Source organism: Panicum virgatum, chromosome 6K (assembly GCF_016808335.1).
Source record: "Panicum virgatum strain AP13 chromosome 6K, P.virgatum_v5, whole genome shotgun sequence".
In the NCBI taxonomy this organism is placed as follows: domain Eukaryota; kingdom Viridiplantae; phylum Streptophyta; class Magnoliopsida; order Poales; family Poaceae; genus Panicum; species Panicum virgatum.
The window spans coordinates 45,124,022-45,190,439 of record NC_053141.1 but is presented as its reverse complement, the minus strand read 5'-3'; the positions used below and the strand labels follow the sequence as shown (position 1 = coordinate 45,190,439).

Below are 66,418 nucleotides of genomic sequence, written 5' to 3'. Positions count from 1 at the left end.
AACCAATCAGCACTAGCTGAGCGGAGCTGAGTACGAAATTATACTACTTTATTGACAGAGGCTACACGTACCATGGGCTGCTAAAAACTGGTAAAATTTCTACAGTATATGGCACATCGAATGTTCCAACACATGCATGTAGCATTACATGTAGTTAAAAAAATTAACTAATTATACAATCTAACTGATTAGCATGAAATAAATCTTTTAAATCTAATTAGTTCATGATTAAACATTATTTGTCAAGTAACAATAAAATGTGCTACAGTATCAAAATCAATAACTTTTCACTAACTAAACAGGACCTAAGCTACTGCTTTAATAATAAAGTGCGCCTTAGTGACAAATATTCCCTGACACTCGCTGCCAAATTCCCCCCGGCAGGGGATTAGACTAAGGTCAGTCTCAATATAAGTTTCATGACATTAAATACCATCATTTTTACTGACATGACAAAGAAAGAGAAGACTAGAGTTTCATGAAATGTGAGAAGAATTTTATCACCATGAAACTCGTCTGGTACAATTATCTAGTTTTCAGTCTAAATAACTGTATTTATAAAACTCCCACTGAGAATAACCTCCTAACACGCTCCAATAGATCCTGAGACGAGGCGCCCCCATTGGCCACAGAGGCGCGGTTAAAAAACTGGCGCCTAGACTGGCTGGTGGATCACTAGGCAGATGGCGGGAAGAGAGATTCCCCTGCGCGGGCGGCGGGCGAGGGAATCTCCTGCTCCTCCGCCGTCCGGCTCGGCTCCGATTGATCGGATTGATACCCTCGGGGCCTTGAGGGGTTTGAACCTTGCTTTGTCCGCCACCGCACGCGCGCGGCATGTGTGCCGCAGCGCGAATGGCTGCGGCATCCGCGGCCACGGCCGGGCGACTAGCTGAGACCGCCCGGAACGGCGGTGCGCGCGTGGCCGCAGGCCGAGCTCGGTTATTTTTAACCGTCCGTGCGCGGTGGTGGGCCGGCGTGGCTCCTCCGCCGGGCCGGCGATCGGCGCGCATGTGCGGGCGGCCCTGCACGCAGCGGCGAGCGGCGAGCGGCGAGCGGCGTGCGCGCCACCGGCGCTACTGCTAGGAGTGGATCGGCCTCTCTCCCCACCGTTATCCCTCGCAGTTCTTTCTCTTCCCACCCACCCATCCTCGTTCAATTCAGTTCGTGGCAGACACCATGGCGATTTTTGAGCAGCGGCATCTCCAAAGAGCAGGGCCTCGGATGGGAGTCGGCCACCGGTTTCCGGCACGGAGTTCGACGGCGACGGCGGCCGGGGAATAAGGCGTGTGCACGATACCGCTGTCGAGCAACTAGACCACCGGTCGCAAGCATGGCGGAGTGGAGTGGGCGAGTGGTGGTCACGTGAGAGAAGCGAGGCACAGGGTTGCAGGCGCAGGCCAGGCCGCATTTTTTTGCTTTCTAACCTTTTTCGCAAAAGTTTTTCACATATAACTCCTTTTCGTAACGAAATGTAGAAATGGACTCTGGAGATCGGCGCCGTAGTCTACGGCACCGAGCTAACACGTCTCGGCGCCGTTGTATGCGGAGCCGAGATACCACACTCGTATACTGAGTCGTGCCGAGCTGGCGCTGACGTGGCTCAGGGTCGGCGCCATAGATCTCGGCGCCGAGGTCCCGAGAGCTCGGCGCCAAGATCTACGGCGCCGAGCTCCTGCCATAACGCCTCTGCTTTCTCGCGCCGCTCGCCGGCCGCACACGGCCACCTGCCGCTCGCACCTGACGTGCTTGGTGTCAGGACCTGCTTCGTGGCGTGCCTCCATAAATCCATAAATGATGGTGCTCGGCCATCTGCTCCGCCACGTGCTTGGTGTCATGATCTGCTCGATTGATTATTGATTCGCTCAAACAACTCTGGCCGCAAGCTCTGGTGGAGCCTCGCTACGGAAACTAGGATACCAGCTTTTCTTCTATACTATTGCAAGATCAACTTAGTATTATTTTTTTGAAGTAACAACTTAGTATTAATCATCAGGTAGGTATGGCATCCAAAATAAGGAGAAAACACACTTGAAATGTCAGTATATTTGTATGCCATTCTCACAATTTACAGGAACTTGGTCAATGGATTTAAATCATCAACCAAAAGACATATACAGACACAAATAATCACAGTGCAGGACCTTTCTGTTCTAATAGGAAAAAGAAAGCTACAATCTTTTATCAAATGAAAAGCAAGTGATATCCAATGAGCTCCATAACTCCTCTCCACAGATTGTCATGACGTTATCACTAGCTTGTTCCTTGTCAGTGACTCGCCCGTTCTTGCATCTCTGCAAATTGTGACCGGAGCTCGTGGCGCGAGAAAGCAGAGAGTGGCAGGAGCTCGGCACCGTAGATCTTGGCGCCGAGCTCGGCGCCGACCCTGGGCCACGTCAGCGCCAGCTCGGCATGCTGGCGTGGCATCTCGGCGCCGCATATAATGGCGTTGAGACGTGTTAGCTCGGCGTCGTAGACTACGACACCGATTCCAGGATCCATTTCTACCATTTGTTACAAAAAGAGCCTGTATGTGAAAAACTTTTGCGAAAAAAGTTAAAAAGCAAAAATTACGGCAGGCCAGGCTCCGCGGCTGGCTGCCCTGCCTGGCCTGCTGCTGGGGTCTTGTCATGGACGGCGCCACGACATAGCAGAAGCTGTGGAGGGAGAGAGGCGTAGTTTGCAGTATACGTTTTCATTGCTTAAGATACAAGTTTTGTAATGTGGGCCCGAGGCTGTTGGCGTAGCTACCCGCGTGTAAAACCTGAACCCAGATTTTGCAATTGGAGAAACAAACTCAGAGAGGACAACCTGTCCTCGTCCCGTCCCCCAAATTATCCGTGATTGATGCGGGCTCACGTCCGGCCAAGGGTAGTGACAGGTCTGGTCTGGTGGCTTGTGAAAAACAAACCCAAGGAATGGTACCGGCGCGGCCACTCTCCTTCCGCTGCATGCGTGTACTTGCGCCGGGCCTGTCTCTGGCTGTGGTTGCAGCCATTCTGCCTGCGATGCCATGCCTGCAAGGAATATAGATCGCCTTAGAGCATCTCCAACAGATGTTGTATATGGCCTTCTATCTGTAAAAATAAAGAGAAAGCCCCAAAAACCAGGTTCCAACAGATTTTGTATCCGACCCCATCATGCATCCGGTCCTCCAAAATCTCCCCTCCGTCCTTCATTTTTGCAGGTCCTCCAGCCGCTCGCAAAATCACTCGCGCACTCCTCCCGCACGCGCTCGCCGTTCCCACGCGCGCGGAGCCGGGCCGGCGGGGCGCGGAGCAGCGGCGCCGGAGCGCGTAGCAGCAGCGGGGAGCGGAGCAGCCGCGGCGGGGCGCGGAGCGTAGGCGGCAGAGCGGAGCAGCGGCGGCGGAGCGCGTAGCAGCAGCGGGGAGCGGAGCAGCCGCGGCGGGGCGCGGAGCGGCGGCGGCAGAGCGAAGCCGCCGCGGCGGGGCGCGGAGCAGCGGCGACGGGCGCGGAGCAGCCGAGGCGGGGCGTGCAACCGCGGCGGCAGAGCGGAGCAGCCACGGCGGGACGCGGAGCGGCGGCGGAGTGCGTAGCAACGCGGCGGCGGGGAGCGAGCTCGGTGGGGGAGAATGAGAGAGAGTATGACACATGAGTCCGCTAGCAGTACAAATATGGAGATCTAAATTTGGCTAGTCTGTTGGATTCCCAACATTTTTTCAAGCCTTCTATGTTTTTACAAAGCCTCGTACCATCTAAATATACAAATGGAAATACAGCATCTCTTGGAGATGCTCTTAGGCCTCGTTTAGTTTTTTAAGTTGCCATCACATCAACATCACGTCAACTATTCGAATGTCAATCTGAATTTGAATGTTCAAATGCCAATTTAATATAAAACTAATTGCATAAGTTACAATTAGAGCTATAGACGAATCTATTAAGTATAATTAATAATGCACGTTTAGCGAATGGTTACTGTAGCAATTAGTGATCAAATTATGGACTAATTAGGCTTGATAGATTCGTCTCGTGATTAAATCCCGACTTTTTTATAAGTTTCATAATAAATCTATGCTTAGTAGTCCTAATTGGTGTATAAACATGCGATGTGATGAGACTTATAATTTAAACTGAAAAAAATCAAATGAGACCTTAAGCTGGCTAGTGAAACTAATCAAAGTGCAGCAACAATTCTCGCAGCAGCTGCTGGTCCTGTTTGGATTCCAGATGCTTATAATAAGCTCCTCGGAATCTTAATATTTAGGAGTATTAAATGTAAATTACTGATAAAATTCATTCCATAACCTCTAGGCTAATTTGCGAAACGAATCTAATGAGCCTAATTAATATATAATTTACTACAGTGATGCTATAGTAATCATCTGCTAATCATGGATTAATATACCTCGTTAGATTCGTCTTGCGAACCCAAGAATTGTGCAAGTAGCTTTGTGTATAAACTTTATTAAATACTCTTGAATAGTAAAATTCTCCAGGGCTTATTGTTAGCCCCTTGGATCCAAACGAGTAACGTATAGCATCCTTGGTCAAACAATGTGTCAGATCATTTTAACTCTATGTAAAGAAAAAATCCTGTAAGAACTATTTAGCATCCTTCAGGTTTGTATCACAGCCAAGAAGACTGTGTTTTCCTTTTTTTTGGAAAAGAAAAACAATAATGCATGCCTCTCGGCTTGATTCTTGTATTGCCCCAAGGATCATCTTTATCATCTAAGAAATCTAAGAAGCTTGCTGTCCATCAGTATCTTTTACCTTGTCCTGGATATAGCACAGATCGATAAAAGTTAGCAATTGCACTGATAAAGGGTGATATATATAACATATACTCCCTCCATACTCAAAATAAATGACGTTTAGGACAGTGACACGGTCTCCAAAACACAACTTTAACTTCTTATTTCTCTAAAAATATTTATCAAAAAGTGATATATGTATACTTTCATAAAAGTATTTTTCAAGACAAATCTATTCATATAATTTTTACATTTTCAAACTCAACAACTTGAGAGTTATTCATGATTTATATTCTCAAGGTTTGACTCAAACCTTGTCCAAAATGTCAATTATTTTGGGTATGGAGGGAGTGTATGTTATTAAAGCACGCTAGCCAAAATGAAACCAATTGTGTTACTCTAATCTAACAGCAAAAACAAGCTTGCACAGCAAAACCATGCAATTAAGCTATCAACATCTTACAGACTTACACCACCAAACTAAATATGATATAGATGCCATGCACTTTCTAAACTGGCAGCGTGTACAATAGCAGGTCATGTAATATCCATTTCTGTTCAACAATAGTTTCCCACTGACTAGTGTTGCTTCCATTTCAAAATGTAAGTGAAAATATCAAAAACCGAATTTGATCACTAATTTCCCTCATTTCATATTTATTCCTAACAACAAAATCATAGTACTAGGAAAGTACTTTCGAATAGGAAACAAATGGTACATTTTTCTAAATCTACATATTGCTAGGTTAATCCTTGATCAAACAAAGATGACATAGTTTGACATTCAAAATACATACGGGCATTATTAAAAAAAAATGGACAAAGTATAAAACAGATACCCGATGTCAGATTTGACCTTCAGAAAACTCACCCACTGAATCTCTAGCTTCGAACTGACGTAGCCTCTGATGACAGCGTTCTATCTCATCTACCATGGCCAACTTTTCTTTATTAGAAGCATCCAACATGTCCTTGAAATGCTTCAGTTTTGGAATAACCCAAAAATATATAAGCGTCCAGCCACTGAACGCCATGACGTAAGCTACCTTGGGTAAGATTTCCATCGCTGCACCCTTTGCACTAAAAATGACAAATGCAAGTGATAATTCATAACAACGTACAAGTATCTGTTGTTAACTTATAGATCTCAAAATTGGAGCAAGAAGTCGTACACGTCCCACTCATTGAAAGCTTCCTTGTTATGAGTTTGAGGACCCTGAAGAAACAGAACAGAACAAACAGCATCACCAATGCCAGCAATATCAAGGTTATCAAGATTGTGATATGTATCTAGAATCACTGGCCGCATAGAGCTGGCATCGCGGATCAGCCATGGGCCTTAATTTCATTGAATCATAATCCTAAGTGTACGATCAAGTGTCACTAGATTTTATAAACTTTAACCTGCCATCCTTTTACAATTAACAAATTGTTCCATGTTAAATAACAGTATAATTCACGTTTAAATGAACAAGTTATATACATGAGATCAATTTATATAGAATCAAGTTCAGTTGAAGTTGATACCGAAGGCGCTACCGAGTTTACAATCTCCACAGAACATATTTTAGCTTTTATACAAAACAAATGTTTTCCCTTTCTTTTCTAAATGTGAAAGATGCACGCCGATCCTATGTTTGACCGACCCAAAATCAATCTGACCAAAATTAAGATGAACAAATGTTTGAATTCAGTCTTCACTGAGGATGAGGTAAAAAGTTGTTCAACTAAGGGTCCTTAAGTAGGGAACATGGTTAAAGCAAGAAAAAAACTGTATCTGGAGCACGACGAGGTAGAAGTGCCGCGAAATCGAAGACCAGCGGCGGCTCGTGTACAGCTGCCGTACCCTGTGGTTGGTTGGTGGAGTAGCTCGAAAGGCGGTAGGACGGTCCTCGGAGTAGAAGGCGGCGGCCATGGTACTGGAGGCCCTCCTGCCCAAGAAGGCGAGGCGGTGCGCGGACTATCTTGCTAGCCGCAGATCGAAGAAGCGCTGCCCCTGCCCCTGCCCCTGCCATACCTGGCCACCACCGGTCGATCACGGATCTCCCCCAGCGATTATGAGAGACAAAACCTAAGGAAATATTGCTGGATTTCGATCGAACCAAGGATCTTACCGGCGACTAGGCTTGCTCCAACGGCGTGGGAACCGCCCCCACCCTATCTAGGGGAGCTTGGGGGATTCCTCCAACGATTCTCCTCAAAACTACTCCTGTATACGGAGAAAGTTGAAACTCTAATAGGGTGAGTTTCAACTCCTCCTATATTTTAATTACACTATTTCTTCACGATATTAATTCTGTTTGAGTCCCGTAACATAATAATAATACGTATTATGACAGTACAAATATTATATGATTTTTTAAAATTAAAAAACGATATATAAATAGTTAGTTAATGAGTGATAGTATATAGAGGGAATAGATATGGGGGAATGGTTGGAGAGAAGGAGTTATAGGGGGAGGAATTTTTTGGAGAAAAATAGTAAAATATAGTAAATAGTACGTTTGGGGGTGGAGAGGGAGAATGATTGGAGATAGCCTTAGAGAGGAAACCAAAGGATTAGCTTGTGTGGATTGGGATCCTCCCTCCAATCCCTACCTGATTTTGTACTCCCGGCACGGGGAAGGGGCGGAGCGGGCGGCGGCTAGGGTTGGGGCTGGAGTTTTTTTTTTGATTAAGCATACCTGTATTACTGGATAAAGAAAGCGTACACATACGAGAACAAATACAGATACGCTGCGTAAGGATACAGGGCAGTTGTTCTCGCCATCTTACACAAAGGACTCTGGAAGAAATAGAAATTACATAAAAGTCCCAGGCCCCTGTGCTACTCGAAGCCACCAGAAGTCTCCGCGCGACCAACACCGATGAATCGGCCGCCGTCGAGAAAGACGTCGTGGCCACCATGGATTAGGAAGAGCTCCATCGCTGCAAAGCTTTGTCAAGAGCCGCAAAGGACACCCGACAAAGAAGCCGGGATGAAAACACCGTTGGAAGAGCATCGGCCAGGGATGCACCCCGAACTCCAGCGATCCTGGGACAAAGCTCACCGACGACTCCTGCCGCCGGGACCTCGAGCTCGACCCATCCTCCAGCTTGCCGCACCGCCCACAACCGCCACCGTACCCTTGACAAAAGGCGCCGTCATCAGACGACCGCGCCAACTCCAACATAGGGGATTCGGCAGATCCCCTTTTCCCCGGATCCACCCTTGACGACGAAGAAGACCGCCAAAGGAGCGAGGACGAGACCGGGGAACCTTATTCCTCTGCAATGCCGGCGCCACCAGGAAGACACAGCCGCAAGAAGGACACCCCTCTCCGGTAAAATCTAGCCCTAGATAGGACACTACCTAGTCTATACAGGCGGTTGGTTGGGGCTGGAGTTTGATAAAGAAAGAGTATAGCTTTTGTGATGCCCGTTGAGGCCCAGGAGGATACTTTTTTATTCAGCCGGCCCAGCAGAAAAGGAGGAGCTAGATCGTTATCAGACCGACTGCAGGGCCAGTTCAGTCCAAACGGCCCAATCCGATCTGGTGGTGGCGTGAACGACAAAGAATTCTTGAGTCTTTTACCCGTATGCCCTTATGTAAATTTCACTTGACCCCTATACCCTAAAATGTTTGGTGTTGCCTCTATGTCCTGCCACCAAATTCTTTTTACCTCTGTACCCTTCTATCCATGTTCCGTTAAAAGATAACGGTACAAGAGCTCTGACAAGTGGGCCTCAGCAGGCGAAATGTCCATTGTGCCCCCTTTGAGTAAAATGCCCAGCTCGTAACCGGGCCGAGCCGGCCACCTCCCATTCGTCTCCGTTGAAATCTCTCTGCCACTCCTTTCTCTATCGACGAACCCTAGGCGGCCGCCGCCGGCGTTGCCCACAGCCGCCGCCGCCCCAGATCTGCGCTCCCCGGGCGGGCGGGCTCCTCGCCCCGCGTGCCAGGCAAGCGGGCGGGCCCTCACGCCGCGCGGGGCCGCGCCGCGCGGGGAGCCGCGGGGGGCTGCGCCACTGGGAGCCGCGGGGGGCCGCGCAACACCAGGAGCCGCGGGGGCCGCGCCACTCCGCGCCACGTGGGGAGCCGCGGGTCCGCGCCACTCCGCGCCACGCGGGGAGCCGCGGGGGTCCGCGCCACTCCGCGCCACGCGGGGGCCGCGGGGGGCCGCGCCACGCGGGGGCCGCGGGGGGCCGCGCCACGCGGGGAGGCACAGGCGGTGGATCCGCCCCGAGCTGGGCGCCGCTGGTCGCGCCCTCGCCCCGGCCGCCGTGCGAGCTGCTCTGCTTTTTTGAGGTATGTACACATCTAATTTATTCTCTAAGCATTGATTTTGTTCTTGATGCGGGAGCAGTAATTTCTGTGGTACTAGACTAAGATGTGTTCCAAATGAACATAGAAACAAAAAATTGTTAGGATGTTCTTCATGTAATTAATTTTAGATGGCATTCTAGATTGTTTCATTTACTTGAATGTACTGCAGAATTGTAATGTTCGGCTCTTTTATTCATCTGTAGGATGGACGAAAATAGTCAGTTCAATCTAGAAATTCGGATTGTTGATTCCAAAAGTCGTGGTAGGTGGTACTGTTTGGACAAAGTCGTAGATGCTGACTTCACCAATTTCAGAGATTTGATTAATGAAATTGTTGACAAGTTTCCTCCCTATTATGGAGACTTAGTGAAACTATTTTACACGTGCATGGATACAAAGAGCCACATCCCAGTTTGAGAAATTCAGAGTTGCATATGAAGGTTCTATCCCTAGTATTCCAGACAAGTCCATGTGGCCCAAAGGCGCACATGGCTTCTTCATGCATCCTCCATTGCTCAAGTCAACTGCTGGAGGAAGGAGAAAGAATAGGATGAAGTCAGCGTTGGAGGGAGGTAGTACCAGCAAGAAGAGAAAGAAGTGTCCAATATGCCATGACTTTGGGCACCACTGGTACAAATGTAAGAATGGGAACCCAAAAGATATAGCTGCAATGGAGGCTGTGAGGTAAACTTATATACATTACTTCACTTTACCTCTCTAGCTTTAATAACTACACCTGTATATCAAATAATTTTTTTATTTCAGGGGTCCATCAAAGAAAAAGCTCAAAAAAGCAACTACTTGTAACACAGAGTCTAGTATTGTTGTGCCCACTCCTGCTTCAGGGATGGTCTTCCCACACAATGAGGCAGTGGTCAATGCTACCCACAAGACAAGGAAGAGAAAATCATCTACAAAAACAGGTGTCACAAAAAAGAAGGGGCCAGCAATCACTACTTCAACAAGTACTGCCGATACCAGGTCTACCAGGTGTGGGCTTAATCTGTTCTTGCTTTTCACTACTTTGTCCTTTACAATCACCTCACCGATACATGTTTCTTACTTTGTATACAAGATCTGGAACTGGATCCAATGACCCTCTTCCTGTCCAAGTGGTGTACCCTGCACCTCTTCTTCGTGACATTGGGTGCCCTGAAGTCATAGAACAGACAGTGCATACACCAAGAAAGAAATGTGCCGTCAAGAAAAAGCTTACACCAAGGAGGGCTCCAGTTGTAGTACCCAGCCCATCCAGCCCAGCTTCAAATACCAGAAGCAAGAAGCAACTTCAACTTGAATAAAGTGTGATTCCTCAGTGTTATTTTGAGAGTACTTTTATGAGTTTCTTTTGGCATGTGCGGTACTTATGGTTTGGAGGAACTATTTCTTTTGTTATGTCTCATGTCATGGTCATGTACTTTAAGACACTTCTGGCTTGCATACCTAGTAGTTATGTTAGTGACATGTTGGTGAAATGAACAAGTATTTGGTATGGCCTTATTGCTGTTATATTTGAAACTCTTAAAAAATAGCACAATATGAGAGGCTCATCTTCCTCACGGACTCCTCATGATTGCTGTTATGTGTTTTTTATTTTTAATTTAATTCCATTGTTTTCCTTATTTTTCATTACCTCTGAAATTAAATAAATAAAATCAAAACAACCTAGTTTGGCTCCCTCACGTGAGACCCTAAGTACTGGGCATGCCAAACAGCCCTGCAAACAGACTCTGCGTCTCTCACAGACCCGTGTGCCTCTTCCCTCCCTATACAGCAGCTCTCTCATCTAAGCTAAGGGTAAAATGGTCTTTTTACAAGTCTGTTATTCTCCATTACATGAGTCCGTTAGTCTCCATTACATGTCATTCCATCCAAAAGGCTACAGAGGTAAAAAGAATTTGGTGGCAGGACATAGAGCCAACACCAAATATTTTAGGGGTATACGGGTCAAGTGAAATTTACATAAAGGCATACGGGTAAAAGACTCGGAATTCTTCCCTTCTCCATACGGACGGACTCTCCCTTCCCTCGGTCAAGCTCGCTCCCCTGCGTGGGTTTTTCTCTGGATCGGTTGCCTTGCTTCTTCCTCCGCCGGGGGCGGGGAAGCGCCACCCAGATCGACGGAGGCGTCCGGCGACCTCCCCAACTCCGACCAGTAAGTGACTCCCCGCCTCCTCGCCCTCTTCATCCAACCCCTGCCCCCCCCCCCCCCCCCCCCCCCGACTGGCGGTTTCTCCGATACGGTAGAGGAGGCTAGAGCATCAGAACTCAGATCTCGCTCCCCGTCGGCACGATCGAGGCATGGAGTCGCCGAGGGGGAGCGGCGACTCCACGCGACGGAGGCTTCCCTGCAGCGGCGGCGGTGCCGTACTGGACAAGACGCGCGCCCCTTCCTCCCCCGCTTCCAGACCTCTCTCGCGCTTCCCTTCCCTCCCCCGATCCAGCCCTTCGGATCCGTTTCGCCCCCGATGCAGCTGAACTATTTCCGCTATAGCTCTCGCAGGTTCTTCTGTTGACGGCATGGTAATTCGTCTCTGCAGGGAGAGGAGGCTTCTGCGGTCAGCGCAACATGGAGGGGCTGAGCTGGGGAAGGGTGTGCTTATCGGTGCTCTGCGTCGTGCTGCTCTCGCGCCCGGCCGCGGCCATCCGCTTCGTCATTGACAGGGAGGAGTGCTTCTCGCATAACGTGGAATACGAGGGGGACACGGTCCACGTATCCTTTGTTGTGATCAAGGCCGAAACACCGTGGCATTACAGCGAGGAAGGCGTCGATCTTGTGGTAAGGGACTGATTCCATTTGTGCCTGCGCGGTGCGCGCGTCCACCAGTAGTGCAAATTGAACATGCAAGTGTATCTTGAATTCTTGAGTAGGGGTTTGGAGGACGTATTGCACTTAGATAGCTAGCTGCTCTCTTGCATAGTTGCATGCCATAATTTTTCTGAAGTAAGGTAGGAGATAGTTATTACTGTAGTTATGGTGACAAGATGCCAGTAATATATTAAATTTGTCTCGGATCATTGGCATTTTCAGAACTTAGTTACTTTAGCCTTTTAGACTATGTCTTACCTATAGATTTTAGCACCTTTTAGTTCTTTTTGCATGTGTGCTTGCAACAACTTAAAATTTATATGAGTCCTTGAGAGTTGATTGGATGTGGATGTGATTACTGTGGTCCAGTTGTTGGATGACGTTGGAAGAAATTTTCATCTTGATGGTTCAACTTGACGCATCATTTTGTTGCATCAGTTTCTGATTCATATGTTGGATAATCTCATATGTGAAGGCTTGGACGTTTTAGATGCATGCTATGCATTTTATGCAATGAAAAAAAAACAGATTCTCTAATTATTTTTGTTCTTTTTTTCCCTGTTAACCTCCCATAAGCTAACGAGTCCTCAATAGCATCGTTGTGGAATTGTTCTCTGGAAATTAATTGGCTGGTGACAATTCAACTTTCAACACCCATCGTTCTGTTACCTGAACTGGACTTACCATTTTCTGGTGTCCTTGCTTTTTTTTTTGCCCGGAAACATTTCTTTCTTTCTTTCTTTCACTTTGCCTGTGATTATGAATTGTTCCTTTGTTTCACTAGAACAAAGTTTTGTTGGGGTAGGCAGTTTACGTGACGAAGCTCGTTTGACTGCTTCTATTGGATGCTTGTTTGGCCCATTACTACACTGCTCTTTATAATCTTTTCCACATCAGTTATGCATAATCTGCTATTAATTCCCCTTGTTTTACCCAATGATGTGATTGCGTGGACACTTTTCTAGGTCAATAATATAGTGTGATTTTAAATAGCTCCAGTGACCTTTTTTGAGATCCTTGGTACTATTTTAACCATACTCACTAACGTATAATCTACTGTAGAGCTGACCCCATGTTGACTAATGGCAGGTTAAAGATCCTAATGGCGCTCAAGTCCGCGACTCTCGAGATAAGACTAGTGATAAGTTTGAGTTCATAGTTCAGAAGAGAGGTGTCCATCGGTTCTGCTTCACCAATAAATCTCCATATCACGAAACCATAGACTTTGATGTGCACGTTGGCCATTTTTCATATTTTGAGCAGCATGCCAAAGACGGTAAGAATCTATGGATTCCTGAAGGTCTATTAACTTTGGTTAGCAAGGGCTTAGCATCGAGCTCCTGTTTTCTGGATTTAATGCAGAACATTTTGCTCCACTGTTGGAGCAAATTGCCAAGTTAGATGAGGCTCTTTACAATATTCAGTTCGAACAGCACTGGCTAGAGGCCCAAACTGACCGACAGGCAATATGTAAGTGTTCCCTTTTACCTTCTCCTAAAAGTACTAATTCGAGTGTCCTCCCTTATGTTTTTTCTGTCTTTTTTAATATAATTCTGTAACCTATCTATCATGGGGAACGGCACTCTGGTTAAACCATCAGCATTAATCAACTCTAGCTGGTCAAATAAAATTAAATGCCATGTTTCTGTCACCATATTCCTTGATGGTTGCTTGCAGGTGCTGTTAACAATTGACATTTAAGATAAGTGGGTAAATATGCTTGATTTTAGTTGTGATGAGCTAAACAATGGCAACCACATTCTGCTTTCTCGTTTTCAATTTTTCTGCTTTGCTTCAAATATGCTTTTTGATACCCCTAGCTTCAATATCTGTTCTCATGCTTTTCTCTCCTACGCAACAAATTGCTTCTTTATGTATCCCCTTGGGTTACATACTCTAAGCTGCTAATCTTGTTGGGTGGTATCATCCCATGGGCAGCTACCTAATCATGCCTTTCTTGTTGCGTCACAGTGAACGAAAACATGAGCAGGAGGGCAGTCCACAAGGCGCTGTTCGAGTCAGCAGCGCTCATCGCAGCCAGCGTCATCCAGGTCTATCTTCTGCGCCGGCTCTTCGAGCGCAAGCTGGGGTCATCTAGGGTGTAACACTCTAGTAGCCGCTCCCCCAATGTAGCCAAGATCATCCCAACGTGACTGTTATACCGGATTGAGTGGTTGCTAGATCTGCTAATACTACTTGCTTGTGGACTCCAGTTACATGTAATGTAATCACTTTTATGATTCCGTGGATGGTAACTCTGAAAGTTCAAACTGTCAATTTAGCCTTCATGTTACGTCCACATTTTCACCTTCCGTAGAGCCCCCGACCGGAGCATGGTTGTCTGCAAGTCTGTACACGTTACAAGTTTTTTGTGCTTCCACATGCCTTCTGGGCTGTTTGGATTCCAAGACTAACTAATTACAAAACTAACTGCATAAGTGTAAGGCTTATTCACCAGATTAATCTATTTAGCCTAACTAATCTATAATTAGCATATTTTTACTATAGCATCATGTGGGCTAATCATGGACTAATTAAGCTTAATAGATTCATCTCAGCGAATTAATCTTGAAGTTATGAAATTTGTTTTGTCAATAGACTATGTTTACTATTTCTAATTAGCATTCAAACGTCCTATGTGACAAAGCTTAAAATAAAGCTCATGGAACCAAACATGGTTAAGTTTAAAATATCCGATGTGTTGAAGCATTTCTAATTAGCACTCAAATATCCGACGTGTCGAAGCTTAAAATAAACCTCGGGGGAACAAAACCTAGCCTAAGACCTCGTTTGGATTTTTTAGTTTAACTCATAAGTCTCATCACATTGCATGTTTACACACCAATTAGGAGTACTAATTTTCAGTTTAACTCATAAGTCTCATCGCATTGCATGTTTACACATCAATTAGAAGTACTAAACATAGACTTATTACAAAACTAATTTCATAAATCATGACTTAATCACGAGACGAATCTATTAAGTCTAATTAGTGCATAATTTGTCCACCGATTGCTACAGTAGCATTCGTAATCGTGTATTAATTATACTTAATAGATTCGTTTAGAGCCTTAATTGTAACTTATATAATTAATTTTATATTAAATTAGCATCTAAACATTCAAATTGATATCTGAATATTTAATGTGACAGCAACCTAAATAAGCAAACGAGTCCAAATGCCCTTGCCGTAGATGGATACACGTTGGGTCAGTTTTCTCTGATCACGGGACTTTTGGGGCCGCTGTTTTCTCAACGAAATAAATGGCCTGGTCTGGTCTCCACCCGAACAGGGCAGAATTGAAGGCGGCGAGAAGATTGCCAGCCTGAGCTGCCTGCCTCACTCTACATGGGTGTAAACGTGTTGATGCGCTTTGGCAGCTTCATCTTACTTGACGCCTGGGCCTGCCCAACCAATTGCCAATTGATGATGAACACCATCCAACCACCAGGCCTGGACTCAGATGGACTCGATCGATTCTTCCAACCGAGACATTGACCAGAAGAAGTGACGGGGTTGTGTATGTGCGCCCTCTGAACATGGGATGAACTCTGCTGCATCTACTGAGCGAGTCTCATGTTTTTTTCTTTATGGTCAGTGAGCCTCATGTTTGATGCCCTCACCATGGGCGTGTTCTCTGAAAATAGCTGGTAGGTCACAGGCGTGTCACCTTGGTCCATGAACAATACGGGTACGGTAGCAATTCTGGTACTACTGAGTAAACAGGTTTGGCGAGAGAGACCGAGGCCTTGGCTTGAGACGAGCACGGCCAATCTGAGGCGAAAGCAACGGCTCCCTGAATCGTTCTTGGACCAGTACTCAAGTACTACTATGGATGGCGCGTGTGAGCAGTGAGCTTGCATCTAGAACAGTGGACGACGCATCGATATTCGATGGAGGCAATGAATTCGCCGACAGCAACGTGTGAACCGGCAGCTACCTGGAAGTAGCACGTACCGGCGCCGAAAACTGGCGTGGAACCCCGCGCGCGGATCGAGCTCCGGCGGCTCGGTTCCGCGGGACTCGTGGCGCAAGATTTGCAGCTGCCATCGGCACTCGGCAGCGAGGAAGACGACCGGATCTGAACTGCCAGCGTCGCCGTCGACCCGAGACATTCTTGGCAGGTTCAGGTTGACGAGGACAGAGAAGCCAAGCCATGGCGGCGGACGACGAGTCCGTCTCCGCGGGGCGATCGGTTCTGAACGCCCAACCGAACAGGCAGCATCTAGCGAGTCGCGGCGCCCGGCACGGCAGAGCCCCATCACAACGGCGGCGCGTGCCGTGCGGGCCGACGCCACCCGCGCGGCACGCCGGAGGCCACGGTGCGAACGAGGGCGGCATGGGCAGCGCCCCCACCCGGGGCTTCTCGCGATCCAGCAGCCAGCGTCACCGCCCGCCGCGCGCAACCGCCCCTCATCCACCTGCTCCACCGTCCTGCGCTGCGCATTCAAGCCAAGCCCGAAGCAGCTTCGCGGGCGGCCACGGTGCGAACGAGGGCGGCATGGGCAGCGCCCCCACCCGGGGCTTCTCGCGATCCAGCAGCCAGCGTCACCGCCCGCCGCGCGCAACCGCCCCTCATCCACCTGCTCCACCGTCCTGCGCTGCGCATTCAAGCAGCTTCGCGGGCGGCGCGCGGCGTGGCCGACCACCGCCACCGCCGTTCGCCGGCCAAACAGCATCCAGAAGCTGCTCGCCGTCACAGTGACACGGATTTTTCATTTTCACACGGATCTCCCGAGGAGCACCGAGCGAGCACGGACACGTCGCTCGTAGGTGTACACTTGTACACAGCGACTGACACCTACGTGGCGTACGCGACGACGACACGCACCCGAAGGAATTGCTGCTACCTGTTCCTCTCTCTCTCTCTCTCTCTCTCTCCGTCTTGAATGCATCATCCAACCTTCACCGCCCCCGCTTCAATGCGCCCGCGCCGCCTATAAACGCCGGCCGGCCGCCCACGCCGCCTTCATTTCTCCTCCATCCTCTAGCCAAGTAGCCATCGGCGACAGGACCCCGGCCCCCTCCTCCCCGATCCACAGCTCGATCAGCCAGATCGGGAGGAAACTAGACTGAGCTAAACCGGCAGCCAGCATGGCGGCGGGGCGGTGGTGGCTGGCGGCGGCGTGGTGCGCGGTGGCCGCGGTGGCTGCTGCGGCGCAGTCGTCGTCGCCGCCGGCGGCGGACCCGCTGCAGGCCAAGTGCTCGGCGGACTTCGGGAAGCTGACGGACTGCATGGACTACGCGACGGGGCACGAGGGGCAGCCCTCGTCGACGTGCTGCTCCGATGCCGCCGACACGCAGAAGGCGCGGCCGCAGTGCCTCTGCTACATCATCCAGCAGGTGCACAGCGGCCGGAACGAGGTGCAGTCGCTGGGCCTCCGCTTCGACCGCCTCATGGCGCTCCCCGCCGCCTGCAAGCTCGCCAACGCCAACGTCACGCTCTGCATCAGTGAGTAACCGGCTTCTCTCTTGCCAGTTTGGTTGCTGCTCAAAATATGTTTGTATTGTTTTTGAGATGCAATCAGGGACATACTTCTACCAAGGCAAACAATTTTTTTTACTAATTTGCATATGACCACTGTCCTTCAAGTGGTCAAGCCTGAGATCAGGGAGGGTCAACACTAGCTCACACCATGTCTGAATCTGAATGTCCTAGGAGACTAGAAATAGAACTAAACACTGGCCAAGTGGGCTGTGTGCTTTGGTTGGGCCGAGCTTTAGTGGATCTAATCTAATCTCTCTCTGACAACATCAGCCCATCTTCCGGCTGTCCAGTGCGCTTCTCTGTTATATTTTTTGTGTTGAAAGGAAAAAAGAAGTGAATTTTTCTCTGTTTGTTTTCTTCCCCTTACTGATGTGCAGTGATTCAGTCTAGTATTAATTATAAGTAACATACTCCAAATGGTATTAGCACATCTCAATTGTTTTAAGAAATTCCCGATGTTTTGTACAATTATTTTTGCTGCCGGGTTCAATTCTGAATTCCTGATGACTGACGATGACCTTCTCTGCTGCTAGCCCTGCTGAACCTGAAGCCGGGCTCGCCGGACTACGCCCTCTTCGCCAACGCCTCCAAGAGTGAGTGCTCTCAAACCTGAACCCTCTCGGTCTTAGCAGTCACGCCAAACTGCACTCAACTAACTAGCGATCGTCGTCGCTCTTCTCCTGCAGTCATGCCGTCGACCGGCGGCACTCCGGCGAGCGACGCCACCGCCGGCAGCGGCTTCAAGCTTCAGACGGGGTTCCGCGGCAGCGTCGCGCTCGCCGTGCTCTCCGCGGTGCTCTCGTCCGTGTTCTGATTGCTCGAGCAAGCAGCAGTTTTTTACCGTGTGGATTCGTTCTTGATGCTTCGCTAGTCCATGTCCATTTTGTACCCACATAAAAATAGATTTCATCTCAGACTTCTTGTTCCTGTATCCTGTTGCATGATGAGAGTGGATGGTCTTTGCATCACCAATTCACAACCCTTTGTTCGGAGGAACAGACTGTCAGTGCAACAACCAAGTGAAATAATTTAGTTGTTATTATGCTTTTACAGCCAAAAAAAAAAGAAAAGAAATGGCAGTTGTTTTCTGTAGCTGTTTGATTGGTTGGCTGATGGCTCCTGTGTGTGTTTAGTTCGTGAAAAATTTGCGAAAAATTTGCTGTAGCATGTTTCGGCTTTATTTGGCAACTATTGTCCAACTATGGAGTAATTAGTTTCAAAAGATTCGTCTCGTCATTTACAATCAAATTGTGTAATTTGTTATATTTTTTTAGCTATATTTAATATTTTATGTATGTATTATAAGATTCGATGTGATGTGCGTCATTGAAAAATTTTGGGAAATTTTCGCGGAACTAAACGCAGCAGGTCTAGATTCTGAAACCTGAATAAAGAAGATGCGACGCCCCGATGCTGGCTTTAGCTCAGCTGTTTGCAGTTGTAGAAAAAAGTGTCACCGCAATCATGAACGAACAGACCAATGATTTTAGTACATAAAATGAATCAAATTCTTTTCAGTTTCGAAACCCTGCTGGTGTTCCTAGAATCATAGGAGTCACCTGGAATCTTTATTTCCCGACAGGAAATAGAAAGCAAAATAAAAGGATCAAAGGTAGCACTTGCATAAGAGTAGATTGAGCTGAGACTTCTCCTTTCCTCTCTGTATCCTGTTGCATGTTGAGGCTGGATGGTTTGTGTGCGCATCAGAGCAGGGCTTACAGTCCCAGCCGGATGCCGGCTGGGAGCGCATGGGCACAGGGCCCGCTGCTGCAGGGCTGCTCAGCCAATTCCGTCATGTGCAGCGCCTCTCCGCTCGCTCAAGCCGGCGTTTTACAGGCCGCCGACTGCCTTCTCTCTCCTCCCACGTCGGACGTCGTCCGTTTCCCCGGCAGCCGTCTTTGTTTATTTCCCACCCCATAAACCCCATAAACACAAAAAAAATCATCACATCGAATGTTTCGACACATGCATGAAGTACTAAATGAAGTCTATTTACAAAATTTTTTACACAGATGGGCTGTAAATCGCGAGACGAATCTAATGAACCTACTTAATCCATGATTTGCAATAGTAATGCTACAGTAACCATGCGCTAATTATTAATTAATCATGAATTAATTAGTATCATTAGATTCGTCTCGCGATTTACAACTCATCTGTGCAAAAAGTTTTGTAAATAGACTTCATTTAGTACTTCAAATTAGTAAGATTCCAACACAAATTTTTTTTTTCGCTGGAACTAACCAGGCCTCAGTCGTCAGAACCCTTTGTTCGGACTTCGGAGGGACGCAGTGCCAGCGCAGCAACCAAGTGAAATAATCTAGTCGTGTTAGAAACTTTAGGACCATCTAGCAGTAGATCGAGGGGTAAATGAACTTTTTTGTAGAGGAAATACCTTGCTGCTGTTGCCCATCGCAATGGCGCCGCCGTGGACGCGCTGGAGTGAATGTCGCAGGGCAGCCGAAGCAGTAACGACGGCGTCGTGGGCTGGTGCAGGGTTGGAGTCCAGCATGCTCGATGGCGATGGTGCGTCGCCGGTGGAGCTTCCCGTCGCCACAGCCCCCCCTCTCGATCGGTCTAGGGTTTGGACCGTGGGGAATAGTGACGGCGGCAAACCTCGTTCAACCAGCCTCTAATCCCCACCTCCACTTTATAGGGCTGCGCGACGGGGGCCCACCAGCCTCATCTTGGGCTGGGCGTCCCCGATCAGGACGCAAGTCAAGGTTGGCCCAGTCGTTGGACTGGCCCGGTGGAGATCAATACTAACATTCTCCCCCTTGATCTCATCTTTGTACTTTAAAATTTCTCAATTTGAACTTAACTCTTTACTTTCTCTTTAGTTGCTTTGCTATTTGCCTCATCTCATTGCAGATCAGTACGTAGAGCGTGTCTCATCATGACGGTTATTAGTTACCGTCAGACTTAACAGCCACAATGTACATTTCTGTATTGAAACAAGACCTTAACCTTTCTTTGGGCCCTTTAGTAATCCAGAAATCATAGGCCTCCCGTAAAACCCATGTCGACTTGGGCGGTAGGCCTTTTGGTAAGCGGATCCGCAAACATTTGTTTGATACTTTGGTGCTCCATGATTTCATATGATTCTGGATTTTCTCCTTTGCAACATATAAGCCATTGTCAATGTATTTGGCAGCACACTTAACATGTTGCCATAGGAGTGAAAACATTCGAATGATATATTACTGTTGTCTACCATTATCAATTCCGGGTAATGGTTTTCTTAACCATTTTGCCTGTCCTGTAGCCTCATATAATGCCAAACTTTGGGTACACAACCCATGAATCACAACTATTTTGCTTTGGAGCTTTTCCATAATAAAACTCCAAGCGCGAGTGTTAGCTACTACTGTGGGCTTCACTAAACATCTCGCCAAAACTTAATTCCTTTTACTCACATCCTTTTGAGAGTACATATTCCTTTCTTACTTAGCATGAGGCTAACAATATTTTGCAAATTTGCAAAACATTCTATAACTCCATTCCAGTGATCTATTGCTGGACTGGACTTCTGCCAAAATGTCCCGGATACTTGCACTATGTCAGGGTAAATTCTTTTGAGCACTAATTTTGCTTCCAACAGCTGACGCACATGGAACCTTTTTCTTTTGATCGATCATATAACGGTTCCTGAAATTCTGAAAATTCCAAAACTATTACCCTTGACAATAGGACAGGCGTAGACTTACTCGTATGCATATTATATATCTTTAGAACTCTTTTCTTAATATGCTTTCTGCGATAGTCCTGATACCCCTTTTTCTTTTATTCCGGTGAATTTTTCCTTTCCTAGAGCGAATGACTCTTTACCGAGATTATTCTTATCAAAACTAGAGGTCAAAATAACTTTCTTTGAATCTTTTCAGGAAAAGAATTTCCCATCTTTTGAATTTTGCATATTTGCAAATTGTCATTTTGCATTGACCTTTACTTAAAACCCAACTTTTCTTTGTTCTCATAAAACTTTAGATACTACTATTCTATGATCTAATATCATCAAGTGGTATCGCAATATTCTTTTCTTTTCACAACAAAACCATTTGGTTATGTCATGTATATACTTTCTTGTGCAAATCTCCGTCGGGAGATATTGCTCTGCTCTAACATCCATCTGATGCAATTTAAAAGTAGTATGCCATTAATTACATTATGATTCTAAAAGAATCCTTTTATGAGACTGAATAAAATATCTCATTATAACTTATTCTTTTCTTTGCACAAAACTTTTTGCCATAAGTCGTGCTTAGCAACTTTTCATGATCCCTCCGGAGTCACGTTTCAATCTTGTAGACCCATTATAGCCTACTGTCTTGGCTCCATTAGAAACTTATTCCATGTTCCAAAATAAATTTGGAACTTTTAGGTCTCATTATATCTTCCATTGCTTCTCGCCACGTTGATGAATGAGACAACTCAATTTATGACATTCATACAACATGAAAACATATGTTGAGACAATTTCAGTGCTTGAATCATAGGAGTGAATATATAGTTCCACTTCTCTTCAAGCCTTAGTTCTTGACATACTTTACTCCCCCAGAATATCCCATCTATTACAAAGATGGAATATCTTCAAACTTTTATTTGGGTTTGTTCTTTACAAGCCTCGGTTCAGTTTTTACAAACCTCGTAAGGTGCTTCAAGCACCACCTTTTCTTTTTCGGTTGATTTGAGGCTTAACTATATTTTCTCCCTATTTGGAGCTGAAAACTCCAGAAATTTCACTTACTTTATTGTTGGGGTATTAATATTATGACCGTTGTACTCCCTTTTCGGTCGGTCATATTCACTTTAATAGATCATCTTTGCTTTTAAAAATGCATCGCATTTAACTTTGCGGGGAAATTCTCTATAAATTTTAATCTTTCTTGTCTTTCTAATCTTTCTCCCCCTCGAAATATGGCACAAACTTTGCTGCCATAATTTCGAAACTATTTTTAACACTTGTAAACGAGGAGCATTTCATTACTAGAACTTTATTCATATGACCAAGTCATACAAAATAATGGGAGTACTATTTCCTTGTTTCTTTTCAAGAGCTCCTCAGAGTTCTTGATTTGTTGCACTTTCAAGAACTCATCAAGTTCTTCATTTTGCTATACTTTTGCAAGTCATGCTTGCAATCTTGGTTCGCATACAATCTTTTTTTTGATTCTTTTCAAGTCACTATAGTAGTGCATGAGAATTATTGGGATAACTTTAAAAAACTCCCCCAGACTTCTTTACTTTTATGTGATACTCAAGTAGCACATGATCCATCACAACTTTTTTCTGTAATGCAGGATATAAGTAACACAAGTGTCAAAAACTTTTCCGACATGCGGTATAAAACTTGAAAGGCATTTGCAACGCATGTTTGATTCAACGTTGGTCAAATTTAACGTGCGTCAAACTCATTTCAACCATTATCTTTACTATTGAGGGACAAGGAAAAAACATAATATAGTGATAAAACTTTGGTCACAATGACTAAAACATGCACATATACTTTCTTTTCTGATTAAATCTTCCCGTTGGTTCCAATTTAATCAGAAAATTTAACGAATTACAATATTCGCAAAACTTTAGTGAGAGAAACCAAAAACTTTTCGAAAACAGTTGCATCTCTTTTCCATATCAACTAAAGTCAGAATGGAACAAGCACTTTTCTTTCTTAACCTCAACTATACAGCTGAGTAACCTCTAAACTTTATCTGTAGCGTTGATCATAATCAACTTTTGTCTGTTAATTTTTCTCTACTTGGGAAGAATTGTATGTCTCAATTTAACGTTGGTCAAAATTAAAACATACAATTTTCCTTTACTTTCAATTCTATATCACCGTTGGGCAGAAATAGAACACATGACTAGAATAAAAATTATAATATTGCCATCATCAACTTTGGTCAGAAAATGACAACATTATAATAAATTTTAAATTTCTTTTCTTTTAAGAGCAAACTAATGCTCAACTTAACAATTTACAATGGCAAAATGGTGCCAAAACCATCTTTCTTTGACTTACAACAGCGGAAGCTTTTCTTAACTTTAAACTCACAGGCTGCCTTTTTCCCACAGGGAAAAACTCATCTGAGTCTATATTTCTTTATTGTAGCGGAAAACTTTTCTTTCTTTTCAGAAACAATTCTTTGTCTTTATCTTTTCTCTGAAAAATTGCTCATTCTGATGCAAAAAGTCAGAGATTTATCATTGAACTTAAAATTATAATATTGTTATCATCAACGTTGGTCAGAAAACAACAATACCATAATTTAACTTTAAAACAATATCTTTCTACTCCTCTATTTAAATTTTCCCGTTGGTTCCAATTTAAATAGAGGATGAAACTTTTACTTTACAGTGGAAACATGACAAAAATACTTATTCATAAGCAATTTTGTACTCATCTACTCTCTGAGAAAATTATCCCGTTGTTTCAAATTTAATCAGAGATTTGAAACTTTAAACTTTAAAACGCATTCATCAAAATATTCTTCTGAAAATAAAAGAAACTTATTACAACTTTTTTTTACTGTGCATTTAGTGCTTTCGGCCCGGTCCGGGAAAAAAAATGGCCCAAGGCCCGCTCGGCGCACAGCCCAATCCGTGCGCTGCCTGGACGCGGCCTGCTCCGTGCACGGCCCAGCCGGCCCAGTAGCACCCTCCCCTTCCCGGCTCGATCTCAGCCGCTCAAGCCGATCCGACGGCTGAGAGCACAGATCGGCGGGGTAAAGGGGCAGCCGGCTCGGGTTCCCCAAACCCTAGCCATTGCTTTGGTGCCGGCGACAGCCCTGGAGAGCGCGCCGGCGGCGCTCCTACCGCTGCACCGCTCGTCCGGTCGCCGGCCAGCACCGACGCGCCCAAGCCTCTTCTCCTCTTTCTTCCTTTCTGCGCACCGAGCGGCGGCGGCCACTGTGTGGCCTTGCCCGTGTCGGCGGCTCGCCGGCGATGGTGAGGAGCGGCGCCACCAGCACATGGCCGGGGTCCTCCCTCTTTCCTCTCTGCTTTTCTTTTCCCTCTCCTTGTTCCCTTGCAGCACCGCGCAGAGGCGAGCGCCGGAGCGACGGCCGCAGTGGTGGATTGCGCCGCCGTGGGGCCTCTCGCCGGCACGCGCGTTCGCCCGAGGGCGAGCGCGCCGCCGTCGAGCGGCCTTGCGGTGGTGCACGAGTCCGAGCCCTCAAGCCGACGAGAAGGCATTGAGCAGTGGCTCGGCCCGACTTTCCGCGCGATCTTCGAGCGACGACCGGCGATGTTAACTGGCGGCGAGAGATCCAGGTTGGTCCCTGCTCCTCTCCGTCCCTTCTTTTCTTTGATTGTTCTAGGGTTAGGGTTTGAGAGAACTTTGTCTTTTTCGATCCGTGATCGAAATTCTTTCTCTGATTCTTTCGATTCGAATTCAAATCCACTTTCCCACTTCGATCCCCACACTAGATCGGCTCTTGATACCATTGTTAGAAACTTTAGGACCATCTAGCAGTAGATCGAGGGGTAAATGAACTTTCTTGTAGAGGAAATACCTTGCTGCTGTTGCCCATCGCAATGGCGCCGCCGTGGACGCGCTGGAGTGAATGTCGCAGGGCAGCCGAAGCAGTAACGACGGCGTCGTGGGCTGGTGCAGGGTCGGAGTCTAGCATGCTCGATGGCGATGGTGCGTCGCCGGTGGAGCTTCCCGTCGCCACAGCCCCCCCTCTCGATCGGTCTAGGGTTTGGACCGTGGGGAATAGTGACGGCGGCAAACCTCGTTCAACCAGCCTCTAATCCCCACCTCCACTTTATAGGGCTGCGCGACGGGGGCCCACCAGCCTCATCTTGGGCTGGGCGTCCCCGATCAGGACGCAAGTCAAGGTTGGCCCAGTCGTTGGACTGGCCCGGTGGAGATCAATACTAACAAGTCGTTATTCTGCTATTTCCAGCCAGAAAAAGAATTCGTAGTTCTTTTATGTAGGAGCTTGATCAGTGGTTGTCTCCCGGTCTTAGATTCTAAAATCTGATTTTAAAGACGCGACGCCTGCTGCTGGCTTCAGCTCAGCTGCTAGCAGTTGCAGACAAAACTGTCACAGCAACCGGCAACGAACAGCAATGATTCTGGTACGGCCCCGTTTAGTTGCAGGTTGTAAAAATTTTGAAAAGGCATCTTTTTATATTTGATGTATTAAACATAGACTAATTAAAAAAATAATTACAGAACTTGTCTGTAAATCGCGAGACGAATCTAATGAGTCTAATTAATCTGTCATTAGAGATTATTTACTGTAGCATTACTGTAGTAATTTAGCATCTAATTACAGCCTAATTAGGTTCATTAGATTCGTCTCGCCATTTACAGACAGCAGTCGCAATGCATTTTTTATTTCGTCTAGATTTAAGTCTCCATGCGGGTGCCGGAAAAAAATTTTGAATTTGGAAGTTTGGAACTGAACATGGGCATAGAAGAAATCTAATCCTTTTCTTTTTGCTGGATTGCTGCACAGAAGCAACTCTGCCACCATTCTTCGTAGGATCGTGGGGGTCACCCCGAAGCTTTTCATTTTTTCCGACAGGAAATAGAAGGCAAAGCGAAAGGGTCAAAGAAGGCACGGTGTGGGTCTGTCCGTTCTTCCTCGCTGATCGCTCCTCCTCAGATACGCTCAGCTCAACCTTTCATTGGAGGCTGCTATAGCCTTTCCCTTTGCTCGCCTGCTTTGCACCTGCCTCTGCCTGTGCCTGCATTGAGGCAGAGCTGCTTCCATCGTGCTTTGCATCGTGCTGTTGGTGCCGCCTGTGTCTGTCTGCATCCAGCTCTGTAGCTCTAGCTGTGCATGGTGGTGACCGCACTGCAATGCAACTACTTGTCGTAACCAAGCAAGGATTCCGAGAATTTGTTTTTTTTTTCAAGACGAGTAGATGCCCACGGGCATTTGTTTTTTTTTTTCTGAAACGAAGGGACAGAATTGTTCGTGCCCGTTCTGAATTGCGTTCCAGCTGGCGGTACATGTGCTTCGGCCCCCTGGGTGATGACGTGGCCGCCGGAGTTCTGGCCGGTCCCGGCGACTGACAGCTAGCTCGACGCGTGCTAGAGTGAGTCACGCGCTGACACGACGACGGGCGCGCTTGCTTGCCGACTCGGCACAGGTCACAGGGCCACAGGAACGCACCGGCGGCCGCGGCCGTGGATGATGCCCGTGACAGAGGAGGCGATGAGAGGTGATCGTGCGTGCGCGCCCTGCCCGTGTCGTGCGGCGCATCCCTTTTCTTTTCTCCCACGGCTGGCCTGGCGGCGCGCACGTCGTCGGATCGGAGCTTGAGGCTGTTCAACTGGTAGAATGAGTCCAACTGGTAAAATGAATAGTATTATGTGAGAGAAAATAAGCCGAGATAAGCTAAGCCAGCTGGTAGATTAGATCAGCCGAACAAGGCCCTCAGCTCGCGACGGCGGGGCCGGGGGCGACCTCCCGCGGTCAGCTCCGTCCCGACGCCGGCCGGCACGACATTTTCTCAGCCCCGAACCACCGTCGCCTTAACCGCGTCGTGATTAGTAGCTGTCAATAACCCTAATCCTAGACGGAATCATTCAGGCAGCAGCTGGCCGTGGGAACAGTTGGAGTTGGAACACCCCCATGTGGTGGTTCCATAATTCGCGTCCAATTCTTTAGTCTTCGCTAGTAGCTTAGTAGAATTCTTCCAAATTTTTTTTTTTGAAACGAAGAATTTCGTCCAACTTGTTCTTAATGATGAGAAGATAAGATTGCTCTTTGGTGCTGGTTTAGCGCTCGCCCCCCGGCTAAGATCATCGGATTGACCTTTCGGGTGCCACCCACATGGCCGCGGCCCGCGGCAAATGATTGGCATTACTGCCCGGGACGGCGCGGCCGGAGCAACAAGACCAGCCCGGCGGCCAAACGTAACGGCTCCCCAGCCGAGAGAGTGTTCAGGTGGTCGCCGCCTGCCTGTCCGGTGGCGATCGCGGTCGCGTCCTCGCGAGCTGCCGGGCGGATCGGCATGGCATCGGCCGCCATGGGAGGGAAGGAAGAATCTCCCACCAACCACCCTCTGCCTCTGGATGGAGACGACGACGAGCTGCTAGTCCGTGATCGACGACGATGACCCGCACCCACCTGCTGCCGGTGGTCCACGTATCAATGTCGCCAAACTTTTGGGAATGCAGGATCCATCAGATATCGTGACAAACATACGAGTATGAGCTGATTTTCTTGAGGATTCGAACGATCAGATAGCGTGACAAGTGTCGAGCATGCGAGTCTGAGCGGATTTTCTTGAGGATTTGTCGACTTGAGGGAGCACAAGGAGCTCTGCGGAACCGAGCGTACGTGTGGCGCATGTGGCGCCGTACTATCTGGCGCCCGTTGGACCGGCGATCCCGTGATCCAAGCCTGAAACTGGGGTCTTTCTGGGTCTCGATGCAACCTGCCCAGATGAGACTCGATGAACAGGAAGCCAGGGCTAGCGATCCCCGGAATACATGCGCCTCACGAAGCACATGCGTGCCGGCACGCGCAGTCTGAATCCTCATCCTCCGCAGGTTTGACCGAAATGCTGATGGACGTTTTGTCCCGTGAAAGGAAAAAAAAAACAAATTTTGAATCGTAGTAGTCACTGGTAGGTTTAATGTCGAGTGGTGGTCATTGTCCGACTGAATTTTGACGCAAGAAAAATTGTTTTTTTTTCATGAACACAGTTGGAAGAAACCATTGCTTAGGTAGAGTAATTGCAGGAGAATAGTGCCTATGGAAAAAAAAAGAAAAAAAAGAATGAGCAAGCGGCTCGAATCGATCTCTAGACTATAGAAAGAAAAGCACAACACACTTTTTTGCCGGCAGCACGAGACGGGATGCGAGAAAAGCATCCGGTATGAGGCTCCTCTCTTCACCTTTTACATGGCCTTTCTTTTCTGCTTATATAAGAGGAAAATCAAGCACTATCTCTGAGTTACAAGATTTATTTTTATTTTGTGAGAACTTAAAACAAGCCTTTCTGAAAAATGGGTAAAGCTCTAGGCATAACCCGTTTTTATTTTTATTTTTTTAAAAAATAAACCGCTTATAATCCAGCTTGACTAACTTAGAGCACTTTTTGTAGGCTGGCTAAACGCCCACCAATAACCAATCATTACTCTCCATTGCTATAAAACCACCCTTTCCTTTCCACAGACGTTCGTCTCAGCTCCTCTTCCTCCTCTGCCCCGCCGCCCCAGCCTCCACACGCAGCCAGGCACCCCAACAGCGACGGTGCCATGGAGAGACGACGGAGAAGCCTACCCCTAATAGCGGCGGCGGCGTTCTTGGTTGTAGCCGCAATGCCGTACCCCGGCGGGGCCGCGACGCCGCCGCTGCGGAAGGACTACTACGACAAGAGCTGCCGCAACCTGGAGGCCATCGTGCGGGAGGAGGTGGCCAGGAAGATAAACGAGACGGTGGTCACCATCCCGGCGACGCTCCGGCTCGTCCTCCACGACTGCATGGTTGGGGTGAGTAATAGCAGCGCACTGCCCGGCTCGCAGCGTCCTGATTCCTGATGGAACCGGGGCTCCTCCCCGGCCCTTCGCTTCGACCGCACTCATCGTTCAGCTTTCATCCTTGCTTCGAGATGCGCAATGCATCCAGGGTGCATTTGATCTATTACTATTGTTTGTTTGGTTCTTCGTTGATCTATGATTCGTGCTTCTTGAGTAACAGTAGAGTTTTTGGGTCCACTCTGGCCAATCGCATCCTCTTGCTCTGTTTTGGAATCATTTCTCCCCCCAATCTCCTTTCTTCAAGAAGCCAGCCATCTTTGGAACCACAAAGTTGCAAGTTGCAGGCTCCTTTTTCAGCCTGATAACATGGGCTGTCTCTGCACACGGCACACACTGTCCACTGCACCATCTTGCTACCCAGTTCATTGCAGCCCTGAGTGACGCCCTGAGCTGGTGTTCTAGTAGTTCTGAAGAAAATGGGAAAAGAAACCGGTCTCTTCAGATGTTGCCAATAGAAAACTTGGATCCCCTTTCGCTAAAAGCTATGTTCCCGGCCCTGTTTAGATCTCAAATTTTTATACCAAAAAAATATGACATCGAATATTTGGACATATGTATGGAGTACTAAATGAAGTCTATTTATAAAACTTTTTGCACGGATGAGTTGTAAATCGCGAGATGAATCTAATGAGTCTATTTCATCCATACCGTTTGCTAATTATGGCTTAATTATAGATTAAGTAGGCTCATTAGATTTGTCTCGCGATTTACAACTCATCCATACAAAAAGTTTTGTAAATAGATTTCATTTAGTACTTCTAAATGGCAAGATTTTGTTTCCAAAATTTTTTGGGAGAGGAACTAAACACGGCCTTAGTTTCCAAAAATTCTGTCACATCGAATTTTTTGACACATGCATGAAGCATTAAATAGAGTTGGAAAAATAACTAATTACGCAGTCTAACTAATTAGCACGAGATGCATCTTTTAAGCCTAATTAATCTATAATTAGATATTATTTATCAAGTAACAACGAAATATGTTACGGTACCGGAATCTAAAATTTTTTTGCCAACTAAACATACGGTGGGAGCTGGCTGGCTCCGGGGAACAACTCGATTGCCCCGCGTGGTCGTCGGTTGCGGCAGTCGGCAGGGCCTCGCATGTGCCAGCGCGACTTTTCATCAGGCCCCCGCCGATTATCAAATTGGCGCCCTGTCGGAGGGCCTCGATGCGTTCTCGTCAGAGATCACAAGCCCCGACGTGAATCCCGAGCGGCAGGCTAGCTCTAGCCGGGAACGAGGACGGGCATCTGTTTCTCAACTTCTGAAATTCACAGAGCTCTAAGCTGCGTGGGTCTGAAACGATTTCAAAATTTCAATCATGTTCATTTTTTTTCAAAAATAAAAATATGACCACCACCACCAACCAGCAAACTGATTTGCAGATGGTTTGATTCGTTTTCGTTTTGGGAAGGGTAGGCAGGATTGGCTGCTCATCCTTTGTATTTGGCTACAGCTGGTTCCATGTTGCCAAGAATATGATGATAGATGAAGATGCCTCTGCCGTGTGCCTGGTGTTGTTAAGTGGCGTCCTGGCAATCAAGCAGCTTGCATCTCTCGTTGTTCTGGTCCTTTTTTCCTTTATGGGTTGACCTACACATTGGGATGCTGCGTGAGCTCACGTCCAGCACCAGTTGTATAGGACCCCACGCGCACGAATAACCGAGCATATTTTCAAATCCAAATTTCAAACCTCAAATACAAGCAAAATTTATTTATTTATTGCCTTACTGAACACTATCAAGGCTTTCAAAACACAACTGAAGCACCAAATATGCTCATGAAACAGTTTGCGTTTCGAGCTCTTGCTGTTGCATTACTAAGAAAAAAACCACTGTGAGTAACCCTTCCGCTCTCTTTGAACCACAGGGCTGTGACGCCGCCGTCCTGATTGCGTCCAAGAACAACGACGCCGAGAAGGACGCCAAGGACAACGAGTCCCTCGCCGGCGACGGCTTCGACACGATCAACCGAGTCAAGACCGCCGTCGAGCGGAGTTGCCCCGGCGTGGTCTCCTGCACCGACATCATACAACTGGCCGCCAGAGACGTCGTCTTCCTGGTACACACCCACCCGCCTTCAGGCTTCAGCAAAATCAGTTCCCCTTCACTTCACCGTCCTCAGTCAAGATGGGAATGGGCCGACCCGGCCTTGGCTTTGGACCCGGCCCTGGGGCCTTGAGCATAATTTTAAGGGTTATGGTCGACCCATATCTCCTAGATGTTATGGCCTTGATGGCCCATTCGGTATTATAGGCCGACCCAAATATTTTTCTATAATCCTAAACCATGAATACTATAAACACTTTTAGAAAAGATAAGATTCAAGATTAACATATATCTCAATAATATGTTAAGATTGTTAGCAATGCATCAAATTAAACATATTTACTAGCGGTCCGTGATTTTAATTTTATCCATTTTCACTTCCAACTTATAATATTCCTCACTATATTTTGAAGTATATAGAATCTAACAACTTATGACCAGTTGTATTTATTCAAAAGAATGAAGAAAACAAATAAATCAAATAAAAAATTATTAATATGACAAGTGGGTCGACCCATAATACCCATCGGGTCAATAGGTACCGTCCCTATTGACCCATTTTGGAATTTAGGGTCGGCCCCTATAACCCATCGGCTCTATTTTTGTGGGTCGGGTCAACTACCCAATGGGTCGACCCGACCCATTTCCATCCATAATCCTCAGCTTCTGAATTCCATCACCTTCAACTGTTGCAGTCGAAAGGCCCCTACTGGTCCGTCGAGCTAGGCAGGCGAGACAGCCTTGTCTCCAGGGCCAGCGACGTCAAGGGCAAGCTGCCCGACCCAAACATGCACCTCAAGGAGCTCTCCCCGTTGTTCCAGAGGAGCGGCTTCTCCCCGGATGACATGGTCGCGCTCTCGGGCGCGCACACCGTCGGCTTCGCGCACTGCACCCGCTTCCTCAACCGGCTGTACAACTACAGCAGCAGCATGCCCACGGACCCCTCCTTCCACCCCGACTATGCACTGCAGCTCAAGCAGGCGTGCCCGCCCAACGTCGGCGAGACCATTGCCGTCAACATGGACCCTGTGAGCCCCATTACCTTCGACAACAAGTACTACACCAACCTCCAGTATGGGCTGGGGCTCTTCACCTCCGACCAGGTGCTGTACACTGATGGTGCGACCAAGGGGATCGTAGACAAGTTCGCCGGGAACCAGAAGGAGTTCTTTGATGCTTTTGTTGCCGCCATGATCAAGCTCGGGAGGTTGGGAGTGAAGACCGGAAACGACGGGGAGATCAGAAAAGTCTGCACTGCCTTCAACCACTAGAGGGCCTGCAGCAGCAAATGTAATTTAGATTTCTGATGCTGTTTGGAGTTGAGATACATATACTGAGATTGATTCTTTTTTGCATACAGTTGCCAAAAGTTTGAAGGTGTTCTTTTTTTCTTTCTTTTCTTTTCTTTTCTTTTTTTTTTAAAAAACTTTTGTGCTTACTATTTTTGGGTGCATTTTTGTACAGACTGAAGAGTGTAATACCATGAAAAACTTGAGGATGCTTACTTGAAAAGGTTAATTTGATGATAGGGCTAACAAGAGAGACATTCTGGCTTGTGATCAGTTTATATAAGTTCAATGTTGTGACAGGATCTATGTTCTTTTTTTGAAAGAAAGATCCGCACTATAAGTTCAATTAAAGTGCATTTCGAAAGAAGTGGATAGATGATTAATGGAATGGCCATGTCGTGGTGCTGCAAACCACAGCCGGGTGGTTAGCTAGTCCTAGTTCGATCTCGCTCAAGAACACGATGAACACAGCAGGATTAGAGTGGTTCGGGCCGCCGGAGCGTAATACCCTACGTCCACTGTGTGTTGTATTGCCTTGCCTCGAGAGAGTCCGCGAGAGCTTGTGTGTGGAGAGCTTGTTGTGTACAGCGAGCGCCTCCCTTTTATATCTCAAGGGGACGCGTACATGGCTGTTGGGACCCCGATAGGTGGGCCCAACGATGTAGTACAAGATAACGTACTGTTCATAATTATGGCGTCGCAGGCGAAGGAGATCTCTCTCCTGGATTCCATTGTCTGCTCCTGGAGTTCCCCGTTCAGCGTGTCCAGGCGCTGTCTTGTCGGAACGGCGCCGGGTATAGCCAGCGGCGTTGCCTGCCACGTAGCTGAACGAGCCGCGTAGCTTGCGGCGTAGGCGGCATGATGGAAAAATGCCGTGCCATCGTATCCAATTAATGCGGCAGGCGGGCTCTGAGCGGGTGCGGCACAGGCGGCTACACTGTGTACCTTGGTAATACGCGGTGCACAGTGAGGCCTGGCAAAGTCTGTCCCGCTTGCTGCGACGACAGAGCACGCCTCAACCATCATGCGGTGGGTGGGCGAGTCTTCCAGCGGAAGGCTCGCGCACGAGCCCGCGCACGAGCCTCCGGGACACGTGGCGGCTCCGGACCCCCACGCGGTAAGGGAGGTCCGGATGGACGTAGGAGGTCCCGGACCCCCTCTGGGGGGTCCGAGGCCTCGGCTGTCAGCTCGGAGCTTTCCTTCCTTAGGGACACGTGGCGTCTCCGGACCCATCCCCAGGCGGGGAACGGGTCCGGGGCCATTGGCCTGGTGAGAAAAGAGCCTGACCCGTGGGGCCTAGCTACTCCGTCTTTTGCGCGCAGTTACGGATAACTACGCGGGTCCTGCCTTGCCGCAGTAAGAGTGGGTATCCCTGTTACAGGGTACCGACAGGCCAATTTCAAGAACTTTGGAAAATCAAAACAAAAGAAAAAAAAAAGATAGTAACATGTTTATATGAAGTAAAATGTATGCTGAGGGCCTGAGGCACAACATTTCAGAATTCATATTGAACTGCAAGCCTTTGGAGAAGTTCTGTAACCACTGACCTGACAACGCTGATGATTATTTCTTCATCCAGCTGACTTCAAGAAGCTCCAAATAGCAAGTCAGCTCCAACATCGCAATGAATACAAGAGAAGTTCTTTTTTTGAGGGGAATACCAGAGAAGTTATAACTGTGGAACAGAATTAACACAAGCCAAGAGCCCAAGACTTGCTTCAAAATGGAAGATTGAGACCAGGAATTGTGCCTGTAATTGGTCCTTACCTTAATCTGCTTGTTGCCTCCGATTCCTGCAGTCAAGATATACCTCCACGTGCAATTAATTGCAACTGTGTCCAGATCAAAGCAGCAGACTGAAGAGGCCAATTAAGTAAAAGGCACAACTGAAACCTGGAAGTAACAGGTAATAACCATAACTGATTTCCAAAGAGCCTGCAGAAACAACTGTGTTGTCAGCTAACCACAGTCCTCGTTTGCTCTGAAAGCATGTCACCACTTATCAGGTGCACCGTGCACTAAGTGTTCCTTCCCATCCCTGATCCTCTTCTCCCTCTCTGATTTACCTTCTTGCATGTCTGATGGATATTGATTTACAAATTAACTGGAAAGCAAATAACCATGAACCAAGGATGACATATGGATTCACTCTTAGTAGCAAACAGTATAACAACTTGTGCTATTTAAATTTTCAATGTCATATACAGGAAGATGACTAGACTCCCTTGACTACACTTTACCCCCCTAGAATATTGACCAATGAAGAAAACATTTCAGTCGAGTACCGGAATAGCACATGGATAAATTAGGAGCCAGTCCTTTGGAGAAAACTTCAGCGATATACAAGGACTACACAACAAGGTAGACAGATAAGAAGAGGGATTTTCTTCAAAAAAAAAAAAAGAAGAGGGATAGCATGCCTGATCTCCAAGACCAAACACCTAATGATCTTTCCATCCAAAAGGGTATGTTTAACATCAATGAAGCAATTTGAGTTGCATATATTTTATTTAAAATTTGAAACTAATGTTGAAATCCAAATGCACATCAAATATCTCCAAGAAAAGGCACATCAAAAACCAGTTCCAACTAACATGCCATTTGAACACAAACTTCAGAAATGTCATTGCACCAACCTAAGTTTTCACTTAGCGGCTTCAGCTGTGACACACTCATATTAGTAATAAAACATTCTCAATGGAACACAAAAAATGTATGTCATTCATAAGCCATATAGCAATGTATAAAATCACACAACTCCAGGTCATCAAAGCAGTTGGACTTGTTAGGGGCCATACCATTCCTAACCTGTACTTTTCTATCAGTATTAGAAGAAGAACAAAAGCAATAGTTGTGTGTTATCATTTCTCCATCACAATATGTTCTTCCCACAATTGAACTTCACAAAATTGCAATCAGCAATCAGCATGAGCTTTCTATATTATCACTAAAAGAATGCAAATACAGAACATAAGAACCTATGTTCATTGAGCAAAATTGTGGTCATGTACTGAAGACTTGAGTTGAGACGCTGCATCACCATTTTTCAATCTTCCTCCACTTACTGCACTGAATACATGCAACTCCAACAATCTTCTGTACTGGCCTTGTTCTATCTCTGCTTCGTTTGCACCATGTAATAACAGGAGCTCAATAATGCAATCTTCCCAATCAATACTGTCACAGGAACCTCTTTTTCGTCTCTTCTTCCTGCCATCTGGACTATCTGGCATCTCTGCCAAATTGTCATCGAGTAAGATTCGATCTATGTCATCCATCCTCTTTCCCCCGCGTTTCTTCTTGGCTAATTTTTGTGGAGGACAGATATCTTCATTTCTTACACCAGGCTGTGAATGATTGGTGCTTGCAGCTGGAGCAGCAGGAGACTTCCTAATCGCATCAATTCGCTGCTTAGCAGCTTCAATACGGGCTCTCCTCTTCTTCTTCAATTTCATTCCAGCAGTAAATGATGGTGGAGGTGCATCATATCCAATGTCAATATCCACAACATCCTCAAGCTTCATGTCCCTTTTCCAACCATCATCCACACTATCCATCCATGGCTCCAGCTCCAGTCTTCCTTTCCACAGCTTCCTCTTGTCACCACCTTTACTGACCTTCCCAAGTTTCTGTAGCTGGGCAAGCCTGTTTAAGACATTTTGGTAAGCATCTGATAGACCCTTCTCTGTGATCTTCTGATCCTCAAATTCTTTCTCTTCTTGCAAAAAATTATCGAAATCGAAATCATCAGCACCCACGGGAGCAATCTGAAGGTACTTGGACTCGTCATCATCGACAGAAGAGTATGCCTGCACAATGCCAGCGATGTTCGGAGCGAAGCTCTCAAGAAACACTTCAGAGAGATCTGACTGTGACCTCATCTCCATGAGCCTGAGCAGGACTGGCGCGTTGAGGAGCAGGTTCTTCGCATTGACGTCGGCGCCCCATGGAAGCAGCTGCCGTGCGACATGCACGAGCGCACCAACGAGCTCCTTGTATCGACGGAGGCTGGTCTTGATTCCGGCCGAGATGTCCTGAGCAATGTCCTCCACGGAGAGAGAGGTGACCCCGTTCACCTCAGCAGAGAAGGCCACCAGCGCCGCGACGAGGGGGAGTGGGTACCGGCCGGTGGTGAGCGACCACTTGGAGGCGCAGCGGAGGAGGAACCGGGCCTGTGCTAGAATCGCCTCCGTCTTCTCGCCCGCGGCGGTGGTGAGCGAGGGCGACAGGTGCACGGCGCGATCGAGCGCGGCGGCGTAGTCGAAGCACGGGAGGGGAGGGAGGGACAGCTGGGCGGCGACGCGGGAGACCAGGTCGGCGAGGGCGGGCGCGGAGCAGAACGCGGCCTCCGCCGCCTCGGCGAGGGAGAGCGGGAGGCGGTGGGACCGCGCGACGAGCAGGGAGCAGGCGGCGGCGAGGGCGGGGAGGAAGGCGGATGCCGGGGTGGCGAGCTGGCCGTCGGTGGCGGACTTGGCCATGCGGAGCGCCTCCTCGGCGCGGGTCGGCGAGAGGCCGAGGCGGGTGGCGATGGCGGTGATGGCGGCGGTGGCGCCTGCGAGCTTCTGGTCGCGGTAGGCGGAGTCGGAGCTGTTGCGGACGAGGCTGGAGACGCGGAGGTCGAGGCCGCCCGAGTCGGTGAAGGTGGCCTGGTGGACGAACTCCGCCGCGCCGGCGTCGTCGATGACGCCGCAGGAGGTGCAGACGAGCACGCCGGAGTCCGGGTCCGGGATCACCGCGCTCTCGCCGCACGACAGGCACGTGGATCCCATCCCGCGCGCGAGGCCGGCGGGCGCGGCGGCGGGGGCCGGCGGCGGCTTGCGGCGGAAGGAAACGAGTGGGGAGGGGGGATTCGATTCCAAGCCGCGGCGATCTGTTGCGAATTTCCGGGGGCCGTACTGATTTGTATGGTGCGTCAACCGACTTTTATGTGCGTACCGCGCAAGATGGATTAAAGATTAGATTTATATGCGACGTGTTTGAAACTTTAAAATTCATGCCGCCGTTGGGGCCTTCTTTTGCACCATAATCGTTAGGGTGTGTTTAAATTCATGCCCCTGCACCATAATCCTTATGGTGTGTTTAGATACTGTAAAATTTTGGACAAAATTCACCGTAGCAATTTTCAACCCAAGATTAGAAGAACTAAACAAGATTTAATTATAAATCTAATTACATGGATGGATGGGAAATCACAAGATGAATCTTTAATCCTAATTAATTCATCATTAGAAGTTGTTTGCTGTAGCACGACATTGTCTAATCATGGTTCAATTAGATTTCGTCTCACAATTACACCGGGAGGTTATGGAATGGGTTTTGTCAGTTATTCACACTTAATACTTCTAATTAGTGGTCAAACATTTAAAGTTAGTGTAGCGCTGAAATTTTTTTGAAATCTAAACAAGGCACTAGTTAGGTTAGGAATCACTAGTTGGTTGGTTTATGTTGTGGTTGAACTCGCTCTCCTAAGCTTTCCTGCTGATAGCATGTGCTTGTACTATTTACGATTGATTATTCTTTCAATGGTATATGTCATATGTGAGATACTTATGACGATTCTGTTAGTCTCAAGTATGCCACATTGACTAGTACATTTACTTTGGTTAATTAGGTCCATGAACCAAATCTTATCAACTAAACCTGGTGCATTCCCTCAAAGCTCGGACTCTCCACGTAAGCTTCTTTTTTACCAACCGTTGATTAGCTAAGGAACGGTAAATCAAGCATGTAGGATAAAAATAATTAAAAAACGGCAAGACCCACGGCCATGTAACAAGGCACGATTGAATTGGTCCTCTGGAGATTTCTGGACAGACTCTTAGTCTTCTACACTACGTCACCATAGGAAAGTGACCTTTGAACTTCAGAAAGGTTAAAACCAAGAGCTCCCGCTTCACACGCCGAGGGGAAAAAAACTCCTGTAAAAAAAAGCCCTTTAAACCGGCGATCCCAGGAAATCCAAAACACCTACTGGCATAAAAAGTTCAATGACTTCTTCGGCAGTGTTTCTACAGTTTTTCCCCTTGTTGTCTTTTTCTTGATTTTTTCTTTATATCCAATAAATCCAATTTAAGCCATCTGTGAATTAACAATAGCTACATCGTAAACCTTTTAAATCGCTTGAGAACAATACCGATTCCACTTCGTTCCTATCATTCAACCATATATACAATCACCGATAGAAGTCGAAGACGAACAGCGCACAACACGACCGCAGGACCCGCCCCCTTCTCCACCCCACGAGGCAGGGCCGGCCCCGTCCGACAAACAGCTTGCACACGCGGCCCACGAGCTAGTAGAGCAGAAGCACGAGCATCCCCACAACGAGGCGGAGCGGGAGGAGCACAGCGGCCGCGAGCGCGAGCCACGCCGCCTCCGCCGTACACATCTCGGCACGCGTACAGCGCGTACCTGGCGTCCAGCTCCTCCAGTGGCTTGGCACGCTGGCAGTGTTGAGAGCCATTGCGCGTCACCCGCAATGGAGCTGCAAGATAAGCTCCGACACTACTCTTTACCGGTGTCATCACCCAATGCTAAGCACATCGCAAATCGCATTGGACCAAAATACGATCGAGCTTCGCCGAGCCTCTGTGCTGCTCTTGACTCGAGCATGCTGCTTGAAAACCCCCAAACTTTGGTGAAATCAACCCACCATCCATGGATAAAAATTTTGCAAAAAAGTCCCCAAACTTTGTGAATATCAATTTTACAAAAGACTCCCTGAATTTTGACGAAATCGACACGCACTCTATCGATGACAATTTTTTGAAAAAACACTGAATTTGGGTAACATCAACTAGCACTCTGGCTATGTCGCTTTCACATAAAACCTCTTGAATTTTGGCGAAATCAATATGCACTCTACAAACATCTATTTTTTTAGAAAAACCTCAAGACTTTGCGAAACCAACATCGGTGACGGGTTAAATTTCCTCCCACGTTTACACACTGCATAAACCATAGCATCGACACCTATGATGACTGCCATATACATGTTTGTTTTTGCTACGGGCTTAGGGACGATCCATACATTTAACAAACCAAATAAAATCTTACAATACGATTCACGCACCAAAAGACGGGCGGCGGATCGGGCCACGTCACCCGCTAATCCTCTAGCCGTCGGATCCAGCCAAGACACAATACGAGCCGTCCGATCGGGGTCATAGCAGGTCTCTCACCCGTTAAGCTACCAATCCGGATGGTGGCGAACCCGCTCGCGGGTGACTCGGCCTCTCCACCGCCGCCTCCCTTCCTCCGGGCGCGGATGGGGGTAGCGGCCCGGGTTGCGGGCGCCATGAGCGCGGTGTTCATGGCCATCCCGGCAGCCCAGCACTGGTGGGGTGCCGGCGGCCTCGGCGACCCCAGCGCAGGCGGGATTGTGGGCGCGGCGGCCTCGGCAGCTCCAATCCCGGATATCTAGGCGCGGGTGAGGACTCCATCGGCCCCTGCGACCCTAGCGCGGCCGGTGATGCGGGCGTGGCGGCTCCGGCCACCTCGCCGCTGGCGGCCCGGTGCTGGTGTACCTCTCCCCCACGTGCCTCCTCACCAGCCCGCCCCGTGCGCTGCCGCCTATGTCGCGCGTCAGGGGACACCATGAGGTCATGATGCCGCGGCTAGAAAATGTGGCCGCGGCCAGGTCCGCGCGCGGGCTCCTCCTTTGCAGCGGCGACCTCAAGGAACAACACTGGCATGGTGCCTGGCTGCCTGTGTCAAACATGCGCATTGCGCTGCAGCAACAGAAGGAGCAGCTGCAAGACGACGTATGCTCAAGAGCCGCACATAACGTGGTCGACAGAATTCCACTTCTGCTAAATGCTTGTGAGGATCATTTGTTCACTTTGTGGTTTAGCCATCATGGTTTTTAGCTGAATTAAGTCTTCATAAAGTATTTGGTAATAAATTTTGGGTATCGGTGCAATAAGCCCACGTAAGTGACACAAGACGACCGTGAATCGGTGATCTTTTACACTGCATGCTGCTGAGGACTTACTATCTCTTCCCATAGATCAAACAATACTATATGGTTTAACTTCGGTAAGGAGGAGCTACTGCATCAGCTACAAGTGCAAAGGTAATCTTCTGAAATTTGAATGGAGTGGCATTTTCAACTAGGTTTTGTAGAACAAAGTATAGACTTTTTTCTCGGCCTTCATGTTTTAAATGAACAGATAAATAAGATGATAGAACAAAATTGCAAAAGAATGAGTAGTCCATGGTGACAATCACTCATCTTTGCTCCTAGATTTGTCTTTGCTCCTGTGTGAAGTGTCTTGCATTGGTGCTAATGAGCTTTCATTGTTCTCCAAAACTCAAATAGTAGCTTTTTATCCAGTTTAATCTTCCCTCTTGAAAATTTTAAATTATTAGATAGCAAGTTGTAGACCCTAAAAACTTTTCTTTTACTTCATTGTAAGGCTTGACTTCAGAGGTATGTACTGACTGCCTTTCTCAAATCAAACAGCAATGGCATTAATTCAAGACCATTTGTACTGAAGCTTATAGATCGCAGGGGGCTATGCCTGACACCTGCTGGGCTAGAATCAAAGTTGGCAACTCGCAAATATTACAGTCGGGAAGAACGATAAGTGACTTCATTCCTCCACACGGGCAAGAACTGCTGCCTGTAACATTGTATTTAGTTATTCGTCACCATTGCAACTTGCAAGGTACACGACAGCAACACGAGGTGAAGACGAGGGCTCAATTTCTGGACACTGGCGACGTGATGCTCTATGAGGCTGTGCATTATGAAGAGAACTCACTCCGCTAAATATCCAAGAAATCTGCTAAAATTAAATGAATTATGTGGCAAGCTATTCCACCATTCAAATTGCTTGGTGATGTTTATCTTCTTTTTAAAAACCTATCACTTGATATTATCAGCTGATGTTACCATAGAGCCAGCTGATTATCATAGAGCCAGCTGCAGATCTTGCCGACGAAAGCCGTCCTCCACTATCCAGATTATTCCTGTGTAGTTACACTATTACATAGTACCTGTTTTTTGTATTTCTTTTTGCTTCCCTTTACTTTGCTGTCTTGGTGCCTGTTAGCTTCCTGTAACAACAATGCATAGTGGCCTGAAAATTTGTTTTCCTATGTAGTTACATGGCATGGAAACAGATGAAACAATCCCAAGCATCGCATATTTATCAAACCTTTCTTTGTTTGGTAGGCAGATACATTGATACTCCACACCTCTTGATGTTGCTTTTTCGCCACACTGGTAAATGTGCATTGCGTGGCACCCCACTTGTTGTGCTTCATCAATTTGTACGCCTTAAGCTCTTAATCCTCTTATCCATGGTCCAACAATGGTCTAATTGCCGCGTGTTCTTTCTAGTTTGACCGAGCCCGCAACAAAATTTTATAAGTACTGATATATATATCTGCGATGGGTCTCTCGAGGGCGCCAACGGCGCGGCATTTTTCTAGTATATCATACTATTTGCCAAATTGTGGGTCGTTTTAATTTTTCTAAATACGTAACTTTTGTTTTGTACTATGCCTAGATATATAATAAATTTTATGTATCTAGAAAAATTAAAACGACTTATAATTTGGATGAAAAGAGTACAATCTAACAAGGTACGCACTGTTTCAAGAAATTCAAACGTTCCAAAACAGGATGGATTGATCGAGCCTAAAGGCACAAATATGAATTTGTTCCTTTTTCTATAATTTCTTTTTCTATAAAAGAATAAAAATATACCAAATGACCAGGCCAAAAGGTGCAAAATATTTTTTTTCTGTAACTTCAAATATGCCAATCTTTTTTTGAGTGGAAATTATACCAATCTTGGTGTCATTAACATCTGAATCAAATAGCTCAGAGAAAGATCTCCAGCTTATTACACGTGTATACAATATTTTCCCTGTGTGAGGGAACATAGAAAGATCTCCAGCTTATTACACGTGTATACAATATTTTCCCACTAAATACAGCAAAAGGCACAATTCAACCATTAACTTTCATTCACTTTCACGATGATCCCATCTGCAGCCACTAACTTGAATGCTGCTTGGGAGCAGCTTCTGCCACTACAAGACTTCCAGGCTCATCGGCAGCACTTTCTAATGAACGTCAAGCTCCAGTTCTGCCCTCCAAAGAACGTGGTCCAGAACAAGTTGAAGGCCAACACCAAACCCGTACAGGCATGCCGGGTTACCATAGCCTGAATTCAAAACTGAAGTTTTGATAACTCTGAAACTATATCATGCCCTCTAGCCCTTAAGAATTGATCTTTCAAGTACGCGGCTTCCCGTATAGATTTGTGTATACAATCTTTGTCCGGTAGACCAGGATCAAGCTCAAAACAACAGCAATGATGCAGAACCCGGACATGATCAGGGATGAGAGGAAGAAACAGATGGCACCCTCACACTTCAGTGATGGAGCAGCTTCAGATATCATGCTAACCACTCTGGCAGGCATTGCCAACAATGTGGAGTTGTGGTGCTGCAGAGCCTGCTTTGCAGCTTCAGCGTCATAGATGCCACTGGCAATAATCCCCGAGAATACCAGGGAGCCTGCTGGATTTGCAACAGTGAGGAAATTGTACAGTGCTCCAAAATATTTCACCCCAAACAGTTCAGAGGCAGCGGCTGGCACAATGGCCCAGTGAGCGCCATAGCCAATTCCGACAAGCAGTGTGCCGATGTACATTGTCCCAGGCCACGCCATTGCAAAGTTGAAGTGCCCAATTGCCATCAAAACTTGAGCTATAGCTAATGCAATTGCTCTTGGATATGCATAATCTCTGAAAATAGGTGAAGGAACGCAAAAGGATTAGAGAAGAAAATAGTTAAAATGAATAAGATGCATCCTAGATTTGGAATTAGTAGTTGATCAATTCGGTGTCATGATTTTCATTAATACATAACAGATGTTATTATTTATGATTGCTGAAATAAACAATGCAGGTATTGCAAGTTTAGTTCACATGGGAATGTAAATGTAAAAATGATCATATATTCATATCTGTTTAGGATTCTAGCTTACTATGGTCACTTCTGTTAAGTTTGTTAGCTCCAGCACTTGTCTTTATGTTTTAATTCCCTCTTCTTATCTACTTGCATTTTTCTGGAGGATTTTTGTCATCCTTAGTAGTAAGTTCTCTTGGTACTAGTCTGAAAATCTATTCCAGGCAAGAGAATAAAATTATGGCAAGAACAAACACTTGGTATAGTTTGGAAAAAAAATATATAGGTCAACGTGGAAGATTGGTGGTGAAGTAAGATGCCAAAAGGCACTTTAATATTATTCAATTGATAACTGGAGAAGGTTCTTGATATGAACTAAACAAATACTTAATAAGACAGCAGATGAAGTACTTTCTATGTCAGCAAAGAGGCATGAATCTTACTTGACAATAATCTCTGAGAAGTAACCACCACCAATGCGCCCAAGGAAGTTCCAAATGCTAATCATCGACACAAAAATGTGGGTTTCCTTGTAACCCAATGACTGGCTCATTTGCCCAAGATTATCAATCACAGTGAGACCTGACCCAGAGCCCAATAAAAGGGAGAAAAATAGAAGCCAAAAATCTGCCTTGATCAGCGCTTGCATCAGTGTGAAATCTTCACCTCGTCGTGGACCTCTCCTCCTCTTAACCCTCACTGCACCAACAGCAGCTGCCTGAAACAGCCTTGCCTGCAATGCTGCAATCCTTTTTTGCCTCTCTGAGGCTGAAAGAAGATCAATATCCCTTGGCTTTTCATCCTCCAATTCACTGAGTATAACCTCCTGTTGCTCCTCAGATGATGTTGATGCACTTGGTTCTTCTTTCCGAGGTGATGGCAGTAATAGTGCATACAAAGTCTCATCATCATCTGAAAAGAAGCTGAGTAGCACTGGGATGACTATTGGAACTAATAAAAAGATGATTAGAATGATGGTCAACAAGGTAATCATTGACTGGCTTAGGTCGACAAGGTCTTCAAGTAGCATGACGCCCATCAGATAAGCGGCCAAGAGCAAGCAGACGCTGTATACAAATGTGAAACTTGTGCCATCAGAAGGCCGTACTTGCCTGTGTCCTCCAACTGGTCTTACAATGAACATTAAAGCTATAACTACCATTGTTGGGCCAACGGCAACCATGAAGATCAGTGCAGCATCATCAGGCGAGTGTTTCATTGCATAGATCTGTGTCAGAATTGCACCACTTAACCCAGCAAATCCCTTGAGGATACCAACAATTGGTCCACGGCTCTTGGGGAAGTTCTGAACACAGGAGACGAGTGCAGCCGTGTTGAAGTATGTCTCACCATTGTTACCAATGAAGATTAGAATGCACATCTGGGGAATGATGATAAACTTTTAGTATGGAAACTGACATGAAAGCAATTCGAAGTATATAAAAGAGAAATTAATTTCCATTTCGCACATGTGGCACTTATGAAAAGATACATGGTTTTGAAGACCAATAACTGAATAGGAACATGGGATCCTGAACCAAAATGTACCATAGCAATTGGATGTTACGTTAATATAATACCACGTAGGGTCTGGTAAAAAACCACTTGGTTGCTTTTTCGCTTATGTTTATCTTGTGATTTGTGAGAGATCACAGGATAAAATCTCAGAAAATCAACTATAAACCAGCTCATATCTAGTCATTGAGACTCAAAACGCTTGGATTAGACACCATCTGGCAAAGATCACCAATAGCAAGTAGACCAATCACCAGTTTGCTACTAACTGATTATGAAGATGTGTTGCATGTGCATGGTAGTGATAGAAAATTCTGGTCAAGCAGATGCCATTTCACATATATTTTTTACCAACAAAAGAAATCAAGGTAGCCTGCTGCAACTGTATTTGATAGGGAATTTGGCGTTCTTGCCCTCATTGTGGAAGCTAACGGTGATTTGGCCCTCCTTTTTCGACTTTGCGATTTTATCCCTCCTTTTTAAAAATGAAGTCTCCATTTGCCCCTACTTGACAATGGAAAACAGGAAAGCCACCACGTTGACAAGAGAAGTACACCTTGGATGACAATTAACCATATTCAACAGGTTTTATGCAAAATTGTTCCAATGAAACTTCAAGAAGTTCAGAATTATAAGAGTATTCATTTCCTTTTCCGCAAAAACTTCATGCGTCTGAATTTATAGAAGAAAAGACCAGATAGGTTGGAGTTACAGAGGGCCAGATGATGTAGGCGTGGGCTATGGTCCGAGTTCAAAGCGAAATTTACAAAAACATCTGAGCTCAGCTGCACTGCTATCCACAAAACAAGAAACTAGCTGTCCTTTTCTAAGTGAAAGAGTCCAAGACGCCATGATTGATTTCCTACGGCAATCTTAGAAAATTCAGACGAGACCGGACGAGACTCTGAAACTTGAATGATGCCAGCACTTATTATAGAACCCAAAAATTCAACATGAATTCCAACTAAACACCGCGTACGCTTCAATCAACAACAGTCAAGAAATTGTGAGGAAGTTTAGCGCTGGTAGAGGACCGGTGACCGTGACCACACAAGGCAACCAACCAATGCTACGATCGCCGTGTTACGAAAAGGAAAATGAAACGGGAACATCGTAATCGGGAAGGTGGAAAATGAAAAAAAAAACTTGAGTGATCAGAGGATTGGGATCTCACCGCCCAGAGCGGTGGCACGGGGACCCGTCGCGTGACGGCGAGCCAGACCCATCCGTACCCGAGGAGGTTCTGCGCGGCGCCGACGAGGAGCGCGGCCCAGAGCGGGAGCAGCGCGCAGAGCGTCCCCGCGAGGAAGCCGACGCTGTCGCCGAGGTCCTTGGCGACGCCGAGCCCGGCCACCTGGCGCTGGTTGTACCCCAGCGAGCTCTTGATCACCGGCGAGAGGCTGCCGAAGAGGTACCCCACCCCCGCGCAGGACTGCATCCACATCGCCGCCACGAACACCAGCCACCGGTTCCGCAGGAACCCCTGCACCCGGCTCCCCACCTCCACCATTGCGCCCCCGCCCTCCTCCTCCTCGTCTTCCTCCTCCTCCGGACCGCGAGCTCCCAACCGAACCGAAACCAATAACCCGGCCGGCGCCGGACAACGCGCGCCGATTCAGACCGGAGCGGCGGGGCACAACCGAGCGGGCGGCGGCGATGGGGATATCAGCGGGCGCGCCGGGATTGGCGTGCGGCTCCGGCAGCGGTCGCCGTGGCCCGGATTGTTGGTTGGCGACAAGCGTGCCTTGTCCCTGTGCAGCGCGTAAAAAATGACGGGACGAAAATCTGGGCATATGGAGCTCGCGTCCCCGTCCCTTTCCTTTCCTCGCGAGTAGGGCGGTCGGGGTGGCCGGGTGGTGGGGGATCGGCGATGGCGACTCGGCGAGACCGCCGCGAGAGGAGGAGGAGGCGAGGCGACAAACGCGGGGCCCCTTTTTCTCCGGTGCGCGGCTGGCTACACGAGCGCACGCTAGCTCTGCGCTCTGCTCCGGGTGCTCGCGGCACAGGCCACCCACACAAAACCGGTGGTGACGCGGGGCCAGGGGTTCTCGGTCGGCGAGGCCAGCGCGACCGCCGCGCCGAGACGAGACGTGTCGCGGCTGGGGGGTTGAGGCCAAGCGAGTGCGTTTGGTGTCAGGCGCCGCCGTGCCGGCTTGCCCCGCATGGGCGACGACGGCGAGAGCTAGCTGAGGGATCCCAACGCGGCAACGCCGGTCTGGGCACGCTCCACTGGATAGCTCGACCTCGACTAGGCATAGCCGCATAGGATAGGATGGTGGCGCTGTTCACTGTCTCGGTGTCGTTATTTGCGTCTTCAGCGGCGTCCCCTACCTGCCGTGCATGCACCTGTCGCTTACCGATTACCGTTCACGTTGGGGGGAATAAGCCTCTCAGCGCTTGTCACTCTTCAAATTCACTCTCTAAATATAATATTCTTGGAGAAAAGATGTCGCCTCTCGCCTCTCGCGAGACAGGAGACCCCCGCGACGGCGCACCGCGCGCCGCCGCCGCCTCCACCTCACCTCCCGGCCGCACGCCCCCCGTCCCGACGCCTTCGTCGCGCAGCGGGCCGCCGCTCGCGCCCCAGACCGCCGGCCGCGTCGTGAAGGTCCTGGCCTCGCCCAGACCCGGGATCCCCTTCCAAGCTCGCCTTCTCCAGGAGCTCCACTCCACCGCCGTCCCAGGTTCTATCTCCCCAAACCCCCACTGCTGTTACATCTGGGTGACCCCGCCGTTCCTTGCTCCCCGTTTTAACTCTCACTACATCTCGGTGGTTCTCTCGTACCACTTCACTGCTCCGCCGGATTTGCTCCGGGCGCGTAGGGTTCACCGTGCCGTGTTTCGCGCTAGGGTCGCTAACAGTAATGTCGCTAACTTCCTGACTGTTCACGGTTGCCTCAAGTTCAATCGCCTCTTGTTCACCGTGCACCACACCGAAGCTCAAGCGATAGCCATGGCGGTCAGTCTTGTGGAGGAAGAAGAAGCAATTACTGCGATGCACCCACCAGCGGACTCCAGCCCGCGTGACCCCTCAGCTCCCGAGTTCCGAGATGGAAATACAGCTGGCGCAGGAAAAAAGACTGGGGAACCTTCTGGTCTACATGGGAAAAGTATCTTCCCCGATTCTGTCTTCACTTCTTCCTGCAGGAGCCCCCGGCCCCCCGAGCGGGTGCGAGCCGCGTGTGCGGGCGCCCAGGAAACACTGCCACGCCCCGTCTTGTCTCCATTCACTCCTCCCCACCAAAAACCCTACCTCGCCGCGTTACTCACTCCTGCTCCACCTCCCCCGCCGCCCACCCGCACCAGCACTCCCATCCCGCTCCACCACCCTGGTTGCTTCCGCTGCCTCAGCCGCGACCACCTTGTCCGCGACTGCCGGGATCCCGTTCGCTGTCGCATCTGCAAGGGCAGCGGACACCGCGGCTACTCGTGCACCATGGTGATCCCTCGCGAGCAAACCCCACACCCTCGCCGCCGCCCCACCGTGCCGCTTCCCGCCTCCCGCGCCGCTGTTCATGCCGTACCTTTCGCTCCCCGCACCTCGCCGCCACCCTCCGCTACGCCTACGCCCCCTCCCACCCCGCTCAACTTCCTGCCTTTCACCTCAGCCTTCGACCCCCTGAACATGCTCGCATCGTCCAGCGCCGCTCAGGAGATTGATCCTACCTGCATGTCAGGGCAGGACAAGTCGCAGCTCAGCCTTGTGATCGCCGTCTGCACCCCCCACGTTCCACACTACGCCGGAGTTCGCACCCCCGGTGGGAGGGGCATCAACCTCAGGATGGACCCCCTGCGCATCTGGCCCAGGGCGGTGCAGTATGATGAAGCTGCTGATCCGGGCCTGCTGCAACCAGTTCCTTTTGGCCCGCTGCCGCCACCTGCGCCTCCCGCCGCTCCACAGCAACCGCCTCTGTTCCCTGCTGCTTTCCTGGGCGCCACCATACTCTGCCATGGGTATATCAACGCCTACCCGCTGCCGCGCATGCCTGCACTCCCCATCCTCATACACCTTCCCGCCAACGCTGCTCCCAGCCAGCGCGCGTGCCGCGCCGTGCCCATGCTGCTGCTCACCTGGCGCTCGGAAGAGCAGCAGGAGAGTGCACCTACCGACTCTCCTCTGCCCACTCCGCCACCTGCTTCCACGGCTGCTGCACCGCCGCCTCGTCGCAAGCCCAAGCAAACACGCACTGCAGTGGCCACAAGGAACAGCTCCCGTCTCGCGGCAAAAGAGGATGGAAAGTTCATCTCAGCCACGGACAAGGCAACGCAACTGAAGGCACTCCAGAACAGCCTGGCGCTCTGCTCCAAACCTGTTCAGCAGCATGTGGCAAAGAAGAAGCTGCTGACCAAAACCAAGACCAACATTGACACAGAGGACCTGCTGAAGTTGGCTAGTGCTGTGGGGCTGGGTGACGCCACTTGCCGTGCTCTGGACAAAGTGCTGGCGATCGGCGCTGAGGCCACTCCCGTGCTGGATCAGGTGCTGAACAACAAGGATGTTTGAACTTGAGGTTGCCGGTGCGTGGGACATCTTGCTACCCCCTTTCAGCAATGGTGTTCCTGCCTCCCCCAGTTTCAGGTTATCTAGCGTTCTTATCGTCAGTAGCTGTTGTCGGGGTGTCCTAGGTGTGGTTCTCGCTCTTGCTTGTTGTCGCTGGTTGTGGTTGTCGGTCTGCAGCGGTGCTTGTTCCATCGCCTTCGTTCATTTAGCTTATGTTGGTGTCCCCGGGTTTATCCTGTACACGCTCCCTGCTCCTTGCGAGCCCATGGCCGCGGCCATGATTTGTATTAGGGTGTTGTGTTTGTTCCCATGAATGCAAACTCTGTTAGCTACGCTGTGCTTTCCTGGAATGTCCGGGGCTTGGGGGACTCTGACAAGTGCAAAACGGTTCGCGACACTCTTGTTTCCAGCCGGGCTGACATCATCTGTATCCAGGAATCAAAACTGCACGAGGTTTCGCCTTCGAAAGCCCGCGAGTTCCTCCCTACTCCTCTCTCTGACTTCCAGGTCGTCGACGCCGACGGTTTGCGGGGCGGCCTCGTGACGGCATGGAACGCACGCTCGCTTTCCCTCTCCTCCTCCCTCCACCGAAAACATACGCTGACCCTCTTCTTCACCTCCACTGCCTCTGACTACTCGTTTGCGGTCACAAATGTCTATGCTCCAGCTGATCATCGGGGCTCGGAAGAGTTCCTTGCTGGGCTTGACGAGCTGGCCGCTCTGATCACGGGGAATTGGGTGCTTGCCGGGGATTTCAATCTAACAAGGGGCGAGGATGATAACAGTAACGGCACGGTGAACCTGCGTTTAGCTGAGATGTTCAACGACTCCATCCATCGTCTAGGTCTGATCGACCTACCGCTCCTAGATCGCTTGTTCACCTGGTCCAACCACCGCTCATCCCCCACCCTCGCTCGCCTTGACCGGGTGTTCTTTAACAGCTCCATGAGCCTCGCCTTCCCAAACTCCTCTCTCACCTCCCTGCCAAAATCAACGTCTGATCACACGCCTATTATCCTCAAAATCTCCACTGCCATCCCAAAACCCAACCTCTTTCGCTTCGAAAACGCCTGGTTAAAACATACCGACTTCCTCCCTTCTGTGTTGCCGGCTTGGGACGGCCAGTTCAATCACGATGCGGCTGGAGGTCTGGTCGGTGCTCTGAAGGCCGTTCGCTGCGCGTCGAAGGTTTGGGCACGGGGTAAGCGTGCGACTCCCACCCTCCACTCCAATTGCAAATTTGTCATTTATATGCTCGATGTGTTCGAAGAAACAAGAACTCTTTCTGCAGGAGAGCAGTTGCTGCGGAAAGAATGTCAGAACAGGCTCTCCCTCTCCATCAGAGAGCGTGCTGCGTATTAGAAACAAAGAGGCAAAGTCAGGGCGATCAGAGAAGGTGATTCCAATACCAACTTCTTCCATGCCCACGCTACTCAGCGGTTGCGCCGTAATCAAATCAGAGCCATTGAGGTTGACGGAGTGATCGTCACTAGTCATGCAGCAAAAACTGCGGCGCTCACCTCCCATCTCAGCAACCTCCTCGGAGCGCGTCATCAAACTGTTTGGGATTTTGATGTACAAGCCCTATACGCCGGTATGCCGAAAGTGAACAACGATCCCCTGGTTGCACCTTTTACAGATCTGGAAGCTCAAACTGCAGTCAAATCCATGAACCGCACGAGCTCACCCGGCCCGGACGGCTTTGGCCCCAGTTTCTACACTGCAGCGTGGAGCACGGTGGCGCCCAGAGTTCAGCGCTTCGCAACGTCGTTCCAGGCCCGAGATGCTGATCTGGAACGAATCAACCGCTCATACATTGTGATGCTGCCCAAGCACGCTACAGCTCTGCGCCCAGGTGACTACCGCCCCATTTGCCTGCAAAACTGCTCTCTGAAAATTGTGGCAAAGATGCTAACCTCACGACTGCAACAAGAGCTGCCAAAGCTGATCGACATTGACCAGACCGGATTCCTCCGTGGCCGTTCAATTGCTGAAAACTTCATCTACGCAATGGAGTTGGTTCAATGCTGCCACCAACGTAAGATCCCAACCCTTGTCCTCAAATTAGATTTTGCCAAAGCTTTCGATTCAGTGGATTGGGACAGCCTTGTTTGTATCCTGCAAGCAAGAGGATTCTCAGAACTTTGGTGCTCATGGATAATGGATCTCCTCACCACCTCCAAATCCGCAGTGTTGGTGAATGGTGTTCCTGGCCCCTGGTTCAGCTGTAAGCGGGGGCTACGGCAAGGCGACCCACTGTCGCCATACCTGTTCCTCATAATTGCCGATGTTCTCCAACAGCTGATCAAGCATTTCGGCGGTGTAAGGCACCCGATTGACACAAACCTTGCCTGCCCCATTCTCCAGTACGCCGATGATACCCTGCTGCTCCTCCCAGCAAACCGACTGGACCTTGAGAATCTGAAACACCTGCTGGACATGTTCTCCCTGGCAACAGGACTGGGCATCAACTATCACAAAAGTACGATTGTGCCTATGCATGTCAGTGAGACGGATGCTGCTGAACTCGCCAACATCATGGGATGCCAGTTGGGGGGCTTCCCCCAGACATATTTGGGGCTCCCTCTATCCAGTGACAAACTCCGCCTTGCAGCCTTCGCGCCCGCCATCAGCAAGGTCGACAGATACCTAGCCGGGTGGCAAGCTTCCCTCTTGAACCCCATGGGGCGCGCCGTCCTCGTCAACTCAGTGCTTGACAGCCAGCTGATATACCTGATGTCCGTGATGCTTCTGCCCCAGGGAGCACTCGACGCTTTTGACAAACGCAGACGAGCATTCTTGTGGGCCGGTGAGGGGCAAGTTCATGGCGCGCAATGCCTGGTCGCCTGGGAACGTGCCTGCCAACTCAAGGAGCAGGGCGGTCTCGGCCTCAAGAATATTGCCATTCAGAACAAAAGCATGCTTCTCAAGTTGCTCCACTGCCTGCACACCTCCGATGACTCCTCCTGGGCACGCTGGATCCGTGGGAGAATTGACATGATCACAATGCATGGAGATATCTCCGGCCCCCATTGGCAAGACCTGGAGAAACTGCTTCCTTTGTATAGGTCGGTGACTGTCTGTGAAGTCAACAATGGAGATTCCACGTCCTTTTGGCTTGATAGGTGGCTGTCAGTTGGCCGCCTGGTTGACACCTTTCCGCTGCTCTATAGCCATGCCACTGATCCGGAGGTGTCTGTGGCTGAGGTCGTTGCTGAGGGCTTGGATCAGTTTCTGGTTCCACGCCTCACCTGGAGAGCCCGTGCCGAACTTGACAAAGTCAGTCAGCTCCTCGACATGGTGACCTTGCAACAGGCCGACGATCGCCGAACCTCACCGCTTGCTGCAGCAGACAACGTCCTCCGGGCTGGTCCTGTGTATCGCCTTGTCATGACAACTCTGGGTGCCCCTACCAGCCCCTTCTCCACTTTTGTCTGGGAAAACAAGACACCGCCGCGAGTTCAATTCTTCACCTGGCTCTTGGTGCAAGAACGAATTCAGTGCAGGGCCAACTTGGTGGTGAAAAATGTGATTGATTCAGCCACTTGTGCTCTCTGCCAAGCCGCGGATGAAGACTGCAATCACCTCCTCTTCTCCTGTCCTTTTGCAGCAAAAGTATGGCAAGACGTCGGCTTCCAGATCGACGAGGCTGAGGTCTCCACTCTATGGTCTATCCAGCGGCCGGGCGGGATACCGGCGAAACACTACCACACCCTGCTCCACCTCCTCTGCTGGCACATCTGGAAGCATAGGAACGATGTGGTGTTCAACAGTTTGCCTGCCTCGCACGCTCGGCTGTGGCAGGCCTGCAAGGAAGACGCACGGCTATGGAGCCAACGCTGGCCAGCTGTCGATCGTGTCATTGTTGATTCCTGGTGCTCACGGTTTCCCATTATGTAAACCCTCTTGTAAATTTGGCCTTTCCCTCAAAAATTGCTGAAATTCCAGCTTTTGTAATGGCTTTGGCTGCCAAACAGCCCCTGAAATGAATATGAATTAGGTGGGGATGCTCTCCCCCCCGTTGACCCTCAAAAAAAATATAATATTCTTGTTTGATCATTGAGATTCTCTTCTCTATGTTCAGTTTCTCCGTGTTTATTCACTCTATATCTACTCTCTATACCAACTACCAGCCATGGAACCCACACATCAGATTTTTTTATCTCTTTCATTTTACCTTTTCCATTCTCTCTCTCCTCCCATTCTCTCTCTCCCCGCATTTGGACCTCGGCGCCCCTGGCGACCTCGCGGCAGAGCAGGGGCCCCAGCCCCCCCGGCGGCGCCCGCCCTGCCCCCCGGTCGGGGCTCTCGCCGCGGGGCGCCCCTCCCCTGGCGAGCAGGCGGGCGGCGCGGCTGGCCGAGCGGGCCCTCCCTTACGAGCGGCGCCGGGGGGCAGGGGCCCCTGCAGCAGGGAGCTCGCGGCGCTCGCCATGGCCCTGCCCCCTCCTTCTCCATCCCTCTCCCATGGCGCCATGGCGGCCTTGGCGCGCCAGCGTGGCCACGACGCGACGAGTGGCCCGGGCAGGCGGCGGCCGAGACGGGGGGCGGCCCGTGCGAGACGGCGGGCCCCTGGCGAACCCGGCCGGCGGTGGAGCAGGCCCCTGCCGCGCGGCGTCCCTCCCCTCCTGGCCTCCTCCCTCCTTCCCCATCTCTCCACGGCGCCTCCCTCCCTTCCTCGCGGGGCCATGGCGACCACCTCGCCGCGCCAGCTCACGGCCGAGCTACAGCGGCCCGACGTGGCTCGCGCGATGGCCGAGCAGCGGCGGGCCGGCGAGGCCATGCGCCGCCTCCCCTGCTCCCCTCTCCCCTGCTCGCGCGGCTGGCCGCCGCCCACGCTGGCCTCCCCCCTCCCTTGCTCGCGGCGCGGCGTGGCTCGCGCGGGAGCACGGCGTGGCGAGCGGAGACCGGAGGCGCGGCGCGGCGCATCGCGTTGCGGCGGGCGGGCGGCTGGAGATGAAGCTCCACGCCACCCACGCCCAACCTCCTCGCCACCGCCCGTGGGCGAGCTCGGCGGGCGGCAGGGGCCCCTGCTCGAGTGCGCCAGCCGCGGGGAGGCCGGACCGCCCACGCTGGGCGGGGTAGGCCGGCCGCGGTGGTGGAAGGCCTTGTGGCGAGGCGGCCGCGGCGGGGCGGGGTCATGTCGGCGCTCCTCCTCCCCCTCCCTCGCCGGCGACCAGATCCAGACGCCTGGCCTCTGCTCGCGCAGCGACGGCGGCCTCTGGAGGCGCGCGCCCCTCCTCTCCGGCAAGCAGGGCCTCTCCTGTTCCGAGCACAGGCGCAAAATAGTTGGGGGTGCAGCGGCGGCAGGAGACAAGGTGGGCCAACGCTGGTAGCGCGTGCTCTCTACTGCACTTGGAATGGCGGATGGGAGGCCATCTGTAAAATAGAGCGGGCTTTACAGAGCCCCGCTGCAGCAAAAATTCTCTCTATGCCATACTCAAGGACGGGATGGAGAGCCCCGCCACTCCCCAGTTGGTACAGTATCTCTAAACACGAAAAGACGTCCCCAGCCCGGCCGATTCTCTGGCCTGGGAGCGTGGCCACGTCGGCTACGTTTTCCGACTGTGCTTTTCTTCCCCATTTTTCAAAAAAGTCCTCGAAATTTCTTGAAATAAAATCCGCCGTCCATCCATCTCTCTTAGAAAATTTTGCAAAGAAACCCCCATAGTTTGCTAAAACCAACCCGCAGTCCACCACCACCCGCTAGCAACATTTTTCAAAAGACCCCCTGTGCTTTCTTAAAATCAACCCGCCGTGATGCGGGGACTTGACCGATCTTCCCGTGTAGGATCTGGGGATAACTTGACCCGTGCAACCTGACGAACCGATGGCACCAACAGTTGCTCGAACAGCCACCTGTGACAAATGATTTCGCCCAACCACACAATTTGGTCGATGCATAACCTGAACCACGCAAGGTAGAGGCAATGCTCTTGCAAATCACAAGGAAACACAAGAACAAATGGTAGAGAAAACTCTCAATCCTCAAGGGGGCAGCTATGGCACAACCCTAAGGATAAGAGCACTTGGCTTCTCTATTTTTCTGAGTTCAATTCGTGGTTAGGGTTTCCACCAGGTGCACAAGTGATATTTATACAAGGAACATCCCTCCTAACTAGGCCAGAGGCCTTAGAAACAGGCCCAATCCAAAAATACATGAGTTGGAACATCTCACGGGCTGGTCAGATTGGACCAGTCCGAACTACCTCGCTCAGATCGGACCAGTCTGAACTACATTGTTCCCGAACAGTCTTCACGAAAATGAGCATAACTCCCTCCATACAACTTCAATCGATGTGGCATTTGTTGCATATGAAAGTAGACTTAATAAGCTTTCCATCCATGTATAATACATGGGGTAGAACCTAATAGAATGATACATAATTCACTGTGAATTTGAAAGTCAGATCGGACCGGTCTGAACTACGTGGCTCTGGAATAGTCTTCACCAAAATAGGCATAACTCTCTGCAAACAGCTCCAATGGATGTGCGGGTTGTTGCATGAAGCGTCCCCTCATAAGAGAAGACTTAAGTGTGATACAAACATCAGCCCTAGGAGGCTGATGACACATTTATTACATCAGATGGTTCATCACCGTACAACTCTACGCGGTAATGGGCGGAGAATCGCCACTATCGCGAGGATTACAACCCATACCCACACAACGATATTAATTATAAAAATAGGGTCATCAGAGTCTTGCGCCATGCAGTATCTCCTACGGGTGACCCTAATCCACATGCAAGACTGGGTGCAGGACGGTACCCTACTCGACGTCTTCGGGAACGAAGTCTGGGTCTTCTTCTGTAAAAATTAAGAATGGGGTGAGTACAAACGTACTCAGCAAGTCCACTCTGAATGCGGCTCTCGCCTCGGCTTGGGCTGCTCGTATCTGTTGCAGTCTCACCGCGAGCTCTGCTTGCTCGGCTCGATGGGTCTGCTCCCTCAGAATGTTGGCTTGCTCGTCAAAGAGCTGATCCAAAGAGGCTAGGTAAGTAGCCACTTGGTACAGTGGGTCTTCTTCATGGTGACGCCGTTCCAGACTTCTTATGCGCGCTTCCCAAACTGGGGTTCTGATGGCCGGCGGAAAGAACCTCATTGGTGTGGAGGCGAGGTGTCTTTCAAAAATCCGGCATATATAACGGAGCGCCTTTCTGACGGCCAGGGGATAGGTGTCTTGGTGCCTAAACCCTGTAGCGGTCACTCGCCATGGCTGGATGTCGGGGTAGCGATCACTTCTGGCGATGACTAGGATCACCCTGCAGCGGAGAGTGCCATGATGCTCGTACTCTCTGCTGTAGTACCTTGGGCATTCCATGACGCCAAGGCTTTCCAGGGCGTTGATCAATAGGCTGGGGAAGCTAGGTGCAGCTTGGCAATTGCCCTGGGTCCATCCTTCCTCAGCCATCTGAAAACAAAGATAGGGTGAATAAACTTGCACAATGATTTGGGGTACACAAAGGGAGTAGATGATATTTATTATTGCAACATGGTGGGATATAGACTTCATGGATACACGATTATTATGGCAAAGGTTCTAGCTTGGGATGCTACTCCTATCATGCGGACTCTTCCTCGATCCGGATAGGGTGCTTCTTCAGCGGAAGACACTGATCCATCACGTCGTCTTCGGTCTGAGTACCTCTATCCCAATGGGTTTCTTCGGGTTCTTCTTCTTCGGTCTGAGTGCCTATATCCCAATGGGTTTCTTCGGGTTCTTCTTCTCCTCTATCCACCCACCTATTCCTCTGCGAGCCTCGTATTCTTGCATTCGGGCTTGGAGAGCGACTAGGGAATTTTCGGCGCGTGCGGCTCTTGTCCGTTGTTCTTCCAATTCTGCCTCACATTCTTGCATTTGGGCTTGGAGAGCGGCTAGGGAATTCTCGGCGCGTGCGGCTCTTGTCTGTTGTTCTTCCAGTTCTGCCTCACATTCTTGCATTTGGGCTTGGAGAGCGGCTAGGGAATACTCGGCACGTGCGGCTCTTGTCCTTTGTTCATCCAGCCCTTGGGTTGCCTTTTCTGCTCTGTGGACTAGTTGCTTCAATTGCGCCGCTTGTTCGCGGTAGAGTTCATCCAGGCCGGTGAGGTAGATGGATAGGTGGGAGACCGTATCTTCTAGGTCTTCTTCTTCTCTTCCAAGTCCTCTCATCCGGGCAATCCATGTGCGTCTTCTCCCTTCAGTCGGCGGGAAAAATCCCATAGGAGTCCGCTGAAGGTGATGCTTGTAGATCACACGCAGACGTCGGAGGGCCTTACGGGCGGCTTTCCGGTAGGTGTCAGGGAAACGAAATCCAGTGGTGGAGATGAACCAGGGATCCACATCAGGGTAGCGGGTGCTCTTTCCCACGAAGACCATTATGTCGCACCGAAGAGTGCCCTTGGAGTCGTACTCCCGGTAGACGTACTCTGGTGGGTCCACCACTCCGATGCGTTCCAGGTTGAGTATCAGTAACTTGGCAAGGCCGGGCTCTGCATGGCAGATTCCGCCAATCCATCCATTGTCAGCCATCTGGAACAGGGCAAGAACCAGCGGTGAGTGTTTGTGTGAAAGAAAGATTAAGGAAAGAAAAGTTCTAGTGTGAGGGGGCCTGAAAAAGAGTTTCGCTCCTAGGGTCACGTCCTACGGCCAACCTACGGCTCTGATACCACCTGAAGCGTCCCCTCATAAGAGAAGACTTAAGTGTGATACAAACATAAGTCCCAGGAGGCTGATGACACATTTATTACATCAGATGGTTCATCACCGTACAACTCTACGCGGTAATGGACAGAGAAGCGCCACTATCGCGAGGATTACAACCCACACCCACACAACGATATTAATTATAAAAAGAGGGTCATCAGAGTCTTGCGCCATGCGGTATCTCCTGCGGGTGACCCAAATCCACAGGCAAGGCTGGGTGCAGGACGGTACCCTACTCGACGTCTTCGAGAACGAAGTCTGGGTCTTCTTCTGTAAAAATTAAGAATGGGGTGAGTACAAACGTACTCAGCAAGTCCAACCACACCCACGGAGGAGGAATAAACAGAATGTAATGCACAGGGTAATTCAAGGATAAGGTTAAGGTTTACTTTTGCGGAAAGCGACATTTTATGCAAGGGTTCATTTGAAAGAAGCATTTCCAAAACCAGTTTTCTTATACCGAGTAACACGAAGGGTTGATCCACACAAGATCCAAGTTTTAAGCAGCTACCGGACTCCTCATCCGCCGTAGCACACGGCACAACTGCCGGACCCATTTCCGAAAACAACTCACGCCAACCCATCCCAAAATAAACACTAGCTATGTGACCACACCGTAACTCGCCCAGTACCGTGGGCACGGCTATTCGAATAGATTTTCAACTCTGCAGAGGTGTGCAACTTTACCCACAAGCGGGGTACCGCAACTCGATCACCTTAGTGTCGGTGCAGATCCCAACAAAGCCATTACCCACCTTAGCTAGACCTGACTAGCCACCACAGGATGCACCAAGGGGTCATTTACCTATCACAGAGGTTGTAACCGGGGCATAAGTCACACAGAGCTAATCCCTTCTCCTTGATCACCCGTTGCTCTCAGCTCTCCTGATGGCTATCAGACTAACTAGTGGGGTTTATGCTAAGCCGTTGCCCATTCAACGGTCGAGTGGTTTGCACGATAGTGGAGTTAGGTGAGATGACACACCAACTCGGTCCTTAATTGTGACAAGATGGATATCTCCCTTCCTTGCCCTGCCACACAGGCACGAGCACACCAATCAGCAAATCACACAGAAATGCCATCCATCCCGTCTAAACTTATCCTTCGAAAATTCCACTTTTATCCCTTCCCACACACACACATTTTCTTTATAAAACAAGTTGTATTGTGTATAAGATCCTAAGCGTTCTAGCAGCGATTAACGTCCAAACAAAACACATTCAGACATTAATCTAGGTGGTCAAGGAATAGTTATAACAAATCAAGGGGTGGCTATCCCACCGTATTTTCAGCAAGCAAAACATATGCAAGTTTGTAAAACAGGCCAATAGGTTGTGTTTATAAAAACAACTAGGACAAAACATGCATCAAAGGATGAGATTGAACTTGCCGTCTTCAAAGCCTTCCGGAAAGTCCTGATCGAGGCACTGTCCTTCGGGTTCGGGGTCGCGGAACTAGTCCTCGTTCGTTAGCTCGCAGTACTGCTCGTCGACGGGTTCTCTCTCGTTCACACCGTGATCTACGACGCATACAAATGTGCACACAATCAAGAAACAGAAATAAAAGTTTAATCGTTGAGCTCGAACCGGAAATAATTAAGATATGTAGATAAAAGTGATATTTTCGGGCGGTTTTCTAATGGCATGACCAAAATCATATTAGAAATGGCGTGGCAGAGTTTCGAAATAATTGGAGGATTTTTGGCGCATGAAATAATAAGTTAAAGAGGGATTTTAGGAGCTAAATGGGAGTTCAAAATAGAATGAACGGATAGTGTATGATTTTATAAGGATTTAGAAAGAAGAATCAGATGAACCTGAGTTGAATTGATTGGGATACGGCTGTATAGAGTTTGGATGTTAATTAATTCCGAAAATAAAAAAATATTGATTATGTGTGACGTGCTTTAACAGGTGCTGCGTGGCCTGTTTGTGCGTGGCATGAATGCTGCCTTTGGGCTGCACGGCCCAACAGAGTGACGTGTGGGACTTTGGGTTGTTGGGTTCTATGTTCCTATATGTGTTCACCAAATTGGCAGAGACGAGAGAGTAGACGGACAGAGCAGCTTCCTGCTCGTCCGCTCCGTCCGCCATGGCTGACAGCTCAAACTCGAGCCGGCGGCAGCTCCGGCCACCATTCTTGGATCCGAGGACACGGGGAGAGAGAGGAGGGTGAAGGGATTCTACTTTGGTGGCTATAGGCACGGGAGGTGGAGGTTGGCTTCGGCGGCCGCGGCAGCCATAGCCTCGACAACTCGGAGCTCGTGGGGAGCTCGCTGGTGGCGGGCAGAGGAAGGGGTGCTGGTTGGGGGAGGTAGAGGAGGGTACGAGGATGCTCACCTCGAGGGGAATCGGACCGAGATGGCCTGAGCGAGGAGATCGACGGGGAGATCTGTTCTTTGGCCAAGAACAGAGGAAGGCGGAACTGGAGCGAGGAAGAGGATGAGCGGCGTGGCTGGACAGCTCCGAGCTCGATGGTGGCGAGGAGCTGCACGAGGGCCTATTTATAGGCGCTGGAAGGCGGTGGAGAGGGCGGGGCCGCGGTGGTGGCCGGCCGGCGAGCTTGGCGGGCGGCTTTAATGGCGCTCGGCCGCTTGCGAGCGTCGCGGAGCCGCGTGCAGCGGCGTCGCGAGCGGCGAGGCGGCACAGGGTGACGAGATCGCTCGGGCAGGCGCACCAGTGCACGTGGAGGGGCCGGGCCGCTCGGCGTGGAGCTCTGCTCGAGCAGTGCGGGCTCGGGCGGTGAGGCGGCGGTGCTGTGCTGTCGACGGGCGGCGCGGCGAGCACAGAGCGACAGGATGGGTCGAGCAGCGATGCGTGGCACGGTGAGCATCGGGGTCGTGTGCCCGCGTGCTGCGCGTGGGTGAACAGGGGCCTGTGCGTGAGCAGGGAGCAGGGGTACGCGCGTGTGTGGACGGGAGCAGGGAGAGAAGAAAGGAGGAGGAGGGAGAAAGAGGAAAAAGAAAAAGGGAGAAAGAAGAAGAAAAGAAAAAGGAGAGAGAGGAAAAAGAGAAAAAGAAAAGGGGCCTCGCGAGCCGATCGTGGCGTCGACGCGAAGCGACGCACACGAGAAATGAGGAGTACAGGAAAAAGATTAGATGGTGACTGATGCGGGTGTCGGGACGGCGGATCGCCAGGGAGTTTCGGGAGATTAGGAGTTCGGACGGGAAGGGGTTTAGAAAAGATTTGAGCTCAACGATGCAATGCGTGATTTAACTTGGTGAATTTTGGGACGTTACATTGCATATGAAATTAGACTTCAAGATGCTTCCAACGGTATAGGATACTCATGGTGAAACCTTTGGAATTGGTACAGTTCTTGCCTTGAACTTCTGTTGCAAAATCTGGTGCCATCACAGGGACAGATTTCCCATGGCCTCCTCTTGGAACCTAAGGACAAGAAATGCACTTCCATTAAGCAGTAAATAATTCTTAGTAGAGGCATGTTCACATTCATTAAGTATTAGATTCACCTCATCTTGTAGTAGTTGTGCTCTTGCTCGAGTCAACGATCCCTTGTAGACATCGTCATCTTGTCCATCATGTGGGTTATCTTGTTCATCACTTGGGATGTCCTCATCATCCTCCCCTTCGTCAAAAAGAGTCGACCTCGACTCTGATTCTTCTCCAAAGAATGGAGATAAATCAGCAACGTTGAATGTGTTGCTCACTGCATAATCATCTCCTGGAAGCTCAATCTTGTAGGCATTGTCATTTATCTTTGCAAGGACTTTGAATGGACCATCTCCACGGGGCAGCAGCTTTGATTTTCATTTTTCTGGAAATCTATCCTTCTGAAGATGCACCCAAACAAGGTCTGCAGGTTAAAAGGTCACCCTTTTACGGTTCTTGTTTGCCTTGGCAGCATAGTGCTTGGATTTCTTCTCAATATCTTGTTTGGTCTTCATGTGGATGCTCTTCACATACTCAACTCTCTTAGAAGCCTCCATATTTGTGCACTCTTGGAGTGGAAGTGGCAGCAAATCAAGTGGTGTGATCAGTTTCAAACCGTACACCACCTCAAATGGGCACATTTGTGTGGTAGAGTGGATGGCTCGATTGTATGCAAACTCAACATGTGGCAAGCAATCTTCCCACACCTTCAGATTCTTCTTGATCATTGCCCGCAGCAGCATGGAAAGTGTGCGGTGCACCACCTCCGTCTGTCCATCAGTTTATGGGTGACAAGTTGTTGAAAATAACAACTTTGTCCCAAGCTTGGCTCACAAAGTCTTCCAAAAATAACTCATGAACTTCACATCACGATCTGAAACAATGGTCCTTGGTACGCCATGGAGTCTCACAACTTCCCTGAAAAACAAGTCAGCTACATGCGACGCATCGTCACTCTTGTGGCAAGGAATAAAATGTGCCATTTTAGAGAACTTTTCCACAACAACAAAAACTGAATCCTTGCCCTTCTTAGCTCTTGGTAACCCCAAAACAAAATCCATACTTATATCTTCCCATGGTGCACTTGGGGTAGGGAGTGGAGTGTACAAACCGTGAGGGTTCAGTTTTGATTTAACTTTGTGGCAGGTGGTACATCGCTGCACGAACCACTCCACATCACGCCTCATCTTAGGCCAATAGAAGTGATCACTCAGTAGCAAGTAAGTCTTGTCTCTCCCAAAGTGGCCCATCAATCCACCCATATGTGATTCCTGCAATAAGAGCAAACAAATGGATGAATCTGGAATACACAATTTGTTAGCTCGGAACAAGAACCCATCATGCAAATGGTACTTGTCCCGTCCTTTTCCTTCTTGACATTTCAAATATGGTTCTGCAAAAACAAGGTCAGCAGCATATATAATTCCTTTATGTTCTCTAGTCCTGGGACCTTGACTTCCAATTGATTTAGCAAAACACTCTTTCTTGACAAAGCATCAGCAACAATATTTTCTTTCCTTTTCTTGTACTTGACAATATAAGGAAAAGACTCAATGAACTCCACCCACTTGGCATGCCTATGGTTCACTTTTGCTTGGCCTTTCAGATATTTCAAAGCTTCATGATCAGAATGAATGATGAATTCTTTAGGCCAAAGATAATGTTGCCAAGTTTCAAGCATACGAACTAGAGCATATATTTCTTTGTCATAAACAGGATAATTCAGTTGAGCACCACCAAGTTTCTCACTAAAGTATGCTATGGGGTTTCCTTCTTGCATCAAAACACCTCCTATGACTATCCCACTAGCATCACATTCAATCTCAAAAGATTTATTAAAATCTAGCAAAGCAAGCAATGGGGCTGAAGTTAAACAAGTCTTTAGCTCTTGAAAAGCAGCTTCTTGTGACTTACCCCACACAAATTCAACACCCTTCTTGGTTAGCTCATTCAATGGGGCTGCAATGGTGCTGAAATTCTTCACAAAGCGTCGGTAGAAGCCGGCAAGACCATGAAAGCTTCTCACTTGGCTCACATTGACAGGAGTAGGCCAATTCTTGATAGCTTCAACCTTGGATTCATCCACCTCAACTCCCTGCCCTGAAACAACAAAGCCCAAGAACACAACCTTGTCAGTGCAAAAGGTGCACTTTTCTCGGTTAGCATACAATTTCTCAGTTCTAAGCACCTCCAAAACCATTTTTATATGTTCCTCATGTTCTTCCATGGTGCGGCTGTATATCAAAATGTCATCAAAATAAACCACCACAAATTTTCCTATGAAAATTCTCAAAACATGGTTCATCAAGCGCATGAATGTGCTGGGTGCATTAGTTAAACCAAAAGGCATTACTAACCACTCATACAAATCAAATTTTGTTTTAAAGGCTGTTTTCCATTCATCTCCTTCCTTCATTCTAATCTGATGGTATCCGCTCCGTAGATCAATTTTAGAGAAAATAACAGCACCACTAAGTTCATCAAGCATGTCATCAAGCCTAGGGATGGGATGATGATATCGGATAGTGATGTTGTTAATAGCTCTACAATCAACACACATTCTCCAAGTACCATCTTTCTTTGGAACAAGAATAACAGGGACAACACAAGGACTGAGGCTTTCACGCACATACCCTTTGTCGAGTAGTTCTTGTACTTGTCGCTGAATTTCTTTTGTTTCTTCCAGATTGGTGCGGTACGGTGGACGGTTTGGAAGTGAAGCTCCTGGAATAAGATCTATTTGATGCTCAATCCCACGAAGTGGAGGTAGGCCAGCTGGTACTTCCTCCGGAAAAACATCAATAAAATCCTGCAACACATTGGAAACAACACTAGGAAGAGAAGTCATGTCGTTAGTGGTAAGAATTGCATCTTTGTACAGCAGCACAAAGTGTGTCATGTTTGGGTTCTCTCTCATTTCTCTCATTTCAGATTTGGTGGCTATCATGACAACCCTTTTCCTCTCATGCTCTCTCTTTCCACTCATGTTTGGCTTGTGGCGCTCACTCACCAATTTTTGGACAACACTAGTGTTTTTCTTTTCCCTCTCGCTCTCACTCAATTTCTTTTGCATGTCAACTGCCATGATTTGAGCTGGTGTCATTGGCAGTAATTTGACCCCTTTCCCTTGCCACTTGAAGGCATGTGTGTTTTCATACCCATCATGTACAACACGCCTATCAAATTGCCACGGCCTTCCCAAGAGGGCAAACCGTCATGGGCACAACATCACAATCAACAGTGTCGGTGTAATCATGTATGCTGAATGTTACTCTCACCATATGCTGCACCTTGACTTCTCCACAATCACTAAGCCATTACACATGATATGGGTGAGGCTGTTTTATCAAGGTCAGTCCCAATTTCTCACACATTTCTTTGCTAGCTAGGTTGTGGCAGCTACCACCATCAATAATCAACTTGATCAATTTGCCATTTGCCTTTGCTTGGGTGTGAAACAAGTTGAATCTCTGTGCTTGCTTCTCATCTTTGAGCTGAACACTCAATGCCTTGGTCACTACAATGGTGTGACCTGCCTCAAAAGGATAAGTCTTGTAGTCAGCATCTTCAACTTCTTGTGTGGCATCAATCTCATCATTTTCAGCAAAAAGTTCCCACTCTCCTTCACTAGCTGAATCATATCCTCCATCCTCAGTAATAATCATGACTCGATTGTTAGGACAATCCTTGATGATATGGCCCCTTCCCAAGCACTTGAAACACTGAATTACACTACTTCTAGAGGTGGAACTTGCTGAAGCATTAGTCTTGGATGATGTTGGCCTTGCAGATTTCTCCACATGTGTTGAAGTATCAGATTTTTCAGCAGCACTGGAACGATCATTAGCTTTGGAGCTGGAACCGGATGCAAACATACCTCGTCCCAAATAGAACTTTGCTGTTTTTGGAGCACTTGATGATGCTCTTGAGCTGAAAGCCGAATGCTTGGTTGGTTTAGAATCATCATGCAATTGCCGCTCAGCCTTTTGTGCAATGTGCACTAGCTCCACTACATTGTTGTAGGTCTGAAATTCCACTTCATCCTCATGCACACGAGCTCTAATCATGGCTTGCTCCATTTCCTTGTAGTATTCTTCCACAGATTTAGTTCCTGGCTTCAAATTCTGCAGCTTGTCAAAGAGGTCACGTTTATAATGTTTCGGAACAAAACGTGCTCTCATTTCCCTTTTCATTTCAGCTTAAGTTGCCACAGGAAATTCACCATTCTCCTCTCTTTGATTCTGAATTTGTTCCCACCAAATCAGAGCATATCCATCAAAGTCAAGTGCAGCCATATGCACCTTCTTTTCCTTTGAATAATTATGCACACGGAATATCTTCTCAACCTTTAACTCCCATGTGAGATATGCATCAGGGTCAGATGTACCTTCAAATTTAGGCATGCTGAATTTCAACTTTTCAAACTTCTCTTCATTGGGCTGATTATTGTTGACATTGCGATGGCGTTGAAAATTGTCATTGCGATGTAATCTGAAAGTATTTGGATATATCGTTTCATCTGCAGCACCATTACCTTGCCCACGGCCTCTTCCTCGACCAAACGCATCACCACCTCTTCCTCCTCCACACCCTCGCCCAAGGACATTCTTTCTTCCTTGCTCTTCCTGCTGCAACCAAGCTGCATACTCTTCATCGGTCTCATCTAGCTCTTCATCAGGAGAGCCTGTATGTCGGTACCCTGTAGCAGGGATACCCACTCTTACTACAGCAAAGCAGGACCCGCGTAGTTATCTGTAACTACGCGTAAAGGACGGAGTAGCCAGGCCCCACCGGTCAGGCTCTTTCCTCACTAGGCCAACGGCCCCGGACCCATTTCCCGCCTGTGGATGGGTCCGGAGACGCCACGTGTCTCTAAGGAAGGGAAGCTCCGAGCTGACAGCCGAGGCCTCGGACCCCCCCTTAGGGGTCCGGGACCTCCTGCGCCCATCCGGACCCCCCTTACCGTGTGGGGGTCTGGAGCCGCCACGTGTCCCGGAGGCACGGGCGCGGGCTCGTGCACGAGTCCTCCGCTAGGAGACTCACCCACCCACCGCATTTAATGCGGATGGTTGAGGCGTGCTCTATCGCCGCGGTACGCAGGACAGCCTTTGTCAGGCCTCACTGTGCACCGCGTATTACCAAGGTACACAGTGAAGCCGCCTGTGCCGCACCCGCGCAGAGCCCGTCTGCAGCATTAAATGGATACGACGGCACGTCACTTTTCCATCATG

The 66,418-nt window shown here is 48.9% G+C and overlaps 9 protein-coding genes and 3 long non-coding RNA genes across 14 annotated transcripts; 5 read left to right on the top strand and 7 right to left on the bottom strand.

The window, feature by feature from the left end:
* Positions 1-4,396: 4,396 nt before the first annotated feature.
* Positions 4,397-6,912, bottom strand: LOC120712981. Of its 3 annotated transcripts, XM_039998934.1 has the most exons (5): positions 6,830-6,912; positions 6,562-6,732; positions 5,888-5,931; positions 5,587-5,795; positions 4,397-4,740 (listed from the first exon to the last, which is right to left on the bottom strand). In XM_039998934.1, the coding sequence occupies exons 2-5, from the start codon at positions 6,628-6,630 to the stop codon at positions 4,721-4,723; spliced, it is 342 nt and encodes a 113-aa protein (XP_039854868.1). In that variant the 5' UTR covers positions 6,631-6,732; positions 6,830-6,912; the 3' UTR covers positions 4,397-4,720. The 3 variants fall into 3 exon arrangements, with proteins under 3 accessions (XP_039854868.1, XP_039854869.1, XP_039854867.1); XM_039998935.1 differs by lacking the exon at positions 6,830-6,912 and having other exon boundaries at positions 6,562-6,821; XM_039998933.1 differs by lacking the exons at positions 6,562-6,732; positions 6,830-6,912 and having other exon boundaries at positions 5,888-6,555.
* A 3,093-nt stretch (positions 6,913-10,005) lies between these two features.
* LOC120712980 lies at positions 10,006-10,384 on the bottom strand. The gene is made up of 2 exons (XR_005691122.1): positions 10,238-10,384; positions 10,006-10,173 (listed from the first exon to the last, which is right to left on the bottom strand). It is a non-coding gene; the product is annotated as an uncharacterized LOC120712980 (long non-coding RNA).
* A 625-nt stretch (positions 10,385-11,009) lies between these two features.
* LOC120712979 (transmembrane emp24 domain-containing protein p24beta2-like) lies at positions 11,010-14,142 on the top strand. Its single transcript, XM_039998932.1, has 5 exons — positions 11,010-11,176; positions 11,562-11,800; positions 12,920-13,106; positions 13,193-13,300; positions 13,802-14,142. The coding sequence occupies exons 2-5, from the start codon at positions 11,591-11,593 to the stop codon at positions 13,933-13,935; spliced, it is 639 nt and encodes a 212-aa protein (XP_039854866.1). The 5' UTR covers positions 11,010-11,176; positions 11,562-11,590; the 3' UTR covers positions 13,936-14,142.
* A 2,650-nt stretch (positions 14,143-16,792) lies between these two features.
* Positions 16,793-18,411, top strand: LOC120712977 (non-specific lipid transfer protein GPI-anchored 1-like). The gene is made up of 3 exons (XM_039998930.1): positions 16,793-17,283; positions 17,853-17,912; positions 18,006-18,411. Exons 1-3 carry the CDS (start codon positions 16,926-16,928, stop codon positions 18,131-18,133), a joined length of 546 nt encoding a protein of 181 aa, XP_039854864.1. The 5' UTR covers positions 16,793-16,925; the 3' UTR covers positions 18,134-18,411.
* Positions 18,412-28,462: 10,051 nt separating this feature from the next.
* LOC120712976 (peroxidase 51-like) lies at positions 28,463-32,422 on the top strand. The gene is made up of 3 exons (XM_039998929.1): positions 28,463-28,780; positions 30,700-30,891; positions 31,574-32,422. Exons 1-3 carry the CDS (start codon positions 28,547-28,549, stop codon positions 32,147-32,149), a joined length of 1,002 nt encoding a protein of 333 aa, XP_039854863.1. The 5' UTR covers positions 28,463-28,546; the 3' UTR covers positions 32,150-32,422.
* A 1,388-nt stretch (positions 32,423-33,810) lies between these two features.
* Positions 33,811-37,047, bottom strand: LOC120712975 (plant-specific TFIIB-related protein PTF2-like). The gene is made up of 2 exons (XM_039998928.1): positions 35,208-37,047; positions 33,811-34,271 (listed from the first exon to the last, which is right to left on the bottom strand). Exons 1-2 carry the CDS (start codon positions 36,934-36,936, stop codon positions 34,261-34,263), a joined length of 1,740 nt encoding a protein of 579 aa, XP_039854862.1. The 5' UTR covers positions 36,937-37,047; the 3' UTR covers positions 33,811-34,260.
* A 2,174-nt stretch (positions 37,048-39,221) lies between these two features.
* On the top strand, positions 39,222-41,327 carry LOC120712973. The gene is made up of 2 exons (XR_005691120.1): positions 39,222-40,241; positions 40,632-41,327. It is a non-coding gene; the product is annotated as an uncharacterized LOC120712973 (long non-coding RNA).
* Positions 41,184-41,421, bottom strand: LOC120712974. Its single transcript, XR_005691121.1, has 2 exons — positions 41,329-41,421; positions 41,184-41,227 (listed from the first exon to the last, which is right to left on the bottom strand). It is a non-coding gene; the product is annotated as an uncharacterized LOC120712974 (long non-coding RNA).
* Positions 41,422-41,950: 529 nt separating this feature from the next.
* Positions 41,951-46,589, bottom strand: LOC120712972 (protein NUCLEAR FUSION DEFECTIVE 4-like). Its single transcript, XM_039998927.1, has 3 exons — positions 45,783-46,589; positions 43,537-44,474; positions 41,951-42,930 (listed from the first exon to the last, which is right to left on the bottom strand). The coding sequence occupies exons 1-3, from the start codon at positions 46,116-46,118 to the stop codon at positions 42,417-42,419; spliced, it is 1,788 nt and encodes a 595-aa protein (XP_039854861.1). The 5' UTR covers positions 46,119-46,589; the 3' UTR covers positions 41,951-42,416.
* Positions 46,590-49,418: 2,829 nt separating this feature from the next.
* On the top strand, positions 49,419-53,009 carry LOC120713553. The gene is made up of 2 exons (XM_039999489.1): positions 49,419-49,953; positions 50,749-53,009. The coding sequence occupies exons 1-2, from the start codon at positions 49,419-49,421 to the stop codon at positions 53,007-53,009; spliced, it is 2,796 nt and encodes a 931-aa protein (XP_039855423.1).
* An 8,037-nt stretch (positions 53,010-61,046) lies between these two features.
* Positions 61,047-61,915, bottom strand: LOC120713552. The gene is made up of 3 exons (XM_039999488.1): positions 61,639-61,915; positions 61,268-61,479; positions 61,047-61,184 (listed from the first exon to the last, which is right to left on the bottom strand). Exons 1-3 carry the CDS (start codon positions 61,913-61,915, stop codon positions 61,047-61,049), a joined length of 627 nt encoding a protein of 208 aa, XP_039855422.1.
* A 478-nt stretch (positions 61,916-62,393) lies between these two features.
* On the bottom strand, positions 62,394-65,841 carry LOC120713551. Its single transcript, XM_039999487.1, has 5 exons — positions 65,722-65,841; positions 64,608-65,311; positions 64,400-64,496; positions 63,102-63,996; positions 62,394-62,458 (listed from the first exon to the last, which is right to left on the bottom strand). The coding sequence occupies exons 1-5, from the start codon at positions 65,839-65,841 to the stop codon at positions 62,394-62,396; spliced, it is 1,881 nt and encodes a 626-aa protein (XP_039855421.1).
* Positions 65,842-66,418: the final 577 nt, after the last annotated feature.

What these genes read in the sequence shown, in the direction of transcription:
- LOC120712981 (XM_039998933.1), bottom strand. Translation starts at nt 6,024, where the DNA reads ATGCGGCCAGTGATTCTAGATACATATCACAATCTTGATAACCTTGAT. An exon ending in GCTTTCAATGAGTGGGACGT is followed by an intron (nt 5,796 to 5,887) that starts GTACGACTTCTT and finishes TGTCATTTTTAG; the next exon opens with TGCAAAGGGTGCAGCGATGG. An exon ending in CGAAGCTAGAGATTCAGTGG is followed by an intron (nt 4,741 to 5,586) that starts GTGAGTTTTCTG and finishes TGCTATATCCAG; the next exon opens with GACAAGGTAAAAGATACTGA.
- LOC120712979 (XM_039998932.1), top strand. Translation starts at nt 11,591, where the DNA reads ATGGAGGGGCTGAGCTGGGGAAGGGTGTGCTTATCGGTGCTCTGCGTC. An exon ending in AGGAAGGCGTCGATCTTGTG is followed by an intron (nt 11,801 to 12,919) that starts GTAAGGGACTGA and finishes GACTAATGGCAG; the next exon opens with GTTAAAGATCCTAATGGCGC. An exon ending in AACTGACCGACAGGCAATAT is followed by an intron (nt 13,301 to 13,801) that starts GTAAGTGTTCCC and finishes GTTGCGTCACAG; the next exon opens with TGAACGAAAACATGAGCAGG.
- LOC120712977 (XM_039998930.1), top strand. Translation starts at nt 16,926, where the DNA reads ATGGCGGCGGGGCGGTGGTGGCTGGCGGCGGCGTGGTGCGCGGTGGCC. An exon ending in CAACGTCACGCTCTGCATCA is followed by an intron (nt 17,284 to 17,852) that starts GTGAGTAACCGG and finishes CTCTGCTGCTAG; the next exon opens with CCCTGCTGAACCTGAAGCCG. An exon ending in CTTCGCCAACGCCTCCAAGA is followed by an intron (nt 17,913 to 18,005) that starts GTGAGTGCTCTC and finishes CTTCTCCTGCAG; the next exon opens with TCATGCCGTCGACCGGCGGC.
- LOC120712976 (XM_039998929.1), top strand. Translation starts at nt 28,547, where the DNA reads ATGGAGAGACGACGGAGAAGCCTACCCCTAATAGCGGCGGCGGCGTTC. An exon ending in TCCACGACTGCATGGTTGGG is followed by an intron (nt 28,781 to 30,699) that starts GTGAGTAATAGC and finishes TTTGAACCACAG; the next exon opens with GGCTGTGACGCCGCCGTCCT. An exon ending in CCAGAGACGTCGTCTTCCTG is followed by an intron (nt 30,892 to 31,573) that starts GTACACACCCAC and finishes CAACTGTTGCAG; the next exon opens with TCGAAAGGCCCCTACTGGTC.
- LOC120712975 (XM_039998928.1), bottom strand. Translation starts at nt 36,936, where the DNA reads ATGGGATCCACGTGCCTGTCGTGCGGCGAGAGCGCGGTGATCCCGGAC.
- LOC120712972 (XM_039998927.1), bottom strand. Translation starts at nt 46,118, where the DNA reads ATGGTGGAGGTGGGGAGCCGGGTGCAGGGGTTCCTGCGGAACCGGTGG. An exon ending in CCGTGCCACCGCTCTGGGCG is followed by an intron (nt 44,475 to 45,782) that starts GTGAGATCCCAA and finishes ATCATTCCCCAG; the next exon opens with ATGTGCATTCTAATCTTCAT. An exon ending in TTCTCAGAGATTATTGTCAA is followed by an intron (nt 42,931 to 43,536) that starts GTAAGATTCATG and finishes ACCTATTTTCAG; the next exon opens with AGATTATGCATATCCAAGAG.
- LOC120713553 (XM_039999489.1), top strand. Translation starts at nt 49,419, where the DNA reads ATGAATGCAAACTCTGTTAGCTACGCTGTGCTTTCCTGGAATGTCCGG. An exon ending in CGACTCCATCCATCGTCTAG is followed by an intron (nt 49,954 to 50,748) that starts GTCTGATCGACC and finishes CACCTTTTACAG; the next exon opens with ATCTGGAAGCTCAAACTGCA.
- LOC120713552 (XM_039999488.1), bottom strand. Translation starts at nt 61,915, where the DNA reads ATGATCAAGAAGAATCTGAAGGTGTGGGAAGATTGCTTGCCACATGTT. An exon ending in TGCCAAGGCAAACAAGAACC is followed by an intron (nt 61,480 to 61,638) that starts GTAAAAGGGTGA and finishes TTGAGCTTCCAG; the next exon opens with GAGATGATTATGCAGTGAGC. An exon ending in CACAACTACTACAAGATGAG is followed by an intron (nt 61,185 to 61,267) that starts GTGAATCTAATA and finishes TCTTGTCCTTAG; the next exon opens with GTTCCAAGAGGAGGCCATGG.
- LOC120713551 (XM_039999487.1), bottom strand. Translation starts at nt 65,841, where the DNA reads ATGAAGAGTATGCAGCTTGGTTGCAGCAGGAAGAGCAAGGAAGAAAGA. An exon ending in AGGAAGAGGCCGTGGGCAAG is followed by an intron (nt 65,312 to 65,721) that starts GTAATGGTGCTG and finishes GACAAGCTGCAG; the next exon opens with AATTTGAAGCCAGGAACTAA. An exon ending in GCAAATGGCAAATTGATCAA is followed by an intron (nt 64,497 to 64,607) that starts GTTGATTATTGA and finishes GTAATGGCTTAG; the next exon opens with TGATTGTGGAGAAGTCAAGG.